The sequence below is a fragment of the Podarcis pityusensis genome (genome assembly GCF_964106645.2).
Source record: "Podarcis pityusensis genome assembly, chromosome: 6".
NCBI lineage: Eukaryota > Metazoa > Chordata > Lepidosauria > Squamata > Lacertidae > Podarcis > Podarcis pityusensis.
Window position 1 is genome coordinate 40276159 of NC_138030.1, and position 60948 is coordinate 40337106.

Below are 60948 nucleotides of genomic sequence, written 5' to 3' on the forward strand. Positions count from 1 at the left end.
AAGCCTTACTGATACCATTCTATAAATCTGTCATGTGCCTGCATTTGGAATACAGTGGTACCTCGGGTTACATACGCTTCAGGTTAAAGACGCTTCAGGTTACAGACTCCACTAACCCAAAAATAGTACCTCAGGTTAAGAACTTTGCTTCAGGATGAGAACAGAAATCGTGCTCCGGTGGCGAGGCGGCAGCGGGAGGCCCCATTAGCTAAAGCGGTGCTTCAGGTTAAGAACTGTTTCAGGTTAAGAACGGATCTCCGGAACGAATTAAGTACTTAACCCGAGGTACCACTGTACTGTGTACAGTTCTGGTTACCTCAAAAATAATACTGTAGAACTGGAAATTATCTAGGGGGTGGAGCAATTCCCCTTGAGGAAAGGTTGCAGAGTTTGAGACTTCAGTTTAGGAAAAAAGGCAAGTAAGATGATGTATAAAAGTATTTAAAATTATGTATGGCAGGGAGAAAGTGGAGAGAATAAAGTTTTTTGCCCCACCCCACTGCTCATAACACTAGAACTGAATGTTGGAAAATTTAGGACAGATAACAGAAAAAAAACATTCTTCACACAGAACATAGTTAAAATACGGAACTCTCTCTCCCACAGGAGGCAACAATGGAGACCAATCTAGATGACTTTAAAAGAGGATTAGACAAATTTACGGAGAAGAGGGCTACTGAAGGCTACTAGCCATAGTTGGAGGCAGCAATGCTTTTGAATACCGGTTGCTGGAAACCACAGAAGGAAAGAGGGCTCTTGTGCTTGGGTCTTGCTTGTGGGATGGCCACTGTGAGAACAGGACGCTGGAGCAGATGGGCCATTGGCCTGATTCAGCAGGCTCTTCTTCTACCTTTGCAATCTCCAGCAACATCTGGAGAGCACAGGTTGCCCACCCGAGTGCTCCTCCCACTCCTGCCTGGACATGTCACATAGCTTGCCATCTGTGGCATGGATGCTGCAGTTGGCCACCCATGTGTCAGCATGTTAGACTGTCAGTCAAGTTTCTTTTGAGTGCAGGAACAGCTGGCAGAGCTGACTGGGTGGGTGGGTCTCTCCATTTATCAATGTCACCCTCTGGGGTGGTCCTCTGCGTCGCTGCTCTTCCTGCTGCACTCAGACTCTCTTTCAGATGTTCACTTCAAAGGGGTCCCAACGAGATGCATGGTACCGAATAAACCACAGGCTCTGCAGCATGTTTTCCCTTTCAGCGACTCTTGTTTTTGTCTCCTGCTGTGTGCAGCTGCTATGCGAGAAGCCTTTAAGGAAGGGCAGAGCCGTGCAGCAGTATGAACTCTGTCCCATCGGATTGGCCCAAGGCCCAGGCTGGTGCAAAGCGGCTAGAAGTCACTTTGACCTAGTCTCTATAGTCCCATAGAGGTTCACAGGAGAATTCAAGGAAGCCGGCTGATAGGCATGGAGCTGTACATCTCAAAGGGGAGAGATTGGTGTTTGCAATATTGCCTCTTCTTATACTGGAGATCATGAGCAGCTTCTTCCTGACATGCAGTCAGCCATTGAAGAGGATAGGCATTTTCTCCCCTTGCAGGATGGGAAATGAAGTCTAGTGGTTTAAACGCTGCCAAGCATGCATATTCCTGCATTGCAGTGGGTTGGACTAAATGATTCTCAGGGTCCCTTCCAACTCTATGATTCTATGATTTGGAAAACCACTATGGGAAACAAGACTACTGGACTAGATTAGATCTTTGGCTTCTCCTACAGGGCCCTGACATAATATTCATTCCTCATCCTAAATATCTAGAAGAAGGGTTTCTCTCTCTCTCCAGAATCCTTCCTTCTGGAATGCACACATGCCACATTCTCTTACAATTTTTAATCAAGTACAGAGATCAGAAGCTGGTTTAAAAAGTAAACATTATGTCTGCAAAGAGATGGTGCTCTGCTGCTGGATTACTTCTGAGTATTCCTCAAAACTAACAATAGGAAAATTCTGAGAAAAATAATGGGATCAAACAGCAGGCCAAGATGAGTCAAGAAGACAAGGTCCTCCGGCCAAAGAACATTCTAGTTTCATGCTGGGAGACTTTCCAGTATCAATAAAAATATATTTTCACTGGAGAGCAGCAGCGCACCCAACTGAGAAGAGACATCAGCAGACCACAGGGACTGCCAGATTGTGCTTATAGTTTTAAGGGCACTTCTGACACTATGATTTCTACTTGGGTACCAACAACCCAGGTGTTAGCCCCACTAGGTAAAAAGGACATGAGTGTGTGCAAAGTACCACTTGTCTCATTAAAACAAGCAGCTATTGTTTCATCTCTTCCTCATCACATCTTTCATCTCTTTTAAAATGAAGGTGATTTATACAAATATTAAGGGTGGTATTCAACTAACTTTTTGTGCTAGCACAAGGATTGGAATTTAGTGCAAGGGGATTTCCCCTCTGTCCTTTCCCCTCATGTGCCCTATATTATCCCCAAATCTGCTCCAGAGGGTTGGGGGAACCTGTCAGCAGATCTGCACTGGCGGCTGATTTGTTACTTTGCCAAGTTCATGGTGATAATATTAGCATATAATGCCCCTCAAAAGCTTGGGACTAGTTTATGTGAAAGGCAACCTTACCTTGTATGTGTCCACTCAGATCTGTGAAAATGGCATTGTTGCAAGCATGTAAAGTTCATCCTGCACTTGGGGGAAAGTTCATCCTGTGTGGTAGCATCCATCCTTTTAATATTAGGCAGATGCCATTGCTTTATGGGCAGGCTAATAAAGAATCAATCTGCAATGAGGTTTTGTTTTTTAATTTTCAGGATGAAACCAGTTTCTCAAGAGCTGCTTTTCAGGGGCAAAGAAATATGCAGTAGATCGAGATTGGGTGTGGACTACATAGAAAAAGCAGGGACATAGTCTCCATTGATTCTGTAATAAGATGTGCGTACACAGCCTTTAATGTGCAATTTGAAAAATGCTGTTTTGAGTGAACTCGGCAAATGTGATCAAATCATCATCAAAGCAGATCTGGCAAGAATGTTATCTCCTTCAGTGCTGAAAATATCTTATTCATAAATCAAAACATATGACTGCTTTAGTCAAACTGGAAGTACACCGTTACAACACAACACAACACAACCTAATGTCCCACAATGCTTGCTGAGATTGCTATCAATCTCACCAAGCCTAGTGGGACATTAGGTTGTGTTGTAATGGTCAGATCTGATCAGATGTGTGTTTTTAAATTGATTTTGAATGTTACAAAAAGTCTCTGTCTCTTCCTGCAAAACTCAAAAACGTTCCATACAGCTTATTTACACAAGGCACCAGAGAAACCACAGATTAACAGCTGGAAGAAAGCATAGCTAGAGGTCTCAACCAGCTTTGCAGCTCTGACAGCATCTGTATCAGCTTGGCAGCCTTATGTGCAATCATCTCAATTTTTTTCAGCCATAGGACCCTGGGAGCTACAGCCTACTGTCTTGTGTGGGGTTGGGATAGCACACATTTTCCCCACCTGGGGCATTCACACCACAGCCCATAATCCTGTCATAATCCTGACACCAGAGATCTTATCAACTATTACTGATTGACTATTTATGATTTTTTTCTCCCTCTCCTGACACTGACTTGTAGTTTGCATGCGAAACAAAAGATGCAGGGTAGTGCCTCTTGTTATGGGATATCATGCTGCTCTTCCATTTCAAGTTCAGCAAACCTGCACGGCCTTCTCGAGGCATATCTGCATGTCTCTTATATTGGTGATTAGATTTGCTCAGGCAAGACCTCTGATCTTGTAAATGATGAGATTTGAATCTAGCAGCTCAAGTTCTACAAGGTGTATCAAGGCTCATGAGCTGAGTTCGTCAGACAGAATCAAGGCACCATCATTTGCATTTTTAAAAATAGATTGGATAAGCCTCTGCCAGGGGTGGTTTTGGGTCTAATTAACCCTCAGTGCAGACACAGAGACTAGAAAACCTTTAAAGCTTAAACAATTCTCGCTTTAAAACCCAGCCTTTTCACCTGTCTGTTCCTCTATGAACAGAGCAAAGATTAGATCTGTTTGGGTATGGCAGACATATTTCACCCATTGCAACACTGCTGGCAGGGAACGACGAAGTGTGCATGATGCAAGGCATGTGATTGCTCCATTAAAATAAAAAAGGCAGGCAGGAGGCGGAGGTTAAGAATGCAGTTGGGGGGTGTGCAGTGCTGAAAAGCTAAAGGCCTGATCTCCCATGAGGCGAAGGTAAATCCCACAAGCAGCTTTTCATTCTTCCACAACTCTATGCAGAGGTGCTAGGCATCTTTCCAGAATCAATAACATGTTAGCCAGGGGAGCAGCTTTACTTGAGTGCCTGATAAAGGTCTGGGACTTATGCAACAATCCCATCTCTATTCAAAAGCAAACGTCTGCCACTTCCGTGTTTGAGTTGCAGGATTCTTTTTCCTGAACAGAAATGGCTTTTCAGAGTCCTGTGACTGACCTTTTACTATTTCCTCCACAGCTTCTGAGGACCATGTATTGTAGTGCTCTTGGGTCATGGTGATGATTATAGCCCCTTCCATCCTCACTGAGGAGAGTTCTGCTGGAGCACTTTTTATGGCCAGAGACATATGGGAGGTCAGCTCAGCTCAGCTCTGGTCAATCCATGTTTGTCCTTCAATGAAATGGTTGTTTGGCGTTTTGTGAAAGTTTATAGTAGGCCCTTGGAAATCTAAAAAGAAAGCAGCCTTTCCCAGTGCTGCCCAACCAGCCCCTTGGTGTGTTTGGGAACTCAGGTTCCCCTTGATTATGTGGGGCTTACCATGTCTGAGCAGACAGCAAGCAGGAGGCAAAACAAGCAGTGGACCTGTTTCCATATTAGAGAGCCATTCTGACCTCCCTCCTATGATCCAAGTTCAGCAGTTGGTATTCCGAGCTGAAAACCTGTATCTACATTATGATAGAAATGAGAAATGCTGGGGATGGGGGTGGGTCAAGGTTTTGGAAACGGTATAAGTGCAATTTATTCAGAACAGAAGGCCAAATTAATTGTGAACAATGTAGTGATGGAAGATTTTAAGATTGAGAAAGGAACACGACAAGGTTGCCCAATCTCTCCATTGCTTTTTATATCGGTCTTGGAGGTTTTGTTAAATATGATTAGAAGGGACCAATTGGTAAAAGGTATACAAGTGGGAGCGAAACAGTACAAATTGAAAGCATTTGCTGATGATTTAGTATTGACTTTACAGGAGCCAGAATCTAGCACTAAAAGAGTATTAGAATTAATCCAAGAATTTGGTCAGGTGGCAGGTTTTAAGTTGAATAAGATGAAAACTAAGGTATTAGAAAAGAACTTAACAGAGATTGAGAGAGAGAAGTTTCAGAAGGAGACAGGACTGACACTGGTCAAGAAAGTGAAATATTTAGGGGTTAATATGACTGCTAAGAATGCGAATTTATTTAAGGATAATTATGAAAAATGTTGGACTGAAGTGAAAAAAGATCTAGAAATATGGTCAAATTTGAAGTTATCGTTGTTAGGCCGAATTGCTGTGATAAAAATGAATGTATTGCCAAGAATGCTGTTTTTGTTTCAAACACTGCAAATTTTGGACAAAATGGACTGTTTCAAGAAGTGGCAGAGAGATATCTCCAGATTTGTCTGGCAGGGCAAGAAGCCTCGTATAAAATTTAAGATATTAACTGATGTTAAAGAAAGAGGTGGATTTGCCCTGCCAGACTTAAAACTTTATTATGAATCAGCCGCTTTTTGTTGGCTGAGAGAATGGATGCTTCTTGAAAACACGGATGTTTTGGATTTGGAAGGTTTCAATAATGTATTTGGTTGGCATGCATATTTGTGGTATGATGAGGTTAAAGCACACAAAGCGTTCAAAAACCATATTGTAAGAAAAGCACTGTTTAATGTCTGGATAAGATATAAGGATTTGTTAGAAAATAAAACCCCAAGATGGTTGTCACCAATGGAAGCAAAGGCTCAGAAAAAACTCAATATGGAGGCCAAATGGCCGAAGTATTGGGAAATTTTGGAACAAGAGGGTGACAGATTAAAACTGCAGAGTTTTGAAAAATTAAAAAACAGAGTACGAGATTGGCTCCATTATTATCAAATAATGGAGGCGTATAATTTGGATAAAAAAATTGGCTTCCAGATGGAAAAATCAAAGTTGGAAACAGAATTGTTAGACCCTAAAGTTAAGAATTTGTCAAGAATGTATAACTTGCTGTTGAAATGGAATACTCAAGATGAAATGGTGAAATCTGCTATGATTAAATGGGCACAAGATGTTGGACATAATATTATGATGGCTGACTGGGAACAGTTATGGACCACTGGTATGAAGTTTACGGCATGCAATGCCTTAAAAGAGAATTTAATGAAAATGATTTATAGGTGGTACATAACACCAGTCAAGCTTGCAAAAATCTATCATTTGCCCGATAATAAATGTTGGAAATGTAATGAAACTGAAGGTACATTCTTTCACCTTGGTGGACATGCCCAAAGATTAAGGCATTCTGGGAGATGATCTATAACGAAATGAAAAAGGTATATAAATATACCTTCCTGAAGAAACCAGAGGCCTTTCTCCTGGGCATGGTCGGCCAATTGGTGCCAAAGAAAGATAGAACTTTCTTTATGTATGCTACAACAGCAGCAAGAATACTCATTGCAAAGTATTGGAAGACACAAGACCTACCCACCAGGGAAGAATGGCAGATGAAGCTGATGGACTATATGGAACTGGCGGAAATGACTGGCAGAATTCGAGACCAGGGAGAAGAGTCGGTGGAAGAAGATTGGAAAAAATTTAAAGTATACTTACAGAAACATTGTAAAATTAATGAGTGTTAGAAGGATGCGGGAATGAAGTTACATGGTTTTAGTAGAAATGCAACAAAGAATTAAGTAAAAGTTGATTGATAATGGGTTAAATTGAAAAAATTCAAGGTTAGACCGTTAAGATAAACTATAGAATAAAAATTGAGAAAGATGGGAAGAACTTGCTGAAATAGTGAATTGAATTAGAATACAAAAAAAGGGAGGTGTGAGGAGGTCGATGAAACAAGTAAAGGAAAGGTAAAGACATGGAATACTGGATGTGTGTTTTAGGTTTTTTTTGTCTGTCTTTTTTGCTGTATTGATATGTTTTGTTATTGTTCTTTTTCTTTTTTATTGTTCTTTTTTTTCTTCTTTTTTCCTGTAATTCTTAAACTTTTAATAAATATTACTTTTAAAAAAAAGAGAGAAATGCTTTAGTAACAATTTCCATTGCATGAAGCTGACTTTAGTCAATGAAAGCTTTTAGCATAATAACAACAGTGCCACAAAACTCTGTTGTTTTGGGGACGTGGTGTTTTTTTCTTTGAATTTAATTGACCCAAGTTACTCCATGACACAGTGATCTTTGGTTTTACTGCAAGGTGTTCTGCCCAAGGTGTAGGTCACTTTTTGAACATGTACAAAACCCTCACACCATTGGTATTAATTAAATTTATATACCACCTTTCTCTTCCAAGGATCTCAAGGTGGTGTACATGGTTCTTATTCCTCCCCATTTCATCCTCACAACAACCCTGTGAGGTAGATTAGGCTAAGAGGTGGTGACTAGGCTTTGCACCCACCCTGTATGATTCGGAGTGGCCCCTCCCTTTGATTCCCACTTCAGCTGCCATGTAAAGATGATTTGACAACCTCCCTTCCAAATCTCCACTCACCCCTTCTTCCCTGGCTGGGGGTGGGCGGGCACCATTTTGTGGTTTGCCTCAGGTGCCAAAATGTCTTGGTCCAGCTCTGCCTACATGTATGTATCAATGTGAACACTGTTTATAATGGAAAAGAAGAGATTCACTCTGCCACAGAGTTTAGGTTTTAAGAACTACCAGTCCTTTTCATCTTGCTCTGCTCAGTTCTTCGGTTTCACTCATCTGCTTAGAGTGGCCCTCCATCTCCTACCCACTCCCCTGTCTCAAAATCTGACACCCCAGTTGCACCAATTGATTGTGTTATGGGTGTTTCTAGATGACCTGTTTATTGAGCTTTCACCCTGATTTGTTTGCAGGGAGACTAGGTAATGTTGCCTTAAGCAAGTGTTAAATTGTGTAGATGAGTGTTTGTTAGGCAAGCCCTCTCAATCAACTAACACTGCAAACCTGCATTGTTCGCACGTGATTGAATTCCACCCCAAAATAGTGAAGCATCCCAAATGATCTCTAGCAGATTTTTTGGGGGGTGGGGAGCATTGTGCCTTTTTAGCATGTTTTGATCAACAGTCCTATTATTCCTACATGGTAAGGCTGCAGTTCTAAAGGCATTTACTGAGGGGGGGGGTGTGCTATCCCCGTTGAACAGAACAGAGCTTACTTCGAAGTAAAACTAGTTCGGGATCGTATTGTGAGAAAGATTGTGAGACAGAGGAGATCTTGGACGGGGCCAACTCTGGTCTATTAAGCATGAGTTGCAAAGGAAGTAGAATGCCCCCGCATTATTAATGAATAGCTTGAAATCGGAGCCGTCAGCCGTCTCCCTCTGGGCAACGCCGAATCTGAACCGTAATCCAATTAACAAAGTCTAGCCGGCAGAGACCTTCTTTGTTCTTTGAGCAATCAGGTGAGAAACCTCAGCCCGCATTTACTTTCCCCCTTCCTCTGAATCCTTTTCGCCAGCTAGAGCTGATCCGATAAGATCCAATCATCTTTAATTAGCCCTTTTGTTAACCAATGATTTTTAAAAAATGATTAAATAATAATAACAATCAAACCGAAGGAGACCCATAGGGATGTCTTTACGTTACAAATGTAAAGAATTTTCCGGAGTGAACTCCCTTACAGAGTGGGAGTCAAAGGGAGTCAAATTCTCTTGGAAGAAGAATAAGCGGATACTTGTTAACATGCTGAAGGTGAGAGACAATGAGGGCAGAGTCCTGAGATTGGAAGCATTTGCAAGAAGCCCACTATCGGCTGACCCAGAAAGGGAAAAGTTTCCCCTGAGATCAGTTCAATATGGCGGCAGTCTCTGCAGAGCCGGGCTGGGAACAACTCCGTACAAATGGCTCCTCCATCAAAAGGCTATGAATAAAGACACGGTGTAATGGAACACCATAATTTGCCCGCACAAAAAGAAAGTCACAGGGGTGTTCCTTTTTTTGTTTCTCCCTAAACATCCAAGACGAGGCACTTTTCAGCCTGGCAGTGATCCAGCAGCAGTTAATTTGCCTCCCAGGGAAAGCCCAGCTCGAGCCTTTCCCTTGACAATAAGTGTACCATAGTTGCATTTCTGTGGTTCACTGGAGGTCTCCCCAGTTCTGCTTGGCCCGGTGCCAGTCTAGGGTTTAAAGGGCACTAGGCATGCTGATGACTGCAGTGAGATTTGCATCCTTCTGTGTCAGAAGAAGAAGAAGAAGAGGAGTTTGGATTTGATATCTCGCTTTATCACTACCCTAAGGAGTCTCAAAGCAGCTAACATTCTCCTTTCCCTTCCTCCCCCACAACAAACACTCTGTGAGATGAGTGGGGCTGAGAGACTTCAAAGAAGTGTGACTAGCCCAAGGTCACCCAGCAGCTGCATGTTGAGGAGCGGGGACGCAAACCCAGTTCACCAGATTACGAGACTACCGCTCTTAACCACTATACCACACCGGCTCTCTATATGAAGAAACTTCACATAGGAGCTAGTAAAGTCATGATGGGTTCTTCCATTTTTCCATATTCTCTGGACGTGGCCTGATAACTTCAGGAGAGGCATTTACATATTGTATATTTAAAGCACATTTGAAGCATTTTCTTTCCCTCAAAGAATTATGGGCCCTGTAGCTCACTCCTCACAGACTTACAATTCCCAGCATCCCTGAGCAAACTGCAGTGTCCAGAATTCTTTGAGGTGGGTAATGTGCTTTGAATGTGCTTTCGAGGCATAGTATGTATGTAACTCTGCTTTTAGGTGCTTAACCTTCTTTCACTGAATGGATACGTACTGCCAAAAAAGCTCTCAATTAATTCTCAAGGTAGTTGGCTTTTCTGGCAATGTAGGGTGGTATTCAACTAAGTTTTAATCAGAGTAGACTCATTGAAATTAATAAACACAACTAAGTTAGGACCATTAATTACAGTGGGCCTACTCTAAGTGGAACTTAGATGACTGCCACCCATAAGGGAGGAATTCAAATTAGCACAAAGGGGATTGCTCAGTCTTCACAAACATTCTTGTTTGCCTGGTGAAACAATCTCCCTTCTGCTTCCCCTGCATGATGTTCTGGGGTTTCTCATCTGGGTGCAGTCCTTGCTCCTTAATGGTGCCTCAGAAAGGAAAACACCAAAAGGGCTATCCTTAGCATTTGGGTAGTATAACACTTTGAAGGGCTCAAAACGCTTCACATACATTTTTAGCAATCTTCCCAACAATCTTGTAAATCAGTTCATGGTTCAAGTGAGATGTGAAAAAGTGACTTTCCAGCTCTTACTGTTGTTGTTGGCACCCCTCTGTCTGTCTCGGTAGAGAATGGAAGACTGAGCCTTTGGGGGTGAAGGGAAACTGTTGGAAAGTTACAGGAGGGCATCAGCCTTTGCACCCTCAACCCTTACTTGTGTAGCCTCCTCTGCCCTGCATTGTGTTTCAGGAAGAACACAAGATAAAGGGATTTAAAAAGCAAACACAACTACTCCAAAATGAGTAATTGGGAGTCTACTTCAAATTTAATGTTTTATTCCCCACCCCCAAGTATTTTTATTTGCAGCCCTTCTGAGAACCAAATTTGTAGGTTACGTGGTGTTGTCAATAAAGCAGTACAGTACATAGAGAAGAGGTGAGTGTAAGGTTTCTCCTGACATTTATTCTCCCATGCCTTTAGAAAATCTGGAAAAACTAGTCAGTGAGCCATTTAAACAAATGCCACATTGATGGCATGCAAATATGTGCAGAGAGCGCACATAAAGTCCCCATATCTGGAGATTTGGGATCTGGCAGTCCTTTTCCGGAGGGTGGTGTAACTTGCCTTCATTCTCCGAGATCCTTGTGATTCACAGCAATAATGATAGGTTGGGGCATATAAGTGGTTGCCATGTGGCTAGAGGCCTAACTGTTTTTAAAGTGTTGCTTATTTTTTGCCTCCTCTTGGCTGTTTTTCTAGCTCTACCCCTGTCTAGTCTGTACATTTTCAATGAATTGTGTGCAAATGAGTTGTGGTCTTGTGGGCTTTTCCCTCTTGCCCTCAGGTACCTTATGGGTATGTGCCAATTTTAGAGTCATTGCTGTACAGAAGTTAAGAGTTTTATGGGCCTTCCAGACTGGCCTTTAAAAAACAACAACATTTTTTGTGTGTGAGTTGGTGTATTCTACAACGTCATGTACTCAAGAAGAAACAGAATGCTCAAAGGGAGGTACAAATCCTTAAAAACAGCCCCCAAGCTGAATTGTCTTTCGATGAAGGAGATGAAGGACTGCAACCCCACCCTCCCTAGCTCTCCAGATATTGTTGGACTACAACCCCCACCATCTCTGATCACTGCCCATGCTGGCTCCTGCCTTGTATATATGTGCACAACTTATCTGACCTCCTGAAGCATGTACACAGAATATGCATGGTGTACAGTAGTCAGACCCAAACACACCCTAAGTGCCCCCACAGCAAAGGCAACTTGCACGATGTGATCCTTGTTCCACCCAAACCACTTCCATTCCTTCAGAGGACAAGTGGTATTGCCATCCTGCGCTGCTTATAGGGGTCCCCGTCTCCAAGGAAGGTGCCGTTGTTTTCGGCACGATGGATTTCAACATTAAATAGTTGTTTACATGAATTTGGCTCTGAGTTCCTTCATCTGGGCTTGCTGCTGTCCTCTTCTGCAGATGTATAAGAATGGAGTGGCCACACTCACTAGCTCCAAGTGCCTTTCTGGCTCCCATGCCTCTCAACTGACACAGAGGCAGAAGTTATTTCAGGAAACAGCTTTTTTCCTCACTGTCAGGGTGTGGCTTGCTGTTCCAACTCTAGTCTTTTCTCTCCCGCCACCTTCGTTTTTCTTCTCTCCATTCGCAGATCGGTTTGCATTGAAAGACAGCTTAGGAAAAACCCAAACTTTAAAAAAATGACTGGCTACTCTCTAGTTCTTCTGGGAGATTCCCACTGCTGCAAAGCATATATTTAATTTTTTTGTTTCTTCTATTATTATTATTATTATTATTAGCAAGTTGTTCTGAGTTGCCCTGCAGGGTAAACCTGCTTCTGCAGCTGGCCCTACCATTAGGCAGAATGAAACGACTGCCTCAGGTGGCATATGCTGGGAGGTGGTGGTGCCCCTCAGCTCCCTCTTTCCTGAGCATCCTGACTATACCATTCTGTTGGGGAAGAGAGCTGTGTGTCATGCCTTCCACCTTTATAGCTACCCTGCTGATCTCCCTCAGGGTTTCCCCTATAGTAGGATTCAGCAGCCAGTTCGGTTGACTGTGTGGCATGGGTGTGCTTGTGTGCCATTTTGTTCTTTGCCAAGTGAAGTGTCTTGAGCCGGCCTTGTGTACATGTCAGTACATCACATGCTGGATCAATGGGTGTGTCAGTCCTTTGACTTGCTCCTTCCTTCTTAAAGCAAGTAGACTTTAGTTAAGAGGCACATGTGTTTCTGCCTATGATGTATATGTGTGTGTGTATTTGTCAGTGCCCATCCTTGCCACATCCCAATCCCCAGAGAAATTATATATATTTCCTGTTTCAAAATATATTTCCTGTTTCAAATTTCTTTCTAATTTCTCTGGGGATGGGTGTGCTTGTTGGGCACTGACAAATAGGCACCCACAGAGGAATAGCTTTTTTTTCTTCTGCTTGACTTGAAACCAAACCAAAAGCTTGCAGATTCATCCCCCCTGCTGAACTTGCTCCAAAGATACATATGTGTTTTGAGGGCAGAAAAGGTACTTTGAAACATTACACTGGTCTTCACTCATCCTGTATGACTGCTGCAAAACCATATACTGCAATTTATGAAGGATCTTCATTGGGGTGAGGAACCTGTGGTCTTCCAGGTGTTGGTGGATTACAACTCCTTTCATCCCTGACTGTTGTCTGTTCTGGCTGGGGCTGATGGGATTTGTAGTTTTCACAACATCTGAAAGGCCACAGGTCCTTTCCCATCCCTGATCTAGAGCCTAGTGGGCTAAACTTCAGGAGAAAGGTCAGTGGGCCTTGAGTTTTGTTTCATTTTCTAAAAAAGCCTGTTAATTGATTTGCTGGCTGACCTTGACCAAGAGACTTAATTTCTTCTGGCTTTCTTACTCCTTGGTCAGCATTTGTATAGCAAGCTTCTCTGCTATTTCTGATCACCATTGCTTTTTGGGTCTCATTGCTGACACACTGACACACCACTCTGTCTATGATGTTTGGGGCTGCAGTTCTGTGCACATTTACCTGGGAGCAAGTCCCACTGAATACTGTGGGACTTAGTCCTGAGTAAACATGCACAGGCTGGCACTGTGGGTGAAGAACGGCTCCTAGATTTAGCAGTGGAAATAAGGCTTGCCTTTTGGGTTCTCAGTACTTTAAAAAGGCGCTTGAAAGTTCTCTAGTTAGTAAATCTGGGAAGAGGGAGGTTAAACTAGCATAATAACAGTGCTTCAGTCTTGGTTATAACCTTTAGTAGTGAAGCACTGATGTCTAAAAATAGACTTCCAAACACATACTTAGGCTCCTGAATCAGTGCCCTAATTTTTCATGGCACCCAACAATCTTCAATGACTTGATTAGTAGCCTGTAAATTTTTCTACTTTTGGAGGAGATGGGAGTTCAGTATTAGTCCTCCCTTGATTTTTGGGTATTCTTGTCTCCTGATTACTCATTTTATGGGTGGGATGTTTGAATTGAGACTATGCTTTTTGTTTGGAGAGGAAGGGAAGTTAAGTCCAAGAGACACATGCATTGACAATGTCAAGGACCCGGCTGTCTAAGTTCTGGGGGCATTCTAATCTTTTAAGATGTTACAATGCACAGCAATTCTGAACCACTGTCATTAATTTGCTTTCCAATATTTACTAGAAACCAACTGGGGATCCAGAGTAAATGCAAGCCAGAATATTGTGTTCTCTGGGTGGTAGCTGACTTAAGTCATACTCAGTTCTTGATTCTAGTTACAGGTGGTAGCCGTGTTGGTCTGCCGTAGTCGAAACAAAATAAAAAAAAATCCTTCCAGTAGCCCCTTAGAGACCAACTAAGTTTGTTATTGGTATGAGCTTTCGTGTGCATGCACACTTCTTCAGATGTTCTTGATTGATTGATTGATTGATTGATTTCATAAGATTTATACACCGCTTGATTGTTAATGACCTCAAAGCAGTTTACAAAAAGATAATAAAATCAAGAATAATTCACAACCATACTTTAGAACATATAAAATATAAAATACTAAAACAGATTAAAATTCCCCCAACCTTCCAAGCATCTGGGAAGGCTTTCCTAAAGAAGAATGTTTTCAGCAGGCGCCAAAAAGAGTTCAGTGAAGGTTCCTGCTTGATCTCAGTAGGCAGATGCTGCCACACTAAACGATCTGAGTTCTTACAAATGTGGAACGGGTATTATGTGGCATCTGCAGTAGTGCCAGTTCTGCCAATCAAAGTGGTTGAGTGGGCACATGAGGAATAAGGCCCTCATGTAGGTAAATTGGTCCCAAGTTGTTAAGGGCTTTATATGCTAATAGTAACAGTTGGTTGTGAATAACATAAGGCATTGGGAATTTGTGATCAGATTTCCATCTCTGTACATTTCTGGCAACAAAAAAAACCCCTACCTGTATGTTTCTGTGTCTGAAATCTGTTTATCACAAAGAAAGGGACCACATTGTGGCAGTTTGGTGACTGCAGCTTGCTGGGGCTTGTCATTGTTAGATAATAGGGTAAATATGTGAAGACATCTAATCAGATGAGGCAACTGATGTGACCGTTACACTTCCTCTTCCTTGACTTCTTAGGCAGTTACAACTGTATTGTTTCTGACCACTGAAACGACATTTTCCATAAACGTATACACGATAAGCACAATAGTTCTGCTGTATTATGCTTAGAATATGAAAGTCAGCAAACACAAAACTTCAAATGGAGACTTAAATGTTGAATCATAGAATTGTAGGGTTTAAAGGGATCCCAAGGGCCATCTAGCCCAACCCCTTGCAATGCAGGAATCACAGCTAATAATTATCCATGCAATGGAAAACACTCTGTGCTGTGGTTGAGCTTGGATGTCAGTGGCTATGAATGATCCAGTGGAATAATTCAAGCTTGCATAAGGTTGATTTCAGTGTGACTTGTGCACATGCAACATGGCACTGGGCTGTGGCTATTAGGCTTGAAGCAAGTGGTTAATATGTATGTCAGGCCATTAACAATATGGAATATGAGACCTTCACTGTTGTCTAGTGGAAACTTCTAACAGCAGCGCTCAGGGTTTCCAGCCAACCATGTCCCTCCTTCAGGATATTCCATTCTGTTCCCCCTGCCCCTTTTCCAACATTCCATGAGCATAGCTGTCAACTTTTCCCTTTTCTTGTGAGGAATCCTATTCAGAATAAGTGAATTTCCCTTTAAAAAAGGGAAACATTGACAGCTATGTCTATGAGTACTGGGCATGCTCAGTTATCACTGAGCTGGTTTCTTGGAGGGGTTGGGTTTTTTGCTAATACCTCGCTCATGTTTCTCAGTGGCTCTATTTTTTGGGAGCACCATTCCTATGGGCACTTACCACCTCAGTTTGTTATTAGAAGGGGTGATGGGTATTTTTTAGTAGAGTATAGCTGGGAAAATCTAATGTATGTCCTGTCGACTGTCTTTAGAATCTTATTTTAACTGGTTTAGTAACAACTGAAAAGGAAGACAATTATTCAATAGCAGCAGCCCTTAAAGTCTTACAGCTTAAGTTTCTACTCATTCTTATTTCCATTCTGTCTCTCTCACCCTTGTGAGAATGTGTTCATGTTAGTAATTCCTTGCAGGTGGGCATTTTTAGACTTGGCTCACTGAAAAAATGCAAACTCCATCTGGAACTCAAAGTGCAGGAAAAGCAACTAACATCAACATTTACCTAACTACTTTTCTCTCACACAAAATAAATGATGCTTCCTGGTTAGAAATCTCTCCACACCAGTTTTGAACTCCTGTTATTTTTACAAATATAAATAGAATCATGGTTTTTTTTGTTTTTTGTTTTTTTACAATTGCACAATGAGCAGGAGCTGGGAAGCACTTGGAGCTTCTAAAGGAAACAGTGCTGGCTTTTTGCACCCTTCAGTTGCCTCCAAGAGCCATGCCAATGGATTTGTTCCCATTGGTTCAAGTGACTCTGAGTGCAGGTGTTCCACATGCTTTTTCCCATGCAGTGTGGGTTCCAGTCTGCAAGCAATTTGGATGGAACAGCTGTCCGGCATGGAAAACAAGGCGACTGTTGTGCAGTCAATCCAAAATTAAATTAAAAGTGCAAGGGATGAGATGGTAAGTGAAGAAGAGGAGGCAATGATATCTGGCATTTGCAATATTTTAACTGGCCTTCGTTTAGTGGGTACTACATTTGGCTAAAGTCCTGGCCCAGTCATGAGCGAGAATAAATTGGCTCAGCTCCACGGAATTGTATACTGTATCTGTAAGTGCTTGTCTAATTGGAGAACAGATGTCACCCCACCCCCCAAATGCGTCTGTGCCTCTGTTTGCAAGCATTTGGGCAAACATCTATTTGGCCACACATATGTTCAGGGAATGTCCACATTCATGTATGGCTGAAGAGTTGTCACAACCTCATGCTGCATGAAGTTCTAAATGGACCAGAGCGTGAAATCAATTTCTATGCAAATTTACACGGAGTTAAAACAAATTGCCCTTGTAGCATTCACAAATGATGCATGAGTGGCAGAAGATTCACAGGGCACTGCTCCATTCAAAGATGATATTGCTGAACAGGCTTCTCGCCACCTCCCAAGTCGGTCTGTTGAATGCTTGAGCAGCTCTTACCATAAGGAAATTTCTTCCAATGTTTAGCCAAAATGGCAATGACATCCTATCTAGCTAACAGCATTTCATTTGGCTGCCCAAAGTAACTTTGTGACACCAGTACCATGCGCAACATCCTATGCAGGAAAAGCCATGGGCATCACAGAGAGAGAAAAACCCTATGCTCAGTGGGCCTTACTCAAAGGTAAATGTGCACAGTATTACTATCCTGATCCCCACTCTACTAGAACAGGCTTAAAATGGAGGTAAGATACAAGGAATCTCCACTGACATACGGTAGATAGGTTAGAAAGTTCTTCCTCTACAGTATAGTAACCATCCACCTCACATCTTTAAGAAGGTGGACTCAGTCCAGGCATCCCCAACCTGCGGCCCTTCAGATGTTTTGGCCTACAACTCCCATGATCCCTAGCTAACAGGACCAGTGGTCAGGGATGATGGGAATTGTAGTCCAAAACATTTGGAGGGCCGAAGGTTGGGGATGCCTGACTCAGTCCATTGAATTGTTAAGTAAGAGAGGCCATATGCTGGTTGTAGATTCCAAAGGAGGGAAGGACAGAAATGTTTGTGGTGCAGCAGCTCTCTTTACTTTCTCCTTCAATACCTGAACATCCAAAGGTCGAGTGATTTGCAAGTAATAAATAATCAACATCATGTGTGTTTAGAGGCAATAGTTTAGCCTGTGAGAGAAGGTCATTTGAGATCCACTTAATCCAGGTGAAATTTTGAATCCAGTGGTGTTTTTAAAATAAATGACATACTTTTTCTATTAGGTAATTCTGTCTATTTTCATCTAGGTATTGGGCAGAGTGAAGAAAGTGGAGAAATTGCTCCCCCACCCCCATTTGTGCATCTAAGTTCCACTGAAATCAACTTTGCTTAATTGGTTGCCATCAATTTGATTTAATTAATTTTTATAATGAAATATTTTTAGATTGTGTGATTATTTGATTATTTGATTATTTGATTGTTGTTAGCCGCCCTGAGCCCGGCTTCGGCTGGGGAGGGCGGGATATAAATAAAATTTATTATTATTATTATTATTATTATTATTATTATTAGCTTTCCTCCTCTGCCTCTCCATATAGGAAATATTTCACACTTTTCCTGGGTAAGACCTACAAGAGTAGAATTGGGTGGCTGTTGTTGTAGTCCCCTTTAACAACTAATATTCGAAAGTCATCGTTCTGGGTCAAACCCTCTCACCGCAGCTTCCAGAATCACACCCAAAAGTAATAACAACATTCTGGCAACTTCCACGCTAACAACAAAACATTAAGCCCAACATAATATCCTCAAATATCATGTTAAGTGAAGCTAGGGATTGCATCGCACACTCATCCTACCTAGACCCATCGAAATGAATGGGTGTGGCTAACTCTGCTTCACTGATTTCAGTGGGTCTACTCGGAGTATAACTTAGTTGACCATCATAACGCTTGTATCGCAGCGTTGTGTTCGGGACGGGGCTGTTTACTGCAAAATAGACTTCATTGAAACGAGTGGAAACTTCCTACATTTCCCTCGACAGATGTGTGTGTATAATCTCGGTCTACCCTTCCCTTCCTTCCCTCCAGAAAACATCGCCGTCTGCAACCCCCCAAGCGCTCTTCGGTTGCTGAGTCTCTTCCAGTCGCCGCCTGGAAGTTCAGAGCCGGTACGACCGGAGGAGAAGCCCCCGCCCCCTCCCCCTCGACGATGCCTCGGGGTCGGGAGAAGTCCTTCTGCCGAACCCGACCAAAGCCAACCTCACTCCACCCTGGCGGCCTCGGCGCATGCGCCCCGGGGCCGGCCAATTTAAAAGGCGGCAGAGCGAGACACTGGCGGGTATTGAGCGCCTCTGCGCAAATCCCGGCGCGGAGGGGGCCGAAGCGGAGAGGCGGCTTCGCCGGGGAAGGAGACATGCTGGCGGCGGCGGCGGCGCTGCTGCTTCTATGCCAGGTACGCGAGGAGCACGTGCGCCTGTCTGGGCCGAGCCCTCTCCTGCCAAGTCCGTGGGCACTCCCCACCACTTTTAAAGACTGCAAAGCATCTCCTCCAGAAGTAGAGAGTTGTCTTTGCCCTTGAATTGGAAACGGGGGGGGGGGGGAGGTGGAAATCCCCGGGGATGCTCCTCGCAGAGGGAGGAGGGGGCGAGTGCAGAAGGGGAGCCCGGCGGCCCCTCCCGGCCGGCGCTTCTCCGGAGTTTGGCGGGACGGGGCAGCTGCAGGCAGGCGCTCGGCGTCTCCTCCGCTGTGGGCGGGCGGCTGCTTGGAGGGCGCGCCGGGAGAGGAGCAGCCGGCTCGGCCCGGGAGCCCAAGGCGGCCCAAGGCACGCCGCGCCTGCTCTGCAAGAAGCCCGCGAGGTTCTTGGGCGCGATCATGCCGGATCTCTCTTTTGGGAAATCTTCGTCTCCGGAAAAGTTGAGATGGGGGCGGTGGGGGAGGAGGCGTGAGTCACGCACTGAACCGCCGGGTGTTTATTTTGGTTGAACTCGCAGCAGCCTTCCCTGGTGACGGACGCGTCAAAGATTCCCTGCTGGGCTGCTCCGATTTCCTGGTTGCCTTTAACCTGGAGCAGGTGGGGCTGAATCAGGGCGCCTCGGTCCAGCGGAGCGGGGGCGATGGGGATGTTGCCGGTGCCTGCCTTGCTCTTTGACTGCTTAATAAGAGCCGGTCTGCTGGCTGGCCAAGGGACCCCCGCCTGCCCCGGATAAGCGGATCAACAAGCGAACTTCATCCTCCCAAGTCTCCCAGCCTTTCTGGAGCACGTGCGCTGCCGTCGGATCGACTTCTCTAAACAAGAAGTCCGGCTTGTGGAATGAGTTATCCCGGGAGATATAGGGCCGCTCGTCGCTTGAGAGAGCCATGAGTTGATACAATCCAGTTGCCGGCTGTCCCGTATAGTCCAAACACCACGCTTTTAAGAAGCTTGGCATGTGTCAAGGGAGAGAGTACAGATCCTTCATTCTTTGGCAGCATATCCCTTACTCCCTACTGTGCAACACTGGTGATGCTGTTAGGGTTTCTGGGTGCAGAATGGGTAGCAACACAATGGTAGGATTCGGGGGGCCCTTTGCCCCCCCAACAATTGATGGACACCAAGCAGTGCTGGGCAGCTGGTGGTTTAAATTTTCCAGAGGGACTTTATGTCAGAAGAACTATGGGAAATTTAAATGGCAGCTAGCGTTGGAGCCAAGTCTTAGGGGCTGAGGTCTTTCCCCCCCCTCCAATAAAATATCTGAGGGGGTGCCCCCCAGTTAATGGGCACTACCATCCAAATGGTGTGCGCTCGCTGTGTCTTGTGATTGATTATGCTGGGTGGGGCTTACCTGCCCCCCCCTCAATATTTTATTCAAGTTGGCACCCCTGGCAGCTAGAGCCTACCATCTAGTGTGCTGCTTGAAGCACTGAACTGATATCCGCCCCCCCCCCCCAAGTGGGAGGAAGGTAGGTGTCAGCAGTGGGTCTTGCCACAGATTCCTGCATTGCAAGGGGTTGGGGTTCCCTCCAACTTTGATTCTAGGGTGCTGGGGCCCCAGCAGCGGGCCAAAGATGCCAGGTGCTGGCACCAGTGCTGTGTATAACTGAAGTAACATCACTTACTGTTTTGGGCCGTGTTTCCCCACTGCGCTTTTGGAAACTGTTTGAAAGCAGCTTTGGAACTGTGAATGGAATCTGAACGTGCCTTGTGCAAGGCACCCATCTCCAGGGTGGGGGTGCAAGGACAGAAATGGACCCTTGAATCATGAGGAACACATGTTGGCTGAGGAGGAACCCCACCTCACTTTTTTATTTACAAAGTCAAGGTCTGAGCACATCCTGCCAAGCAAAAGATTGCCACACAATGGGAATTGGCTGTTGACTATTTCTCTAGTTGATTACCCATGTTTCTCTGTCAAAAACAAAACTCCTGGGAGGATTTCATCATGTTTGTACCACAGGCAGACAACATGTAGCTCAGATTATGCAACTTGTCCCGCTGTTAAGATCCTTTTCCTAATAGTTAATCAAACTCTTATCTTGACATAACTTGTGTTCCCATAGGCAATGAGTAAGCAACTGTTCTCTGTCTTTTTGAAACAGAACAGCTATTGACTGTAGAGAATAAGGAATAATTCAGCTGTGCACTTTTTATGTAGTATTACAAGCTTATGCAATTTCTGTGCTCCTTTTTTCACCTTTGCCTGTAGAATGCCGCTGTGTAAATCAAGTTTGCACTCTTCAGTATCAGCCGAAGCTAATCCAATAAAAGCTATTGCCTTAATTTCCTTCTTTTTCTACCTTTGGGGAGCCTGAGTAATGGATTCTAAGTAGCACTAAGCCTTTATGACAGGATGGGATATAACCCTAGTGTTTTAGTTAGGATTATCTGAGATACGGCGCACCTGCTAACGCAAGCGCAGAGCAGTAGTTTAGTGCAATGATGATGGAAAGTGCAAATATTTGAGTAATGAGTAAGCTTACACGTTCAGCTCAGAACCAGTGTGCTGATGTTCTATTTGACTCCCTCGTAAAACTATTTTCTTTGCAGTTCTTCCTCTTCTCTTCTGTGTGAAGTACAGAAACTCTTGGAAACCTCAGTAGCCTGAGTAAGGGCTGTGGTTCCTGGTTCCTAACACACTCTGAGGGACAAATTCATCGATGATGAATGCAAAGGAAGCTCAGGCATGCTGCCACATCAGCACCCCTTTGTGTGGTGCACATGGAATTGCTGTGCTTTTTTCCACATGTGATACTCCTCTCCACATACCCCTCCCTTTTCTGCAGGAAAACTTTATATAGGGACCAGCAGTTTTGCTTTGTTTAAATTCTGTGATAATGTGTGGTGCCGTTCTCCTTTCAGAAGCTAGTGCATAACGTATTTTGTGTGTGTTTTGGGGTGGGGGGAACATGATCAAAAGGAGATTGTACTGCTAAGCAATAGCTGTAAGGGATTGTTGGTAGAGCATTCTGAAACAGGCTGAGAAAGAGTGTTTTCAAGAAAGCTGCATGAATAATTAAGAGCAGGTATTATTAAACTATAACTCCCCTGAGCCTCAGCATTAGTATTCCACATGTCAACATTGGTATATTCTGTGCCTGGTGGTCAGCTAAGAGACATTGGATTGAGGTTATAGTGATGTGTTCTAGGCACTCATTAATTAATAAAATAAAATAAGTTTAAATAGTTATTAAATGTATATACCTCTGTTCATTTGGGGATCACCGGGCGGTTTACAGTATATCATGTTCTTTAATGCTTATATATCCTTTGTCATTCTGCGAATCTTCAGAAAATGTGACAGACAGCAGGACAGAATATGGAGATGTTTGAATAATTGGATCAGTACAGTGGTTTGATAAGGTTCTTCTTTCTTACCATGTGTTTAATGCAGCCCAGCTTATTTCTGACTGTTGTATTCTGTTACAAGTCTAACCTAATGGTTAGCAGCTTTAGGACATACTCACAAAGCGGTCAGTTTAGAGCAAAATGCAGTTGTACATCTGTCTATAAAGGTGGCAAGCCTTTGATCATTGGTAATGTCTGTTCTATGATCAAGGCATATTCTAGCATGATGTTTAAGGAGAGATTGTTCTTAAGACACAGCACGTCAGTATTTGTTTTAAAATCTGAAACATTTCTCATGTTTTGATAGAAGCTCAAGCTGCCTGGACCCCTAGATATGTAAATACTTTTAATAAAGCAAACATAGTTGGATAAAGTAGCCTTGAAGGGCATTCTGTAGAATACATAGTTGCCACCACCCTAGCTGCATCTGGTTTGGCTTCCTGTGACACACTTTACATGGAGTTGCCTTTGAAGAGTGTAAGCAAACTTCTGATGGTGCAGCGGGCAGCAGTTGGAGGTTTTGCTAGAGCTAGTTCTTTTGAAGCATGTGACTCCATTACTGTTTGTATCCATTGCTGGCTCCAGTCTTTTTCCAGACCTGTTTAAGGCCTTTATCGTCTGTGGCTCATAACCAGGATTCTTACAGGTTCACTTCTTCCTACCTAAACTTGCCCATCTAGTTAGTTGATTGGGAGCAGAGCCTTCTCCATATCCCCGGCCGTAAGAAGCTGGGCTGTTGGTGATTCCAACAAGGGGCTTCTTCCAACATCATGGAACTTCCTGCCTAAGGAAGTCCGCTTGGCTCCTTCACTGACTGCATTCAGACACCACCTAAATACCATTTAAAATTTCTGCAAGCCTGTGGCCTCACTGCCAGATTTGTCTTCTGTCCTTTGGGTTTTTCTCCTTCAATTAGTTTTATTTGCTGTGGTGTTGTTATTAGTTGTTGTTTTCAAGTTGCTGCTGTTGATCCTTGTATCTCATGGTGGTCGAAAGGCTCATGAGCTGGACAAGTGGGCTGTACATGCTTTAAATAAAATAAATAAATGACAGGCAAGGGCCAGAAATCTGAATAGCCTCTATGATGCAATAAGTAGCGGGATGCAGCTGTCTACCATGTTAAGACAACACCTTCATGAGAGCCTGGAAGCTTCCACTTAAAGGACAAGTTGCTGCTACCGTGCTTGTGGGCAGAAACAAGAGGTGTGAGTGCTGTTTTCCAGCAGCTAGAGATTAGGACCTCATTCTTGCCCCATCCTCCCTTTCTGCCTCATTGACTCCACTTCTCCTGTGCCGGTGATTCATGCAAGAATTCCTCATTTTCTTCTTGCTTATCCAGCCTGTTCTCTGCCAAATTTATAAATCAGCAAAATTTCAAATCTTCTTCCCAGAATCAAGTATGCACTTTCCTACAGCTATTGCTCAATTGTCGTCTCTGGTTGCTGCATTTGAGTTTTTAATTTTGAATGCTGCAGCCCCTCATTATAGACATTTACACAAAGCCTGCTTATCAGCAGTATTTTAAGGTATTTTTCACACATGAGGTACCTATAATGCACCTCAGATTTTGGCTAGAAGCTCCATTTTATTTACATTTGCTGTTTTAAATATTGTGATGATGGGCATAAATCGCATAAATAGCACAGTGCAGAGCTCTTTTCCGGAGTATTGTATGTTAACAGTCTTAAGTGCCTGTGGTTTCTCTTACTATTGCAAAAATTTCTTATATACAAGCAAAGTGAAGCTAATTTTTTCTTGGTTTTTCAATGCCCGAGTAAACAATATAATCTCGTAGGTTGCTTAACTTTTGACCACTGCTATAATGCAAGTAACAAAATTCAGGCTTCCTTACGTAAACTTCTAATTTGAAAGATGAAGAGATTGTCAAATGGCTGGAAGGCTCAGTTTCCTTCCTTGATGGTATCTGTTTCACTGCCATGTAGCTCTGCTGGGGCTGAATGTACAGTAGTATGTTTCATGCACTGCATTACTTTTGATTGAATCTTGTCTGTGGGTCTAATCAGTTGACCCATTTGGATCAGTGAGGCTTTCCTCGTAGCTGAACTCAACCTGAGTTCTTCTGAAGCAGGGTTGAAAAAACACTTGTACAGTTTCCAAAGGGGAAGGCACATTAAGGCTGTAGTTGCAAAAACTATGATGATTCTTATGGCACCTTCAAGACTAGGGATGGGGAAGGGGATTGAATTCATGTCTCATTTGAAGCTGAATTTATCACATTCGCTTTTTTCAAAACTATATGCAAACCAAAAGAGAGATATTTGTCAAATTTCATACTCATCCAAATTTTGCTATGCAGTTTGCCAACTAAACAATGCTTACAAAAAATGCATGCATTCGGGGAAAGTGTGCATAATTTTTTTCTAAACTTTATTTATTTGGTTTTTCAAATTAAAATTAAAAAACTGTGCATAAAAATTAATATTTTGGCAAAAATAGCACACAGCAATGCATTATATTAGGGGAAACAGCTTGCAAAAATGTGTATATTAGTGAAAACTGCACATAAAAATGTGCTTATTAGGAGAAATTCACACCAAAATGCTGCTGAATTTTCATGAGGATTTTTAAAAAAAAAGTAATTCTCATATTGCTGCAAAATGTCACGGAGAACTGAATTTTAGTTCAGAAAGATGAGAATCTAAGAGAACTGAATTTGACAGATGTGTCCATCCCTATGCAAGCCTTAACCAATTTATTAGGGTATAAGGCTTATGTGGAATGGATTCATTTCATTAGATGCAATAAAGCATTGTTCTCAATTGGTAAGCATGTGTACATGAAGATATAGAGTGTGTGTACAGTACCTGAGTATATGGTGGGCATGTACACGAGTGTAGGAGGGAAATTGTAAGCATTGGGGTCAAAAGGCAATGAAATTATTGCTTTGCAGCTGCCTTTATTGAAACTGCAGTAGATGAGATCCAAGTATACTCATATTGCTTTGAAGGAAAACATGTACATAATGTGGCTTTGAGATGGTTTGTAGGCACCCCATCTCATTGGCATGTATTTTCATTACATGAGGCTTAATTTGAGGCTGGGGAAAAAAATCTCTAAGCTGCAAGGCTGTGAAGACTTGGACACCTTGGTAAGGAACCAAATTCTTGGCTCTGTGGAACTGCCCAAGGAATTGCTATGTGTTCTTTATTCCTCCTCATCCTTTCTGCTAGTTCCTAGGAGGTCCTTTGAACTTGTGGCACCGTTGGTGTCTCTTCTCCTACCCAAATAGGAATCTGTTCCTGCTTTAAGTCTGAAAATATTTATTTTAACATTTTGCCAGTCTGAATATGAGAAAAGGCAGGCCCTGGGAAAATAAGGAACGGAATAGAAGGAATGCAACTCAAATAGCATTTTTTGGTTTTGTTTGGGGAGGCAGAGCGCGAGGACTGGAATATGTTCTTCAGCAAGCAGGTGCCAGGTCCGCAGGCACTCCATAAAAAACCATCTCTTAATGCCTGTGTTGTGGCTGCATTCTGGTCGTAAAAGTATTTCCCACAAGGAGACTGAGCACAGAGGAGAAGCAGCTCCTTCGGTGAGATATGGCATTGACCTTCCTTGCTCTGGAAACAATCTCTGCTCCAGCTGTTTATAGTCAGAATCACCTGCTCTGGGTTGACTTGAACAAGCCGTGGGGTTAATCATGCAAACTTCAATGAACCCCAGGCCTGTTTTTGCATGCAGCGCTCTGGTGATTTATGGTGTGATCTAGCAGCTTAGAAAGCTGCCAAGCCCATGACATCCCCACTGGATTGTAGTGAGGCCTGCAGCAGAATCTGGAGTTATGTGTGGCAGTTTCTAAAAATGGAATGTTCACGTTCCAAAAGTTCACTTAAAAGTTAAAATATAGAAATTTGTTGAGCTATGTAGAGTTCATGGGAGGTAGTAGCTCATCTCCTCCCTATTGTGCTATGATGAGAGTTTCTGTAATGATACTGCTAACAAGTTAATGTATATCAGTGAACATGCATGCTGGATTTTAACTTCCTATCCAAATAAAACCTGAAGTTTTCAGTTAATTTGAACTTCAAAGGCCAAAATGCTTTTAAGGCCAAAACAACTTTCGCTGCTGCGATGTTGTCATAGCTGCCATCTAAGGATCAGAAGCTGCTGCTTCATTATGCCTTAATTATTCCTCTGTGCCACATTTTGAGAACCAGCAGAGACCAAAGCTTGAGTGTTCCAGTTCGTGAGAACCTCTTCCTTGCTCCTCCTCTTGGAGCAGTAAACCAAGTACAAACCTTGACTTCCACTTTTGGTTTGTTTGTACTGAAACAAAGCACAAGTGCTGCTTCACACATAATGCTAAGTGAGTGCTGGGGGCTGTTGTTTTCCTCCTGGGGTGGGACAGGGAGGAGAAGGGTGGACCCAACTGAACAGCATGAACCAGCACACTGATCATTCACAGGAATCCATAGTTTGTGACTTACTGTTACACACAAACCAAGCATCTTCCTTTCCTTCCCACTTTTTAATCAGGACTGGCTCCAAAGCAACTATAACTTGTTACAAAGTTAACTTATAAGGTGTTGAGGATACATGATTGTGTGTTTATATATACACACACACACGAAATGTGAACATTTGACATATGCTGCTGTTTGAGAAACAGAAATCGGAAATCCATTGGGCACAAAGAACTACTTTCTCAATTCTTTGGATCCTGGCCTGGCCCTCACCTCCCTCTAAAGCAGGGCTGGCCCTCTGGATGTTGTTGGATTACAACTCCCATCAGCCCTAACCATTGGTCACACTGTTTTCGGCTGAAGGGAGTTGGGAGTCCAGTGACACCTGGAGGGCCCCCAGGTTTCTCCACTCATCAGCAGTAGATCCAGGACACCAAGGCGCATGCTGGAAGAACTTAAAATCCTTGAAATGGAAGGAATGATGCTGCAGTGGACTCCCATTTTCAGTGGATGAATTTTCCCATCTGAATCACTTACCTTCCGCTGGTTGCATCCTTCCTAGAGTACCTTCATATTGACACCTTCCATTTTATCCAAAACCTAACTTTTCTATGATGTCTTTGGCTTAACCCCAAGTACATGTAACTGCATTCGCCCATATTCATCATCTGCTGTGAACTGTGCTTCGCCCCTTCATCTCACTGTTTCCCATCTCATGTTTCCTCTCCCTCTTGAAGCATTCAGATCATAAACTCCTTGGGGCAGGTATTTGTCTGTCTGTCTCTGCCCCCCCCCCTTCTCTTTCTTATTGGCTTTTACTTGATGAAGATACAAAGAGCAGGAAGAGGAAAACAAGCCAATTGTCATTCTGGTCTTCCATCGTGTTGCATAATGAAGTTTCATAATAGCCAGGTGAAGTGGTTGCTGCAGAAGACAGTTCAGGGAAGAGTAGAGAAGCCAAATGGCAGTTTTACCCAGCCAAGCTGATGGAGGGAACTTCAGGGTTACCCTGAAAAGGCAATTTTAGAAAGCTGAACTTTTATTATTTATAAAGCACATAATACTTTAACCCCACTGTTTCACCTCTCCTCAGCTGCAGTCAAGTGTGCTGCGTTACTGGGTGCATTGATAGTGCTGTACAAACAAATTGGCCAACTCTGTTCTACTACATATTTGTAGCAGGACCATCCTTGCTTGCCTTATACCAGTCAATGGATGGTTGTGGACAAAGCTGCAATCCTGTGCACATGTTCTCCAAAGTAAGTCCTACTAAACTTAATAGGCGTTATTTCTCATTCACACATGGAAGACACTGCCTGACAATGCATTTATCAAGTGACAGTTATGCAAGTATGCAGTGACCTTTGGTTGTGATCTGTGTCTTGCACAATTATTTCCATTTTCATATGGAACGCAGGGGAAACATGACATAAAATACCCATTCAGATTAAATTTGGTGCATCTCTGTGGGGGTACCTCATCTTTAACCCTGGCTGGTTTGAGAGCAGTTGTGGACATTGGTGGATGTCCTGGGAAAGGGTATCCCAAGGTTTTGCAGCAGTAAGTCAGACTGACCACCTCTATCAGGGACGGGGAACCTGTGGCCCTCCAGATCTTGCTAGAATACAGCTCCAGTAATTCTTGACCATTGGTCATTCTTCTGGGAGTTGACATAAAATAACATCTGGAGAGACACAAGTTCCTCATCCCTGCTCTGTAACTTTTTGCATGCATGCATACCATACAAAGTGAACTTCAGTGACAAAACATTATATGATGAAGTTCAGCTTTCCATATGCATGCTTGAAACTTAACCGTGAAGATGTCAGGACCCATTTGTGATTGGGGGTAATCTGTTACCCAGCTACCCTTCCGCTTCACCTGTGTTTCCCATGAACTTTGATATGGTAAACACAGCTAGAGGTGGGCAAACATCTCAACAAATGAAACATAAAGGGCTATTGGGAGAGAAAGTGTGTCCTTGCAATTTCCAGAGGCTGTCTGCAAGACTACTCTCAATTGCCACCCTGTCCATGTGACGCACCAGTAAGTGAGAACATTTATAATGGCCTTGTTTGTTCTGTTTAGCCATGCTGTGTATCAACACAGGACTGTTTGTGTTACGAGTGTAGCAGACAAGATCAGCCTACAGAGGGACATGAGCCAATAATTTAATGCTGAACCCAACTCCTTTTACTTTTTTTAAAAAAGATCCTTTATACCATCCTCAAAGCAGGATCTGATCATCTGGCAGCCATGAAACCAGTTGTCATCTCAGCTTCTCTGTGAGGCTAAACTGATGTGCCATTTGCAGAAGTGGATAACTGGGACCAAAAAAGGCCAAAATGATACCCAAAACATTTGGCAGATGATTGGAATGATAAAGTCAACACTGAGCAGTTTTTAGCTTTGTGGGTGGCTTCAGGGAGAGCTGAAACCTTTGCCATGAAACTTTCATAAAACCCCAAATATTATTATTTAGTCCCATCAGTAAGTAGTAGTAATTGATTTATGGGCGCTGGTTAATAATTCCTATTAACAATAAGCCCGATGTGGTTTTAGGAGATTCACAAACTGGCTCTGGAAATACTGTAATGCTGGATTGTAGAAATTGTATTAAGTTCATTTATGGGAGCAAAGTAAGGCAGCCCTTTACAAATTATGTAACTTTCAATCCTGCTGTAGAGATGAGCCTTGCCTCTTTTCTTAGTTCACCATTTTTGTATGATCTTGCCAACCTGCTGCCCTCCAGATGTGTCAGACAGACTACAACTCCCATCAGCCTCAACCAACAGGGTGGTAGCTGAGGCTGATGGGGAATTCAGTTCAAAACATCTGGAGGGCATGAGATGGGTGAAAAGTACCCAGTTCCTCCTGTTTGCAAATGATCTTTGTTTCTAATCTATTTTTTCTTTGGAGATTGTGAAGAGGGAACCTGCTGGCTATGGTCAAAGAAGACACACACACACACACACACACACACACACACACACAGGCATTAAACTTCTCTGGCAGGGATATAAATAGCTGGAATTACAGACCAGAAAATTGCCATGGGGGAAAATGCATTAGTTACCACATGATCACAAAAAGGCCCATTAGTATTGTGTGTCTGTCTGTGTCTGGGATCCAAAGTGTATTCTTCGACTAGGAGCAAAAGGTCATGCTCTTAAGTTCAGTCAGAAAAAAGTAATAAAATGTGGAACCCTCTGTCATAGTCTCTTCAAAGCGTCTTACAGTGGAGACTTTGAACACTGTGTTTTCCTCCTGTCTTTGCTATAACGGCATGCATGTCATATATGACTTTTCTGTTGGCATAAAAAAACCACAGTCTCCCTATCCCAAGCTTGCAACTGAACTAGCTTTGCCCTGTTAATGCTAGTACTCAAATGACCGGAGGGTTGGCTATGGCTTTTTCCAAAGAAGATGCTCTCCGTGGGGGCTCCTCCTCAGCAGGCTCAGAGCTGCTGTTGTGTCCTGGAATGCAATCCTGAACCCTGAAAAGCAGGTTTTTGGAATGGCTCTCAAACAAGTCTGCTCCAACCCAGACCTCCCCTATCTAGCCAGTGGTTTGTTTGGACTTGGCAGGGGAAAAGTTATGTTGGACCATCCCATGGGAACTGCTCTATATTTTATCTCTTTAGATATCTGTTTCTATATTGTACACACAAATGGTACCAAACTGTTCTTAGAGAAGAAACATTTAGAGAGATGCACTTCAGACACCCAAGGATTGCATTCCTTATATTAAAATTATAAATGGCAGTGTTGGTACTAAGAGGAGAAACAGATACAGGAGCCACAGGATGGTAAAGACCACATGACTACCTACAACTTGTACTATATGCTTTAAAGAATATTGCATTTCTCTGTCCAGTAGAGGGGTCTTCAAAGTGGAGAGAAATGAACTTTCAGTGCCAGAGACTTAAATTTTTTGGGGGGTTACATGTCCTCCAAATACAAGGTAATTTTTCTTAGTTTGGCTTCTGTTGACTCTCTACCTAGCGCACACCCTTAAAAGTACCGTAACCTTCAGTTTTGCTAATATAAATACTTTCATTTCTATCTTGTCTGGATGTCAGAAAGCTGAAGTCATCCTTGTGTTTTGACGAGGAGACATAACCAAAGTAACTGCTAAATTTTATATCTTCAAAAATGGGGAAACAGCATTTTTGCTTTTTTGTCTTAGTAGCCTTGGGTACATCTTGCAAATCTGTCTTTCCCCTAGTAAAGCTAATCCAATTATGACTGCATAACTCCTCCTGCACTCCATTTTAAGACTGCAGACTTTGGGACGACAACATGCCCAGCCTTTTCTCTCTCCAGCCCCCCCCCAACCAACATTCATAGAGCATGATTAAAAGAGATCTGGAGAATTTGAAAGCTTGCTTACTGTGTCATGACTCTATGACACACTGTGGCTTTGGGATTATTCCTTTTGCTATGTGCCTTTTGGGAACCTGAGAAAAAGTCTTCTGGTTTCTGGGTCTTGCTTCTCCTAGCTGTGAAATGCTAGACCAGGCATAGGCAAACTTCGGCCCTCCGGATGTTTGGGACTGCAATTCCCATCACCCCTAGCTAACAGGACCAGTGGTCAGGGATGATGGAAATTGTAGTCCCAAACATCTGGAGGGCCGGAGTTTGCCTATGCCTGTGCTAGACACTAGTATTTCTCTTCTTTCCTTGTGTGGGATTCCCTACTGGAAATGCTTGAATGCTAGAGTAAAGGCTGCACTTTTTGGTAGGTGCTTTTGGGATCCACGGCAGCTGTGCTTTCCAAACTCCCCCCCCCCCCCCCGCATGAACCACTTAAAAATTGTGCAGAGTCTTACTGAGTTTTCTGCCGGTTGTAGCAGCTGCATTAGATGCTATATGATTTTTAATTGTATTTTTATTCTATAGAATTCAGGCTAATACAATAAAATGCAAAATAAGAGACAAAAGAAGCAATTTAAAAACAATTCAAAATCAAAATGAATACAGGCAACTCTCAATTTGCCTGCGTTTGCATGTGCAACTGTGTATGCACATGCTGTCTTTGGCACTGAAAGAGAGTGGATCGAGGCGGAATGTGGTAGGCTTACACCTGCTCCGCTGACATACACACACAGAATGTAAGGGGGTTTCCTGTATTTAATGCGATGGATGTGCAGTCTCCCATCTGCAACCACAAATCCACAGACACGCTGTTGACACCTGAATGAAGGCTGTAGATCCCTGTTGTTCGCAGACCACAGTTTGGGAACCTCTGTACTGCACTTTATTTATAAGATTTTAGTCTTTGCTAAAGTAAATGTTTCCCAGAACTGCTTCTTGCCTTGATACCCTGTCTGCTATAAATAATCGTGTGCACTAATCCTTGCAGGTCCCCCTTATTCTGTGACCCTGAGAAGAGACTCTGGGGTTGTGTCAGTTCCTGTGATACCTTATGCTGAACTGCACCTGTCCATCAAATATGATTGTGTATATACATATTTTTTCCTTGCATAGCAGTAATATTCACGTAGGAATGCAACCTTGCATGAAGTGACCATAAGTAAACTGAACTTCCTGAATTGGTGACCTGAATATGCAAATGCTGGGTTGGCATTTTATAATTCCAAGGAACATAAACTCCGTAACATGTGGGGTTTTAGATTTCTGCTTTAGATAAGTTCACATTTCAGTTCCTTTTTCTAGTTGCTATTGAAACGTTTCTCCTTACTCTTATCATTACCCTCCCCTTTTCCTTCCTTGCTTGCATGAAATAATAAAACCCCGACTGGCTCAGAAGGTAACTTAAGCCAAACAGGCATTAAATGGACTAATTTCCTGTAATATTTTCATCCTAGTAACAAGGCTCTGAAAGACAATTTTCTCCTTTTCTTCACCAAGGCAGGCTCACAGGATTACCAAAAAAGTCATACAGAATAGGGCTTACTGCCAACTGTTTGGATGAGGTCTGACTCCCGGTGTTCTTACCACACCTGCTTTGCATGCAGAAGGTCTCATGTTCTATCCCCAGAATCTTCAGGTAGGGCTGAAACCACGGAGAACCATGACCTGCCAGCATAGACAATACTTGACTTGGTATGAGGCAACTTCCTACGTTCCTTACATGTGTGGGGTTGTAGAGGTGTGGCTTGGGAAGAGAAATCCACAGCCAGAGGAATCCCTTCTCTAGGTTAATTTCCAGCATTTTCTGCTTGAAACCTCTTCAGAGCAAAGTGTTGCTTGCATCAATAGGCATTCCCCACTGTACATCTGGCTCAAAGGCTTGCATGCCGCTGGCTGGCAGCAGAGGAGAAAATGTCAATAATTGCCTTTGACAGCGTGACCACGCATGGTCACAAGGGTTTGCGATGCCGCTGTCTTCAGCCTGACCTTCCTGAAGCCTATTGCATTTTTCAGATTCTTGACACCATGGAGTGATGTTAAGCTGAGAAAGTCTCTGTCTCGAGCTGGGGCTGTGGGGGGTGGGGTGGGGGGGCAGAGCCTGAAATTCTTCAGATCATGTGCCCTCCAATTTCTGGTTAGCCTGAGTGTGAGATCAGACACTGAAGATGACCTCTTTTTATCTATGACCTTGGTGACTTGGAATTGTATCCTCTAACTTTCTAGCAAGTGTGCATGGAGCCTGGGGCTGAAGGAGGCGGGGAACGGTGGATAGGGTTTTGGAAAGCTTCTTTTCAGTAAGTTATGTATTATTAACAAGTGTGGAGGCATTGAGAAGATCCCCATTAAACCATTAGAAGGTCCTAGGCTTACCTTGCGAACCTCATGCTCTCCATTAAGCCTGTGATGAGAATTAGGCAAGGGCAGCCCATTCATGAGGCAAGGTGAGGCAACTACATCAGGTGGCAAGATCCACAGGGGCAGCAGATTCAGCCTCCAAAGAATGCATTGCCCACCACAGTGATGGATGCAGTGTGCTCTTTGGAGGCCAGATCTGCCACCTCCTTGGCAACCCCCCCCCATGCCACTTCTACAGTGGGCTGTCGGAGAATAGGAGGTGCTCCTCTCAACCCTAGGGAGGAAATGCCAAGGGTTGCCCTCTGGGGTTGCTTGGGGTCTGCACCCACCTGGCGTGATTCAGAGCAGGCCCCTTCCTCCCGCAATGGCCTTTGATTCCTACTTCAGCCATCTGGTAAGTAGATGTTCACTCGCCCCCTTCTTCCCTGGTGGGCTGGGAGTGGTACCATTTTGTGGTTTGCCTCAGATGCCAAAATGTCTTGAGCCAGCCCTGTAATTAGGGTGGGGCATGTATGCAGTCTGGTCTCCTTGGAGGAAAGGAGGAATAAAAATGTACTAAGGCCACATTCACACTATACATTTTACTACCATAATACTGTACCACGTTAAGCAGTCATGCCCCCCCCCAAGAATTCTGGGAGCTGTGGTTTGTTAAGGGTTCTGAGAGTTGTTAGGAAACCCCTATCCCCCCCCACCCAGTGGTTTAACAGCAGTCGTTCTTCCCAGGGAACACTGCAGCGTAGCTCTATGAGGGGAATAGGCATCTAGCAACTAAATAAAAATAACAAATAATAATAGCTGTGACAGCCCAAGGCCCAGTGGAGCCAAAAAAAAATCACCCTTGCAAATTCACCCATCTGCAGTGCAGACCACATGTATCAGTCGTCTGCTGGCCATGAGTCTGATGTGTCACTGATCTGTACATTTGGTAGGAAGTTGGAGTAAAGGAAATGTCATTTTCCCTCCCCGCTTTCTCAAGTAACCTCTCAGGATACAAATTTATGACAATACATTTTGAAGTGCTTTGATCTTGCAATTGGGCCCAGATTTTTAAAGTGGGTTGAAACAATCTAGACTTGAAAGCAAACATCTTCACAGTGGGCACGGAGCGGAACGACAGAAGGCCTCTCCTCCTCGAATTCCTCTTGAAACAAATAGAGCTTGCATGCGCCAGCTCTGCTTCTCTGGACAGCTTCTTGATCCTTATCTTGGAAACTGGAAGTATTTGGTGCAAACTTAGATGCTGCTCATTTATTGGTGTTTTAGGAAAAACAAAAGCCTCTTGCACAAAACGAAATCATCTTCCAGCATCGTGTGGGGAATTTGTGGGCGAAGCTCCCCCAATGGCATTTTTGGGGGCACACTGAGAGTTCTCTCTTGACAGGTTTGTGTTACTTAAATACAGGTTGCAGCTAAGCAAGGGATGGATCGGGATGTCCCAGAGATATGTAACTGGTCCAGGCTGGGACTTTCCAGGAAGATGCAGAGGCCCTGAACTTGGCACTGCTTAGAAGGGAGGAAAAACGCCTTTGGGCATTGCTGCATAATACATGACCCAACTCCTTGAAATGTGGGCCCTTTCCCCCTAAATGAAGAAGGGGTGGGGAGGGGGTCAAGATATATTGTCAGCTCCTTTTCAGCGCTGCTGTTTTCTGTTACTGGATACAGAAAGGGGCTGAGGGAGGGGAGCGAAGCCACCTGTTGGATTTTGACACTTGGCGGGGGGAGGCCATTGCCCTTTTCAACAGTGTCTGCCTGTCCTCTTTTTCTCCCTGCCTGTCTCCCTCGCTGCTTCCCTCCCGTCTCTCAGGGTTCTGTTTACAACCATCCCATTGTGGTTCTTGGGCTGGAAGCAGCTGGGTGGACTGTTTCAGGCTCAAGTGTAATTTCAGCTTCTTCAAAAGCCTTTAGAGGCCACCCCCCCTCCTCCCGCAATCCCGGCCCGCTCTCCCCTCTGAAGAGGACAGCCACGCCAACAAGGGGATAATTTGATGGATTACTCTGCAGGGCTGAGAGGCTCTTGGCTAATCCCTTTTGTGTGTCTGTTGGACTAGACGCTGAGCAGAAGCCCTAGCCTCAGGCAGAGAAAAGGCTGCTCAGCAGGGTGGGTTTTACACACTGACATATAAATACAAGGACTCTGGTCATGTGGTGCTGGGCTTTAATCCCTGCCCACTACCATGGCCTAGAGGTTAAAGGGGGGGCACCTGTTTGGGGCTGCTTTATGTTTTTCCCACTTGGTTTGATTTACATTTTTATTCTTCTGTTAATAATAACTTGGAGAAGCAGGAGGGGGGAAGCAGACAAGATGTTGGAGCTATGGGCATAGGCCGAGGGTGGGGCCCCCGCCTGTCTTGATGCCAGTGTGTCTGGAAACTCTGGCTGCTCATTTGACCAAACCTTACAGGCGCTGAGTTGTTAGCAGATCTCCGTTTCCTGCACAGAGTTGCAGTTCCCAGAGTAGCAGAACAACCAGTCCCAGGGAATGGGTCAGCACCCTTCACAAACTACAGTTCCCAGGATCCTTTGCAGGGGGTCATGACTCTTTAATGTGGGATGGTATTGCTTTAAATGTATGGTGCCAATGGGGATTAAGACTATACAGTAAAAATGAATGGATAGCCAATGCGGACTTTATGCCTAAAGCACACACTCTCTCCTGCTTTGCTTAATATTTGTCCTGATGAGGTTTTGGTGGAGTTGAAAGCTTTGTGGCATTTTGGTTGGTCATTAATTCATAGTAAAGGGACTTTGGAGGGTTAAAAAAAAAAGCAGTGGTTTAACCCTTAGCCATGCATTCTGACATAGGCCATCTCTTTCTCTGCATAGTTTATTTGGTGGGTTTCTTTCTGAGAAAAGCTTATTTATTTGGCATGCAAAGGAGTGACAAATATCCCCCCAGGAGATGACATCATTGTCCCCGATGTAAAATACGTGGTGGAACTGTGTCCCTCCCTGTCCCTGCTACCATTACATCACTGTTCTCATCACCCTTGTGTCCTGCACTTTTTCCGCAGAATTCAATTTGGCATGTGTATGAGGTGATTTTATTTTATCCCCACAGGTTAGGCTGAGAAATGGAGACTTCGAGGCCACCCAGCGAGCTTTGTGGCTGTTAGGGCTCTGTGCCATACACACTCTGCCCACTTGGTCCCCACGTTTTGTGGCTACTCTTGAGACATGACCCTGTTCTGTGGCATAGCTTCTAGTACCTTTTACGAAAGAAGTCTACGTTTCAGAAAAGGCGGGCTGCCATGTGAACCCTTACTGGTACCATAATCTGTTATTTTTGCCTCTGATTTTCTGGAGGGTCTTGTTTATTTACCATCACGTTAGTACCAGACCCCCTGACCTGTTTTATCTCCTCCTGCTGTGGTCATCTTTAATGCTTTTGATGAGGTATGCTGTGGAAAAATGAGGTGGTAGCCAGATCTTTCTCTCCCTCCCTTTTTTTTCAGTGCCCCCACTCATAAATCCTCATTCACTCCTGTTTGAGTAGCTTCAAAATGTTCCATCCAATGCTTGCCTTAATTTTAATCGTTCAATTTTATTTATAACTCTTGTTTTGAAACAGAAATAGTTTTCAAATGGCTGTTACTGGCACACCCCACCTCCTTTCTGGTGAACGTAGGTTGCTGAAAATCAAAATGGAATCTCAGTGCTATAAATGACCATTTTTTATTTTGGAAAGTCAAAACAATTGACAGGTGGGTGTTGTTGTTGGTTGTCTTTTGGCAAAGATGTTAAGATTTACTGCACAATACGGTTTATGTTTACACAGAGGAAAGACCCACTGTGTCAAATGGCATTTGTTTCCTAGTTAAGTATGGGGAGAACTGCAGCCTTGGAGTTTGTACGCATGGTGTGCAAATGTGTGCTCAGAGCTGGATGCAGGTGTCATTTGGGGTTGCCATACATGTGATACCATCCCCATAGCATCCCTGCCTCACAATATTTGCCAATTTAAAATCTCAATCTAAAGCTCATTCTCCTGGAACAGTTATAATCCATTTTGTGCCAAGAATGTACTTCTCAAGTGCTTGCTGCATACACAGAGAGCACTTTCAGATCACCTCCTATTGGAACAGGCCACACCAGGGGTTTTCAACCTTTTTGAGTCCACAGCTCCCTTGACCAACTACATTCTTTCTGCGGCACTCCTGTGGGCCTCAGGAGCCCAGTTATGTCACCCCTTGCCTGCAGAGCTGGCAGTCTCTCACCCTTTTTCGAACACCCTCCCTTGTGGAGTGCTCCCTCAGCTTCCTCTCCCCTGTCCTTGGGAGTCCTCTGGGCAGCCACTGCTGTTGCCCCTGCCCCAAAGAGAGGTACCTCCTCACACTGCCCCACAAGGGCCTGAGATTTGTCTGTCCATTTCCAACAGCAAGGGCTGGCAGACTGGCTGGCCGGGCTCCCTCGCCCGTTTCCTTGCTGACCCTAGGGCCGCCTTAGCTTCTGGTAACTAGCACCCCCTGGCCAACCCTAGAGGCACAATTTGCCTGGGGAGCTTGTAGCCAGGGCTGCTACAACAAACAGCTGTGCAAGCCTTTGGGAGACAGATGTGAGAGGGCATCACAGGAAGGGAGGGAAGGAAAGGGGGACAGAGGCCAGTGTTGCCCATGGCATCCCTGATCATCCTTCAAGGCACCCCAGTGTGCCGTAGCACACTGGTTGAAACCCCATCGCCATGTTTAACTTGTCCATGAATAAAGGCAGAATAGGAGGCAGCACATTAACCTGTGACTTTATACCATATACTGTACACTGTATACACATCCCCACCTGTATACACAGATAGTAGCTGCCACTTTAGAAGACGTTATTGCGCAAATGTGTGTACACTTGCAAACTGCTTTGTAAAAAAGCACACTGTGAAACAGTGACCCCTGTGCATTTTAAGGCCCACATGTGTACAGAACATTAAGTTAAATTCTCACGGAAGAACTGAGAAATGCCTCCATTTGGCAACCGAATGCTGATTTGTAAATCTTAGAGAGGAGACTCTACATTTCCAGATTGTGAGGTTTCTTGGTTCTTTGCATTTGAACCCAGGGAAGCTTCTATATTCAAACCTATGTTTCTGCCTTCCGCTTTGGATAATAAGGGATTTCCAGCAGCATGTCATTAGCCTTGCTGCCTGGTATAGGGCCAGTAATGTAATCGAGGCCTCAGCTCACCGGAAACCTGGAGCTAATTCAGGGAGATGAAATGAAATAAATTACAACTGTGCTTCCATCCCTTCCCTGCTACAGAACACATTTTAGGAAGTGGGGGTGGGGAAGGGGGTCAGGTGAGTTCCATTCCAACATACAACATAGCCAGAATTACACCATGGTGTATTTCTTATTCAGCCAGTTGGTTCCAGATTTTCTGGTACATTGGCCTTAAATGTAAACAAAATGCTCTGCACGCGAGCCATATTCTAGTGAAGAGCGACAGTCTGGGCTAGAGATCAGGGACAAGGCTGGGGGAAAATTGAATTCCAGGCCAGAGACTGGAAAGGAAAGAGACTGACCACATAACAACTGCCCCCCCCCATTCATGATTGAGATCCAGCATGTATAAGCTTATTGGACTGTTACCCAAATAAAGGAGTACTAGTCAATTAATTACATGTGTTCTAGTTGGCTTTTAAATCTATATATAACAGTGAACTTTTGAATGGGAAAGGAGCATGTTTTTACATGATGAATGCATGTATTGTGGCAGGCACCGAGTGAGGTGTGAATGTGTCCGTGAAGAGAGAGAGAGAGAAGAAAGAATGCCTCTGTTAAGATTGTATTAAACCACCCTTCTCTCTTTCTTTTTTTGGGGTAAATTATTCCATCAACTATAATTAACTATTTTAAAAAGAAACCAGTCACAGTATAATGCCCCTCGTTCAGCCTTTGCCAACCTGGTACCCTCCAGATGTTTTGGACTACAACTCCCATCAGCCCTGAGCCAGCTGGCTGAGGCTAATGGGAGTTGTAGTGCAAAACATTTGGAAGGTTGGCAAACGCTGCACTAGTAGTAGATCAGTAGCTGAGGGAACCCGTGTGAGCATTGGAGAGTATGAGGAGAACAGAGGTGGGGAGGAGAGGATTTGCTGCAGTGCCCATTTGCTTTTGGGCCATCACCTGCCACCCCATTGGCTCCAGTTTTCTGTCCTTCACAGGTATGGCCTTTGTGCCCTCCTGCTTTCCATGTGGGGAGGGCAGATTTGGATTATGGCTCGCATTTTTAAAATCTATCTTTTTTAAAAAAGAAAACTATGCATAGTTGCCAAGTCATACAATTTCACACATTTATGTCCCGCAATGTTTTATTTTAATTTTAAAAACCAAATTTGGTCCAATTTCATACTTGTAAAAATACCCGAAAGGGATGCCAGAATTTAATTTAACACAGCTGCCCTGAGGGAATTGCTGTACTTTGCGCTGGGATATATGTTTCAAAATTTGCACTGATGCCCTGCCTTTACTCCATTAATATTGGTTCAGATATTGCCTAGTTGTGGAGTACAGTCTTCATAAAAGTGTTACTAACAGGCAGCTTGTTTGGACTAATGATAAAACCACGGTTTATCATGACCGGAGACAAGCCACAGTGAGCTGCGCTCCTTAAATGGAGGTAAACATTATGTCTGAATTATGACTGTGGTTAGTCATAATTATGGTTAGCTGAAAGAAGACAACTTAGGGGAAGGGGTTGTACCTCAATGGAAGAGCGTCTGCTTTTCATGCAAAGGCCCCAGGTTCAACATTTAGCATCTCCAGGTAAGCATAGTTAAGATTAATTGCTTTAGGGCTTGGGCACTTAGGCCTGGTTAGCACACAATGCTAAGCCAAACTATAAGAGACCCCTGACCATTAGGTCCAGTCGTGACCGACTCTGGGGTTGCGGCGCTCATCTCGCTTTATTGGCCGAGGGAGCCGGCATACAGCTTCCGGGTCATGTGGCCAGCATGACTAAGCCGCTTCTGGCAAACCAGAGAAGCGCATGGAAGCATCGTTTACCTTCCCGCCAGAGCGGTACCTATTTATCTACTTGCACTTTGACATGCTTTCGAACTGCTAGGTTGGCAGGAGCAGGGACCGAGCAACAGAAGCTCACCCCGTCACAGGGATTCTAACCACCGACCTTCTGATCCGGCAAGCCCTAGGCTCTGTGGCTTAACCTACAGCGCCACCCGCATCCCTAAGCCAAACTATGCCTTAGCATGAATGAGCAAATGTGCTGGTGCACAATAATAATAAAAAAGCCGCTGCTTTGCCCCTCTTCTGCTGTTCCCCTGTTACTGAGAGAACTTGAGCTCGTGGATTGTTTCATGCCAAACAAACCACGGACTGTAGCCAAAGCTTGTTCTTAGTTTACAATTCATGATTTATTTGGGGGGAGACAAACCATGAGCCTGCCTGGGTTCATGCACATTACTAAGCCAAACCATGGCTTAGCTCCCAGTAGCATGGCAGCAGTGGGAGGCAGGGAGCTTCATGGCTGAGTGGAGATTCGAACCCTGCTCTTCCAGGTCCTAGTCCAACACTCTAACCATTACGTCACCCAGCAATCTTTGATCACTGAGCATGCTTTGTATACACTGGACTATTTTAGGTGTGTCATTCCTCTGCCCCCCCATATATTTTTCTGAAGACTTTCCTTGTGTGTAGATGGTGCCATTTGGGGTACATGATGATGATGATTTGGGGTACACTCACCTCTGAACTTCAGATATAGAGTGAAGGTTCATGAATCCCATTATTGTGAGCCACCTTGAAGAGACTGCAAAGTGAAAAAGCAGCAAATACTTTAAAAAGTTACAGTTCTCAACAGATGCTGTAAATGATAAAGGAATTAAGTTCATATTTGATGTTACAATACAGTTGGATACTAGCACACTTATGACTGGAAGCTGGAAAGTTTTTGTGTGTGTGTGTGTGTGTGTGTGTGTGTGTGTCTAAATGGGGAAGTGTTTTATCTGGGCTTGGCAGCTGCTGTAGAATCCTATCTTTTTTGCTCTGTCACTGTTGTCCAGCTTGCACATCCATGAAGAAAAAGAGCTGTTTTCCACGACTTTGCAGAGCAAAATAGGAGGAGAGTTGTCCTGAAACTGCAGGAATGCTAAACATCCAGGCTTGTTTGATTGCCTGGCCATTATCAGAACTGTGCTGTCCTCCCAAGCTGTGCTTTTAAACCTTCCCTTTGTCTAGCTTCCCCCCTTTAAATCAAGTTGAGGCCCAGCCCACTTACCTGGTTTCCAGGTGAGGAAGTTCTGATGAGTTGTTCTGTTGTTTCTTGGGGGGAAATGTAGTTCATTTTTCATCAGGTAGGGCTTGTGTATACTGTACTGTGTATACCTTTTTCAGGAGAAAGCAGACCCGTCTCAGCTCTCTGCCTGATCTGTTTAGACACCAGTGACTATACTGCATTCATGAAAGGCAGTTGCTTATTTTTTTATTAATAAAACTGCATGTTGTATAATAAAAATGCAAAGAGCAGATGGTTTATAGATGTATTCATAATTCACAGCTTAACAGAATATGCATTTAAGTAGCAAGATAACATCTGCCCGTGGTTTTTTTTTTTTATAACGGAAATCTTGGAGGGGATTAAACACACTGGGACAAATTGCATCTATTTACTTAGAGACAGTTTGAGTGTGGAGGTTAGTTTCCATTGTATCATTACATTTAGCATCTATTTAGTAAGCTGGGCTAGTTAGTATACAGAATATCGCGATACACTCTTTGCCAGGAATGCTTACAGTCCGTGGATGAATACAAGTCATTTACTGAGTGGCAGCTTGCCACAGGAACCCCTTTCCAGTTGGGTTGGGATCCAGCTACAGGTCTTCCTGGTTGTCGTCCAACACACTAACCACTACACCACACTGCCTCTCCAAATAGGAACATATACCAAGCCAGACTAGTGGTCCATTTAGCTCAGCATTGTCAATTGTGCATTGATTGGCAGTGGCTCTTCAAGGCTTCAGATAAGGAGATGCAGCAGATTGAATTTGGGAACTTTTGCATGTCCTTTGCTTACGGGCTACAGTCCTTCCCGGGGGATATCTATTTCTGTGCCTCACATGCAGACCTTTTTGCCCTTCATGACTTCCAGTCCCTTTGCAGTATCCATCCATGTGTCCTTCCAGGTTTCCACACTTCCAAAATACCCAAATCCGTCAACCAAGTGTCTTTATAAATAAGCAGGTGTGCGCATGCTGGACTGAACTTTGGTGCAGAATTTGGCAGAATGTCTTTGACACGGAGTTTCTGGAGAGGGGCAGGTGGGCATGTGGCCAGCAAAGGTGTGAACAGGACAGCTTCATTACAGTGACGGGACCACTGCTTTATTTTCAGCGTGGTGGGCTCCAAATGTACCTCTGTGGCTGGGACTCTTTCCCATATAGCATCTCATTTGACTGTGTGCCTACAGATCCGGTCTGCCAGCAAACCTGTTGTGGTGGAGATCAGTGGTTTATAATATATGCTTGTTCTCCACAGGGACTATTATTTGTAGCCAAACTGGCACCTGCCAAATGCAGAGTATCAAATTATCCTAACAGTTTCCCTTCTTCCGCCACACTTTTTCCATACAACTGAGAAATAACCTGGGACAGCTCCACCCCATTCATTTAATGATGGGGGACAATGCCCGGGTCATGCTGATTGTTCTCCATGCTAAGTTTGCACCTGAAACTGCAGTAAAAAAGGAGCTTTTCGAAAATAAGCCGCAGTTGTATTAGGAACAGCACAACATTGGTTCTCCCTTGGGTAGTTCTTCTTTTTTAGTTCTGTCCTAATTGAAACGGTCCCAGACCAAATCCTTAACTTGGCGTAGCAGCCAGATCTCTTGGCATCTATGAAACTTGGATGAAAACAGGGATAAGCAGACCAGTTCTTATATAGGGGCTTTGAGACAGTGAGGGCTATACAGTGACATTGTACTGGGTGAGCTGCTCATGGAGTGCATAAGTGTGGCATAGTTTTTATTCCATACTGGTTCTCTGCAGATGATCTTGCATCCCACTTCAGTACCAACTTGTCTGTTCTGAAGACCACGCTCACAGTAACCTGTGCTGTCAAGGCTGGCTTTCCACTTCTGGGGCCCCCACAGTCCCATCCCAGGTAGGGCTCTTGTGCCTTTTTAACATCTGTGCGAGAAATTCAGCAGAATGAAGCATTGCTTTCCATGAAATGCAGGGATTTCGTTCACCTGTTGGATTACTGTCTGTAATGCTAGTGCAAAACACTGGGAGACTGAGGAGCCCTCCGGACAGGGAAAGCAGGAAAGTTGTCATTAGCACTGCGAGGCTTTTAAAGAAGGTCCTCTGCTCTGTGGCACAGTGGTATTTCCAGAAAGAGAAGCACATAGCACATTGTAAGTGGAGCATCAATGTTGCATCGGGCACTCTCTCTGTAAAACAGGGGTTGGCAGACTTCAGCTTTGTTTTTTTACTAGAACCCCAAGATCTGCCTACCAAAAAGGCAGGAGCAACAGACATTTCGCTCAGGGTTTCTTGGAGCACATTCCGAATTTAGGAATTGGTTTGCATTACTAATTGCTGTTTTTAAAAAGCAATTTTGTTGGGGATATTGTCAAACCATTGCTGATCTGGAAACCTTTGCTGATCTACTGCAAATCTACCAGTAGATCCTGATCTATCGCCTGTTCATGCCTGCAATATACAGTAGTTTGCAATGTGGATTCTTTGGTGATGGCAACTGCAAGGGAAAAAAAGGCAGGGAGGGCTCCCAAACCAAATAGGATAGGTGTGCTGAGTATAGGTTAACTCCTCCTCCTTTCTGCAAACTAATGCACTACCTCTTAGAGTGGTGCACTCTCTGTGTCTGGGTCAGGCTCACTTTGTTGAAGAAGCTTTGTCTGAGGGGATGAAACCAATGTGCTGGGAGCTCACCTGTTGCCCCGCAGCCTCAGAAGAGAATCGGGTGAGTTTGTTCTTCGCGTTAGAGATAAGTGGTGGTTTTTCAGAAGTTTTTGGAGGCAGGAATAGCATGATCCTGTTGCTTTCTTGACTGTGTGCTGTGTTTTCCTGTTTCATCCTGTTAATTCTTCTGATCTCCCTCCCCCCTCCCCCTCCGTGAAGAGAGAGACAAATGTTTTGAGAGAAGCAGAATTTCACATCCAAAGCTTGACGGTTGTGTGACATATAATTATTGAAATATTGCAGCAGGAAATTCTACTGGGGACACATTCCCCCCCACCCCATAAACTACTATAGTAGGGGAAAGGAATTATGTGGTAGCCAGGAATTTCTCTTGGTTTCTGCCTGTTAACACATCCTTGCCTTCAATGTGTGCCAATAATTCCAGGCTAAAGGGTATGAATTTAGCCTTGCATGTGAGAGAGAACATCAGGATCCTAGGTTTTGACTTGTCTGGTGTTTAGTATTGAAGCAAAGCAGAATAATAGACTTGTCATCTAGTCCAACCCTCTGCAATGCAGGAAACTTTTGCCCAATGTGGGGCTCGGACCCAGGACCCTGAGATTAAGAGTCACATGCTCTACCGACTGAGCTATGCTTAATGAGGGAACTGCAGAAACTGGAGAGACCTAGAAGATGGTCTAGTTCAAGCTTTACCAGTTTCCCCAATAAGTACTATATGAATCATTTTGTTACAGTATCTCAAATGTGTGTCCTCTAACCATCCCTGTCATCTGGGGAACTTGTTAAGAGAACTTAACAGGATTTAGTTAATGTGTAAGATCAAAAGTTCTCAACACATCCTTCATCACAGTCCGTGCTTTCATCTTCAGTTGAATCATATAGGACTGATGAATTCAAAGCGCTTATGACTGTGTGGGGGAAGTAATCTCATACCAGTGCTCCATCTAACCATCCTAATCAACAATGTAATTAGCAAAATGGTGTCCTTTATATGTATGGAGGGGGGTATGTGGATGGGTGGGTTCATTTGCCGACTGAGTAAATCTTGCAGATGTGAAGAACTGACCCTTGCCAAGTGGGTCACTACTCAGAATTATTAGAAAGTAGTCAGTAGAGCATGAGACTCTTAATCTCAGGGGTTTCAGCCCCATGTTAGGTGAAAGATTCCTGCATTCCAGGGGGTTGGGCTAGATGATCCCTTTGGTCTCACCCAACTCTACAAGTCTGTGATCCCACAAGAAACACAACTTTGGGGTGTAAATAGTTTTATCCTTTCCAGCTTTGAAAGCTGGGGAAACCTCCTCTCATCTGCATTGATGATATCTGCCCACATTCCAACCCTCTCCCCTCCGCAGTTAGTTAACAGTAAAGATGGGTTTCCTTCGTTGAGGAAGGGAAAAAAAACCATTGGGAGTCTATAGCATCTCCCTTTAGGAGATGAAGGATCTTGAGTTGGCTTCCATCCCCAAAGTGCTGTGCGCTAACTTCCCCCCTGTTTTGCTCTACGTGGCTTGTGCATCTTCTCCCTCTACCTTGGTCATGGTTTTCCCCCCTAAGCGTACAAAGGAAATGTGCTCTTCTGTAGTCTCATTAAAAACCATGAAGATGGGTGAGAGGTGAATGAATTGTTTGGAGAAGGGAAGGATGTCAGGCATGAAAATGTCTGTACCAGTTATGTGTAGAATGAAGATGACAGCCCCATGAACTTCTCAACTCCAAGCAAAGCCTTTAAGGACTATAATTGCTTCTCCGGGGAAAGGTTGGTGTGCCTGGGATACAGTTGTACACACAGGCTTTCTCCAAAGCCACATAAATTTCAGACAGTTAACTACCTAATAGGAGTTGGCTTCTTCTGGGTTATTCCTCTGTATATACGATGACCTCAGAAGAAGTTAGAGAGGCGTGGGCCTTGCGGATTACCTGGATGCATCATGCAGCCGTTTGCCTTGGTTGGCTGTCGGAGAACATAACTCAGTGACAGGCCTGTCATCACTTTCCCAGCTGAGATAGGTAAGTCTTGATGTGGCAATGTCTCCGGAGAGTCTGCAGGGAGAACGCCTTGCAAATGAGAGGTGCCGCCGGCTGGCTCAGTAAAGGCAGAACTCTTCATATTTTAACACTTGAAAAATTCAGGCACCTTTTCCATTAACTGCTTCCCAAACCCCGAATGTTTGCGGTGTACGGTATCTTGGTCCCCCTTTTAAGTTTTGTTTTAGAACAGGCATAGGCAAACTCGGCCCTCCAGATGTTTTGGGACTACAGCTCCCATGATCTCTAGCTAACAGAACCAGTGGTCAGGGATGATGGGAACTGTAGTCCCAAAACATCTGGAGGACCAAGTTTGCTTATGCCTGTTTGAGAAGTTTATCATTTGACTTTTAAACTGAACATCACTGTGATGAGCCCATGAGGATACTTCTCCTGAAAGGCTTTTAAAATACTTTAATTAAGTCAATTAATAAAATTCGACATGGGCAGGTTTCATGATGATAACAAATGCTGGGGATTGGCCATTGGTTGAATTCTCCTGAACAAACCCATTCAGATGTCCGTGGTCTGCTCAAGAGAGGGATACTTCCTAAGTCACATGGGCTCTGTGTCATTGTGTGTCCCATTCTAGGAAATGGGACTACCTCAAGCTGTCTTGAGAGGGCTGTTTCCTGCCTGTTTTTAATGGTGTTTCTCACTTAAGAATTCTATCCCTTTTATTAAATGACCCAAAGAGTCCAGAAAGGAAGAACAAACCTTAAATTTGGAAGAATACTGTATTCCTCTAAAGAAAAGGGAGCACCTGTGGGCACCAGATGCGTCTGATTCAGACGTTGTGGTTAAGGGACCTCAGAAAAAAACCCACTTTTTAGCATACCCTTTTAGAAGGCTGTAGAATTCTTATTCACAGTCTGCCATATAATAAGTCAGACTGTTGGTTCATCTCGTTCCATAGTGCCTACTCTGACTGGCAGCCGCTCTCCAGGATTTCGGGCAGGGATTTCTCCCAGGCCTACCTAGAGATACCAGGGATTGAACCTGAGACCTGCATGCAAAGCAGATGTCCTAGCCCTGAGCTGTATTCCTTCCACATCTCCCTAACTCCAGTGGATTTTGACATAGAAGCACAAAAACTGTAAATGTCCTTGATCTTTACATGCTGGTTCAGGAACTGGTAGGATACGTTTGCCCCAGGGTTTTTTTTTGGGGGGGGGGGCATTTGAGTGCATGTGATGCACACTGGATTTTGGCCTGTACCAGAAGTCTAAACTTGCTCATTGTGGAACGTTTGCTGGTTCTTAGTCCCCTTATTAAGGGAAAACTGCTTTGTGGCCTACATATTGTGGGTAATAGCCTCAGAGCTCCAGCAAAGACAAACACAGTGGCTTAAGGATAAACTGCGTGTTAAAGAGATTCATTATGATGGAATATTAAACTTCCAGTTTTATAGCAACAGGTAAGGCATGTCTTAGAGACAGTAGCGCCACCTACTGTTGTATTTTGGTGTTTCTCTTAACCTGTTTCTTAGCAAAGGTGGATTGTGTTTCAGGCACATGATGGTTAGGGTTAAAGTTCTCTCTCAAAAGAAGTGTATGCTTATTTGTCTGCATGCTTCTTTGCTCTCTTATTATATACATGACTGAGCAGTTGCTTGGTAGAGAGGGGAAATGTTTGAAAGGCAAATAAATAGCTCAGTGGCAGTAATTTGGGCATCAGATTAATCAGTATATTAACTACAATCAGAGTCTAGGGGGTTGGTTTTATTGGAGGATATGGAACAAAACAGCATCTGTTTCGTCCAGCTACGTGCCCCCATTTTGGCAACCAATAAGAAGGTCTGGTGTGTTTTCTTTGCTGAGAAGGGCTCAGGAGGAAGCTTTGAGTTTGAATGGGAGCAGCAATGGGGACAGTAGGTGTCACAGCTAGTTCCTCAAAGGACTGGGGTGGGCACAGGTTTATGCAACCAACTTTGCATAAAAGTTGTATATGCTAATTTATATATGTTTTTCCGGGTTTAGGCCCAAAGCCATTCTGTAAGCAAAGAATAGAAATGTTTTTAAAAGTGTGTGTGTGTCTAGGATCCAGGGGCCATCGCAAAAGACCTGAGGCTCAGGTTGTTGGTCAACCCCTTAAATACACTTCTGCCTTATTTTTATGAAACCTGTTTGGAAGGAGGAGGAAGCCTCAGTTCTCCCCCCCCCCCCCCGGTTTTGCTAGCAGCACCTTCAGCAAAAAGCAAAAATTAAATAGAAAAGTCTGCCTCCTTTGCTTCCACATACAGCGGTACCTCTGGTTGCAAATGTGATCTGTTCCGGAGGCCGTTTGCAACATGAAAAGAGCACAACCCGAAGTGGCGCATCTGCACATGCGCTGGTTGCGATTCGCCGCTTCTGCGCATGCGCGTGATGTCATTTTGAGCTTCTGCACATGTGCGAGTGGCGAAACCCGGAAGTAACCCTTTCTGGTACTTCCAGGTCGCCGCAGGATGTACCCTGAAAGAACAAAACATGAAGCAAACATAACATGAGGTATGACTGTAATTTACTTGTTCATGGCTCTTAATGATCATTCCCCTCCCACTCATTTCACTCACTATCCAGCATATACCGCAATATTCTATTTAGCAATTCCTAAGCAGCACTGCTGTTCTAATAGTACAGGTATGTAGTAATGGCACTTCACATCTTCCCTCTCCGCAACAAGTTCATTCTTCATGAATGAAAATGCAGCAGGTTGGAAACTTGCTAAGCTCAATCCTATATGTGTTTCTTCCATATCAGACTTAAGGGGCAGTGGCGCTTACCTGATCTCTGGGTGGTTGTATTCAGTGCTATTTTTCTAGAAAAAGAGGTACCGGAACTCAGTACGGATGTCTCCTTTGTTCTCTTACGATGGCAATAGAGCTCACCTGAGTGGTGCCAGAACTGAGTTCTGGCTGGGGGGAAAAACCCTGGTTGCGTTGCTCTTGCCAGAGGGTGGTGAGTTTGGCTTGGTGCAACCATCCGCAGCTGTGTTTCTTTAAAAGTACCGGTAAGTGCCTGTGAGTTCAGTGGGACTTACTCCCCAACAGGTGCAGAAAGAGTTACAGTATATACCCTTGCAGTGCCATCATGTCCATATTTACTTGGAAGCCTGTCCTACTGACTTTAATGTTTATGCATGTTTGAAACATAAGAACAGCTCTCCGTGATCAGCCCAAAGACCTATCGTTCAGCATCCTATTTCCCATGTTTGCCAACTAGATGTTTCCTCTTTTAAAACCAAACTAGTGGCCATCACCTCATTCCCAGAGCAGTGAATTCCATAGATGAATCATACACTGTGTTTATACTTCCTCTTTTAAGTCCTGAATTTACTGCCAGTTCACTTCATTGGATGACCTCCAGGTCCAAGTATGATGAGAGATAGAGAAAGTCTTCTCTGTCCACTTTTTGCACGAAGTACATAATTTTATAAACCTCGGTCATGTCTGCTTTTACTCACATTTTTTTAAAAAAACTAAAAAGACTTGGATGTAAAGGAGATGTTTTAGCCCCCACTCCACCATTCTAGTCGTTGTTTTCTTCACTTGTTAAAGTTTTACAATGATTTATTTGAGATGTTATGGCTGGAACTGTACACAGTACACAGTGTGTGGCCGCACCATAGAGTTGTAGAAAGGCTTTATAATACTGGCGGTGATCCGTTTCGTAATGATTGCTAGCATTAAAATTGCCTTTTTCATAGCTGCTGAAAACTGAGTTGACCTTTTCGCTGAGCTCTCCACCCTAACTCTGGATCTCGTTCTTGGTTAGGATTCTTTTGCCCAAATGCGCATCGTTTCCTATATTTGCTCACGTTTGACTGCATTTCCCATTTTGTGGCCCATTCATCCAGTGTCTGGTAGTGCTTTGAAGCATGGCAGATCAGCTGATCCTTGCACTTCAAAATGCCAAGGAAGACTCCTTGCAATCCCCTTCAAAGATTAGCTGGCTATGGAGCTCCCCATGGGGAACTTCGTAGTGCAGCTGATTCCAGGGAGCTTGAGCTGAGCACCCATCAGCTGATAAGAGCTGACTTCAAACTCTGTTTTTCTGCTGTGCCTGGTGGCGAGAGCAACTCAGCTAGGACTGACTGTGCTGTTGGCCAGCCAGCTGACTGACTGACTGGTGGTGAGAGAAAGTCTCCCTTTCCAGTTTCCAGTTGGGAGCACAATTTAAGGCTCTTTCCTGACTGTGCATTGGCAGCTGCATCTGCACCTGCCCCTTTCCTGAGGATGTCACGTATGACATCAGGTGTGGGGCAGGTGGGCATTGTGTGTGGGTAAACAGCCTTGTGTCCAAATTGGGATCTGTGCCAAGCCAGAGAAGGCCCGTGAGCCAGAGATTCCCAATCCCTGATTTAGCCAGGTGGAGGAAGATCATTCTTTATTGGGAACAAAGAAGCTGCTGTTGAAACATGTTTTGAAGGTGGGAAAGAGTTGCAGTGAGGGTGAGCTACTCAGCGGAGGAGTTTGCTTTATGGTTTCATAGCAATCTAGCAGTGTTTCCACTTCAGAAAATTTGCTACTGATGTGTGTTGTGCTCAGTTCCCCCCCCCCCTCTCTTTCCTTCTGCAGAATGTGAAGCACTGGAAGATGTCCAAGCTATTAATCTTCTCATCCTGAGCCAAAACTCTTGATTTTTACCAGCAGGCAACGTTTTAGAAGTTGTCCACTGCTGGCTATAACATGGCTGCAGACCTTTTGCTACTGAGCCACAAAAGAAAACACAGGACTCTGAAATCCTGCTCTGGATCATCCTGAGGAGAACCGTGTTAGGTGCGCACAACTCTCTGATGTTGTGGTGCCACGGTGGCATGGCTCAGAGGGCCTGGGTCAGCATGCTCTTCCAGAACCGCAAAGCCCAGCTATTACTGGTCAACTCCCTGACTTTTGGCTTGGAAGTCTGTCTGGCTGCCGGCATCACTTACGTGCCACCTCTCTTGTTGGAAGTGGGAGTGGAGGAGAAGTTCATGACTATGGTTCTGGGTAGGTGGCATTATTCATGTTATTGTTAGATGGCCATTTTCTGTGTGAGATCTAGTGTGGTGGAAAGGAAGTCTACAGTAGTCCCTCTATGTACAATGCGTGCAACATGCCCATTATTGTTGTATGTACAGGGAGGGCCTCAATATGGTAACGACCCCAGAGGAACTGCCAGGCAGGTTTAAGAGAGAACTAGACAGGTTTTCAGGGAATGACATAGCTGTCAACCTTCCTTTTTGCGGGAAATTCCCTTATTCCAGCGCCGTTTCCCGCTGCTTCCCGCTGCTATCCCAGATTGTTAGATATCCTGTAGACTGTTCCCGGGACAGGTAAGGCTGCTGATCCCTTATTTTAAATCTGAAAGTTAACAGCTATGTAATGGTGAATTCATTTTGGATACCAAACCTGAGGGCTTCTAAGAGTCTGAATTCCAGGGGGAAGAGAAGACAGTTTTAATTGTGCACTGGAAACTGGGGCTTTATCTGTAGTGAAATGGAATCTCTAGATATGGTGCACACTGTAATGCATGCCCACTTAGTGAAACTTGAGGCCTAGTTTGCATGTCATGGTAAGCCACTAACTATGAGCAGTAGCCAAGGTTTAGTCTGGTTTGGGTGGTACAAGAGGTACAAGACTAAAAAATAAATCAGGGAGCAGCAAAGTGGCTGTGCATCTCTTCCTGGAAGTCTGCAGGTTTGTTTTTTTAATGCTATGTTTTTATGTTGTGACAGTGACTGGCCCTAAGTCACCCAGTGAGCCTCATGGCTGGGGGGGTTGGGGTTGGAGCCCTGCTTTTCCAGGCCAAAGTTTGACTGAGTCTCTCCCCAGATTATGTGAGTGATCTCATGGGCCTGCAGAGTGACTATCTTGTCAACTTCTTCCGCCTGATGAAATGACGTTCTTTTCCTCCCCTTAATTCCAGGGATTGGGCCAGTTCTGGGCCTCGTGTTTGTGCCACTCATCGGTTCTGCCAGCGACCAATGGCATAGCAGCTATGGCCGCCGCCGGCCTTTCATCTGGGTCCTGTGTCTGGGAGTTTTACTGAGCCTTCTGATCATCCCTCATGCACAACGACTGGCCAGCCTCATTGCCTTGGACACCCGCTCCCTGGAGATCGCCTTCCTTATAACGGGCATTGGCCTGCTTGACTTCTGTGGCCAAGTCTGCTTCACCCCTCTGGAGGCTCTCCTCTCCGATCTCTTCAAGGAGCCTGACAACTGCCGGCAGGCCTTCGCTATGTACTCTTTCATGGTTAGCCTGGGAGGCTGCATTGGGTACCTGCTGCCGGCAATTGACTGGGACAGTAGCTTCCTGGCTCCTTACCTGGGGAGGCAGGAGGAGTGCCTCTTCAGCCTCCTCACCATCATCTTCCTCAGCTGCGTCTTGGCCACTGCCTTTGTCACGGAGGAAGTGGTAGCTCAGGTAGAAGTGCTGGCAGGCCCTGCAATGAAGGATTCCTCCAAGTCCCCGCCTCTGGCCTGCTGCTCTTGCTGGCTTCCAAAGAACTTTCTGAGGACCAGGCATCTGGTCCAGGCCTTCAGGAGCCTGTGCGCCTTAGCCCCACGCCTGCACGGAGTCTGCTGCCGCATCCCCAAGGTCATCCGGCAACTTTTCGTGGCCGAATTCTGCAGCTGGATGGCCCTCATGACCTTCATGCTGTTCTACACGGACTTTGTTGGGGAAGGACTGTATCAGGGAGTTCCCAGAGCTGAGCCAGGCACAGAAGCCAGGCGACACTACGATGAAGGTAATTTGATTTCTGGGGGGGATCAATGCTTTATGCTTATGTCCTTCCATTACAGCAAGTTTCAGCACCTAGACCCTTTGAATTATGCAACAGGAAAACTCTTTCTCTTACTACTGATAACTTATGCAAGCAAAGCAGACTTTCATAAAGTTACCCTTTCTATTTACTGCAAATTCTTGGTTCTTGCTCAACGTGGGATTCTTTGGGAAGGAGGCAGGAAGTGGAGGGAAAGAGGAATGGGTGGTGGAATGAGGCCAGCTGGTTTCAGTGTGGTCCTGTGATAGTGTTGGCTCTAGATCTGGGAAACCAAGTTCTAAAACCTTATTCAACAGTGCAGTTGCTGAATTGCCCTGGGTCAGTGATCATCCTTATAGCCTGAATTCCCCCACTGTGTTATAAAGGAATCTCTTCCCCACCCCAAACATCTGAAGCCCGGTGTTGTTTTTTTTAAAAAAAGAACTGGGAGACTCATTGGCCTGTATAGTCATTTCTATGCGTGACGAGAGCAAAGTTGGGGGATGGGAAATATGTGGCCCTCAAGATGTCCTCTGTCATTGGCCATGTTAGTTGGGGCTGATGGAAGTTGGAGCCCCAACAACATAAGAAGGGCCACAGGTTCCCTGTTCCTGGTGTATGTGATGTGAAAGAGACTTTGGTAATCTTTTGCAATATGGTGCCCTGTGCTAGACCAAAATTTTGTGCCCCCCCCAAATGGATCTTTGCAATTGTAGATCTTCACAATTTTGTGTCCTCTCAGCTTGGCATCTTGTGAGGTGAACCGCCCATGGCACCCTAAATCTGGTACCGATCCTATGAAACCCCCCTTGGGTGGTGGTGGGGAAAGACAGCTAAGGAGTGTAACTTACCATTCTCGTTTGTACAACAGAGTTGCGGGTGTGCCTTGTACAGAGTAATACCAGACCAGAGTACAACTGAACTAGGTCCACAGTAGGACCAAGTAGAGTAGTAATGACTGAATCTTGGACGGAAGTATATTTATTATCTTGCAAACCAAGACCATTTTTGCAATGAAGGGGACTGAGCCAGGGACCTCATATGTACAAAGCTGTACAGCTTTTTAATTGCACTTAACTAAAGCATGAAATCTAGCTGCCATCCTCCAACACATAAAGTCACTCCTATGGAGCATATTCTCTGCTCAGTAAATTCATTTGCTGACCTGGGCTCCTTTGGGAAGAAAGATGGTATATCAGATTAATAATGAATAAGCAAAATTGCCTTTCGTAAGAGCAGCTTTGGACATTATTTTGCCATGAAAGCTCCCTGTGGAGGTTAATAAGGAAATCTGGAGTGTTAGCATCTCAAAAGGAATTCAGCATTTCTTCTGCAGACGTCCCCAAGCTGGTATTCTCCAGACATTTTAAACTACAACTCCCATCAGCTCCAGCTAGATTCCCTTTTATGTTGCATGGACTTTGGAGACCAGCAAGGAGCAAAGCCAGAGATAGCCAATGTGCTGCCCTCCAGATCTTACTGGGGCACAACAGCTATCATCACTGGCCACGTTGGCTCTGGCCAAAGGGAGTTGTGGGCAAACATCACCCAGAGAACACCTGTGGGCAACCCCTGATCTATTGCCTCTTCTCCTTAACTTAAAAAGTTGCTTTGGTAATAGGCTTTCTTGAATACTTCTGCTAAAGCTACTTGGCCCCTTGCCTACCTGTTGTTCCCATATAATAGTTCATTTCAAGGTCTGGGTGACCCAGCTTAAATGTAAGTAATATTTAACATTTATATCCTGGTGGTGCCTTTGAGGCTCTGCAGAATTGGAGGGTCAATTGTGTACACACAATGATGCTCAACAATCTCAGAGCCATGGCCAGTGTCAAGTTGTTTTATGGGAAATGCATAAAGGAAAGTCCAAGTCTTCAGAGGACATTGTCCTATAAATTAATAAAGAAATCTTTGGATGTCTTTATACTTACCTCCTTAAATGAACACGTTGACAAATCCTATAACTGAAGTCTACTTAGGCCTGATGACCTTGCATGTAGGTCATCTGTTGGTTCTGCCAAGAGGAGTGACAGATGTCTTCTGGACTCTGTGTTGGCCCTTCCATTGCTATTGAAGCATATTTCGTTTTTAATGCATTCATATTTTTATCCTGCCCACCTCTTAATTGTGAAATGGGAACTTCTATACAGGAACGGCTAAGAAACGCTTCTTAAAAATTGATAAGACTGAAAGCTGAACTAGCACTCAAAGCATTGCAGCTATTTGCCTTTATGAACCTGGCTATCTTGTTTGTCTGGCCCCTGGTTCTTCTCCATTTCACCCAATGTACACACGTCTCTTTTCAGGGATTCGAATGGGTAGCCTGGGCCTCTTTCTCCAGTGCATCATCTCCATCATCTTCTCGACAATCATGGACCGGATGGTGAAGCAGTTTGGGACACGAATGGTCTACCTAGCCAGTGTGGCCTTATTCCCGCTGATGGCCATCATCATGTGCTTCTCTCAGAGTGTTGTCATCGTCACTGTTTCTGCCGCCCTGACAGGCTTCCCTTTCTCAGTGCTGCAGATCTTGCCGTACACACTGGCATCGCTTTATCATCATGAAAAACAGGTGGGGAAGTGTATGTATATGTGTGTGAGAGAGAGAACGTCCAGAGAGTCTTGACCAAAGTGGTTTTAATAGGGCCTAACAAATATGTGAGGGACGCAGGTGGCGCTGTGGGTTAAACCATGGAGCCTAGGGCTTGCCGATCAGAAGGTCGGCGGTTGGAATCCCAACGATGGGGTGAGCTCCCGTTGCTCGGTCCCTGCTCCTGCCAACCTAGCAGTTCAAAAGCACGTCAAAGTGCAAGTAGATAAATAGGTACCGCTCCGGCGGGAAGGTAAATGGCATTTCCGTGCGCTACTCTGGTTCGCCAGAAGCGGCTTAGTCATGCTGGCCACATGACCCGGAAACTGTATGCCGGCTCCCTTGGCCAGTAAAGCGAGATGAGCGCCGCAACCCCAGAGTCAGTCACGACTGGACCTAATGGTCAGGGGTCTCTTTACCTTTACCTTTAACAACTAGGTGACTCATGTCTCTGAGCCATTTACATCTTTTTTTGCACCTTCTTTTTTTGCACCTTCTTTTTTTGCTCCAGTAGTGGTAGTGAAGATTGAATAATCCATTGGTTTTTAAAGCAGGAGTGGGTAACATCTGGCCCTCCAGATGTTTCTGAGCTCCTACTTCCATCAGCCCTAGCAAGCAAGGACAATGGTCAGGGATGATGGCAGCTGCCTTTTACAGCCAGATTCTCAATGACCTTGATGGGGTGCTTCCAGCCTGGGCATCAAATGTGGCCTTCTATTTCTGTCTATGAGGACCTTGGGATTCTTACTTGCCAAAACCCCCTCCCCAGGCAACACTACCATTGATCTTGCTCTGTGCCCTCTTAATGGGCTTTTGCCTGTCTAGAAGGTCACCCTGGATATGGGATAATAACTCTTGCTTGCTTAAATGGAGGAGTGTGTATACAGTCGTACCTTGGAAGTCAAACAGAATCCATTTGAATTCCAAAACATTCGGAAACCAAGGCGCAGCTTCTGATTGGCTGCAGGAAGCTCCTACAGCCAGTTGGAAGCTGTGACAGACATTTGGGTTCCAAAGAATGTTCACAAACCGGAACAATCACTTCCAGGTTTGCTGCATTCGGGAGCCAAAATGTTCGTCTTGCAAGGCGTTTGACTTCCAAGGTATGACTGTCTGTGGAAATCTCTGAATTTTGTGCTGACAGGATGTTTACTTAGCTCTGTGTTGGATGCAAGCCATAATCCAGTGTTTTAATAATTCTAACTATATTACACTCTCACTATAATCGTGTTAAACAGTTGTTACAATGCTTACATGTCACTGCATTACCTAATTGTCGTGCTATTAAGTGACATAATTACAGTATTGCATCTTGTTCAGGTTGTGCTGGAGGCAGATGTGCCCCTCTTGGGAGGATGTTACTGCTCTCTAAGCTTCTTTCTCCTTTGCCTGTTGTCAACCCTTTGTGTCTATTTCCTTTGTTTGTTTGTTTTTGCTTTGCCTCTTTTCCCAAGTGAGTTACTCCATAACAGCTGCTAGCCCAGTGTTGTGAGAGCCTTCAGACTAAACATCTCTGAAGCTTCATGCTCACAAGCTGTGTCAGATACTATTCTTGATCTTTGCCAAAAGGCCAAGTAGTGATATGAGCCACACACTCTGTTGAATCATGCTGAAAATACCATTGAGCAAGGAACACTATCATTTTTTTCTAACTGGTTGACTTCAGGTAGCACCTGTTTGATGCAGTTGGTGAAACACTCTTAAAAGACACCGTTCCCCCTCCTTCTGTTCTCCAAATGGTTATGGATCTATTTGGACTTTGGAGTTGGTCTTAGCTGGGGAAAGATTATATTGTCCCTTACTCCTTGCTATAGATCCATGTCCCAACAGACTGATGCTGCTCACAAACTCAGCTGCCATCTTCTATAGTCTGGGTCTTCTTCAATTTCTGCTAATGATGTGTCAAAAGAGAAGTGCTTTGCTGCTGCAGCAGCCACAAAAGTGCTGCCTTCTACAAGGTGTTGCTCTGTACACTCACTGGCCCTGTTTTAACTGCACAGCCCTTAAACAGGTTGTATTTTCCATGTGTTTGGAACTGAAGGGAACTCCCGTTTCCATCAAGCACTGATCATTTTCTGCCTAGTTTGTAGCAAATTTCACATTCTGTTGCTCTTTGTAGCATGTTGCATTATATTTTGTAGCATGTTGCATTATTATATTTTGCATTATATTTTGTAGCATGTTGCATTATAGCATCTTACCCTCCCCTCCCCCCTTTCCCCCCCTGTCCATTTCAGATATACTTGCCCAAATATAAAAGTAAAGAAGAAGACGCAGCTCAGCTGGAGAAGAAACACGGCTTCCTCAAGAGCCACCTTCCTGGACAAAAAGTGACCTACCAGAATGGACACGGCGGAAGCCTTTTCTCCCCGCCTGTTTCAGGCTCGGCTCTGTGCGTTAGCTCGCCCTGTGAGGTCTCTCTCATCATGATGGTGGGAGACTCGGACACGGCAGCAGCAGCAGCAAGCCGAGGCATCTGTTCGGACTTGGCCATCCTGGACAGTGCATTCCTCCTTTCTCAGGTCATCCCCTCCCTCCTCATGGGCTCCCTTGTCCAGTTCACGCAGTCCGTCACCGCTTACATGGCATCAGCTACTGGCTTTGGGCTGGTGGCCATTTACTTTGCAACCAAAGTGATCTTTGACAAGAGTGACATGGCCAAGTACTCTGTGTAGGAGGGGGATATGCTGCCAAGGGAATTTCGCACATTGAAACGGGTCAGGTGGTGCACATTGCGGCCTCTTTCTCCCTGCCAGGTTGTGCTGTAATGAGACGTGCAAAAAAACAGAAAGAAAAAGAAACCCGGCTCCCTCTGGTTGAAGGAAAAGCAGTGCTAGGCTGATCTCAGGGTATCTAACGAAAGGGAGTCTGGTTTACTGTTGTCTGTTTCTCCCTAATGCCTTCATTGAAGTGCCTCTGCACAGAAGCCCGCAGCAGACGCTTGCGGGTGTGAAAAGTAAAACGCCATCCTTTCTGCAACAGGGTACTTGCTCTGATAGCTTTGTCTCATGGCATGGCGGGATGGTGACACAGTTCAGGAAGGGACCAAAGCTGTAACTAACCTCACTTCTTAAGCCCCTGCTCACACCATTGCAAATGGGAAGGGGGTGGGCGCTGAGATGCACTTGCTGGACTCTCTCTCCAGAGCTGTGTGGCCTGCCAGCCCCAACCCCACGCTGTCTGAAGCAAGGGAGCCTGCTTGGCATGAGCAGGCTTTCAGCAGGATTCATTAACATTGCAGGCCCTGTGCTTCAGACATGGACACAATTGCCCTCGCAAGCCAATAGGACTTTAGTTGTGCCTTTAATACATTGCTGTTGCTTGGTCTTCATGTGGGAATACTGAGTCGTCACGCCTATGTAACATAACATTTTGGGTATTGGTGTGAACCGGGGGGCGGGATTTGTGAAGGAGATTGCGGATGGGCACATCTGTAGAAACAACCCCTTCCCCATAGTAGCTGTTCCAGATGTGCTGCAGGTCGGAACCCGAGATCAAGGTGGTATAAATAAGCTGAGCAGGGCTCCGTAGGAGGGGGCTTGTTTAGCAGAGGATGCTGCGGTTGAGCTGGCGGCAAGTCTGCAGTGGCGTGACGGAAATTAAAACCTTGGTCATCATCCGATACTTTCCCCTGTGTATGCCCCAAATAGAGCTTGCTGTTTGTGCAAACAGAGAGGCTCGCATAAACGTAGCTTGAAGAACATGCTCCTCTGGGGGACCTGGCTTTAAGTGACTGACTGGCGCAGACACATTACACTACCTTCCACTGTGCAGTCCTGAAAAAAAGAGGCCTAGTGTGCCAGCAAGGTTGAAAAAATAAAAGCCTTGCTCCTGTTAAGGTGATGTGGCCAGCCTGGTTGTGCTAAAGGGCTCTGTGTTGTTGTTTTTTAAAGCACACCACCCAACTGTGTTTTTGTATACCACAAGGCAGAGGTTTTTTCCAGTGTGTGATCCAGTATTTCTACCACCCAGATAGTGTAGAGGCTCTCCCTAGGTTGAGCAAGCTATGCAAAGCAAACTGCTCTCTTTTGAAACATATTCTGTAGCTGTTGTCGCTGCTGCCAAGCAGTTTTCAATGAGCCGTTTGCAGAGCACCATGCAGTGCAGGCAGTTGTAACTTGGAGAGTGTGGAAATTGCACATCCAGTACCGAAAAAGATCAGGGAATGTAAAACTCTGTGATTGAGAAGCCAAACCTCTTCCCCCAAAGTAAGATACCCTGTCCTATTGGGTTCAAGAAATTTGAACAACAAAACGTTGCTGTAACTAGCTCAGGACCAAACTTGATATGATGTTAATTATGTGAATTCAATTAAGGTGCACTTTTTGGGGGGTGGAGTGGGTGGGATTATATTACTAGCAGCCTCAAAGAAGCCTGTACAGTCTCTGGAGGGACCACTGTCTCTCTCCCTGCTGTGGTCCTAACAAAAATTACCCCTCTAAAGCTCCTATTTGTATGTCAGCAGAAACCTCTACTGGTGCCACAGGGAGCCTCCACCGGCACCAAAAACAAATTGCTAGGACAGGAGAAAAGCATCCTGTTCTCCCAGTTGTCTACCAGATGCCCACAGGAAGCCTGAAAACATGACTTGAGCGCAGTAGCACTCTTTCCTTATACTGGCCACCCCTGGGAGTTGTAGTTCAGGGCCAAAGTTCTCCACAGCTTGGGCGGGGAGAGGCTCTGACACACTCTTCTCCAGTCCTGGATAACCCCATCTGCCTGAGTAAATGTGTGCATCCAGTTGCTCTACGTAGGAACGTGTCAACCAGAGCGAAGGGGACATTTTCTTTAATTTGCCTCTTCCACATTCTTACTCAGCCTATGGACTCGTCTAGTTGCTCTTGGCCTTGAACTAACAGAAATGAACGGAGCGACGGCTTTCACCAGTTTGGGAGGATGGGAGGGCTTATCTTACTAGCAGCAACCCTCCCAACACCTGTGACACCTCTCCTCTCACAGCTATTCTACAAACCCTCTAGGGCAGCGGTTCTCAACCTGTGGGTCCCCAGATGTTGTTCAACTACAACTCCCATCATCCCTGAGTTCTGGCCTTGCTAGCTAGGGGTGATGGAAGTTGTAGTTCAACAACACCTGGGGACCCACAGGTTGAGAAAGGCTGCTCTAGGGGATCATTGTTGATGGCTTAGCAACCCAGCATCTAGGTCAGGAATTTTCAGTCTTTTGAAATCAAGGATCCACCTTAAGCCCAAATGTGCAACGGAGGACCCACTCCTTAACATTTTCCCATTGCACTTGGTTCTGCTGCTGTCATGACCCACCTTAGTTCAGGCTGTGACCCAGGAGTGAG

General features: G+C 44.6%; 1 protein-coding gene across 2 annotated transcripts; it reads left to right on the top strand.

The window, feature by feature from the left end:
- Positions 1-18580: 18580 nt before the first annotated feature.
- On the top strand, positions 18581-59037 carry SLC45A3 (solute carrier family 45 member 3). Of its 2 annotated transcripts, none has more exons than XM_081009065.1 (5): positions 18581-18881; positions 50881-51291; positions 52211-53035; positions 55357-55622; positions 57878-59037. In XM_081009065.1, exons 2-5 carry the CDS (start codon positions 51099-51101, stop codon positions 58313-58315), a joined length of 1722 nt encoding a protein of 573 aa, XP_080865191.1. In that variant the 5' UTR covers positions 18581-18881; positions 50881-51098; the 3' UTR covers positions 58316-59037. The 2 variants fall into 2 exon arrangements, with proteins under 2 accessions (XP_080865191.1, XP_080865192.1); XM_081009066.1 differs by lacking the exon at positions 18581-18881 and adding an exon at positions 44151-44334.
- The last annotated feature ends 1911 nt before the right edge of the window (positions 59038-60948 follow it).

What these genes read in the sequence shown, in the direction of transcription:
- SLC45A3 (XM_081009065.1), top strand. Translation starts at nt 51,099, where the DNA reads ATGTTGTGGTGCCACGGTGGCATGGCTCAGAGGGCCTGGGTCAGCATG. An exon ending in CAGGCGACACTACGATGAAG is followed by an intron (nt 53,036 to 55,356) that starts GTAATTTGATTT and finishes GTCTCTTTTCAG; the next exon opens with GGATTCGAATGGGTAGCCTG. An exon ending in TTTATCATCATGAAAAACAG is followed by an intron (nt 55,623 to 57,877) that starts GTGGGGAAGTGT and finishes TGTCCATTTCAG; the next exon opens with ATATACTTGCCCAAATATAA.